Here is a 60,948-nt window from a genome sequence, read left to right on the forward strand (position 1 = left end):
CATAGATTCTGCAAAGTAACAATCAAAATTCTAGTAGCCTGCCAGGCATACTGACAGACACATGTAATCCCCATGACTCAGGAGGCGGAGGCAAGGAGGATCACAAGTTCACAAGTTCAATGACAGCCTTGGCGAGGCCCTAAGAACTTGGTGAGACCCTGTCTCAGAATAAAAGGGCTGGTGTTGTGAACTTTAAGATTCTCATAAAGATAAGAGTAATAAAGACAGTTGACACAGGTAAATAAATCAATTAACCCAAATGGAGTTCAAAAATAGACTCACATATATATGAGCATGCATTAATTCACAAAATAACCATGTCCATTCAATGGAGAAAGGACAATCTTCAGAAAATAATTTTGGAACTATTAGATATCTGTTTCAAAACAATAAATTTGCTTCTATAAACAGTTACTTCAAAGTAGATTATACCTAAATATAAAAATTAAAATTACAAAATGTCTAAGAATAAGGTGACAATATTTGTAAATTGGAGTTAGCTTTCTTAGTTATACCACCAAAGGCATGACCATAAAAGGAAAAAAAGTGATGACTTGGATTTACTTAAAGAACATCTGTTCAACAGAAGATAATATTTAAAAAAACATGAAAAGACCATGCATATTCATTTATTGAAGTTCATCTAGTTTAGTTCCACAGTTTAGCTATTGTGAATTGTGCTGCTCTAAACATTGATGTGGCTGTGTCACTGCAGCATGCAGTTTTTAAGTCATTTGTGTATAGATTAAGGAGTGGGATTGCTGGTGGTTCCATTCCAAGTTTTCCAAGGAATCTCCATACTGCTTTCCAGATGGGTTGTAGCAATTTGAAGGCCCACTAGCAATGTAGGAGTGTGCCTTTTCCCCCACATCCTCGCTAACACTTATTGTTGCTTGTATTCTTAATAACTGTCATTCTGACTGGAGTGAGATGAAATCTTAGAGTAGTCTTGATTTGCATTTCTCTAATTGGTAGAGATGATGAGCATTTTTTCATATATTTTTTTGATCAATTGTATATCATCTTCTGAGGAGTATTTATTCAGTTCCTTATCCCATTTATTGATTGGGTTATCTGTTTTTTGATGTTAAGTTTTTTGAGTTCTTTATACCTTCTGGAGATTAGCCCTCTATCTGATGTGCATGCAGTAAAAATTTGCTCCCATTCAATAGGATCTTCACCTCACTGATTGTTTCTTTTGCTGAAAAGAAGTTTTCCAGTTTGAATCCATCCCACTTATTTATTCTTGTTTTTATTTCTTGCCCTATAGGAGTCTTGTTAAGGAAACTGGGACCTACTCTGACATGATAAAGATTTGGACTTACTTTTTCTTCCATTAGGTGCAGGGTCTCTGGTTTAATTCCTAGGTTCTGGATTCACTTTGAGTTGAGTTTTGTGCATGGTAAGAGATAGGGGATTACTTTCATTTTGCAATGGATAAAGAAACTGTGGTATATACACAATGGAATATTACAAAGCATTAAAAGAGAATAAAATCATGGCACAGATAAATGGATAAAGTTGGAGAATATCATGCTAAGGGAAGTAAGCCAATCCCCCAAGTCCAAAGGCCGAATGTTTTCTGTAATAAGAGGATGCTGATCCATGATGAGGTTTGGGGGAAACAAGAAAAGAATGGAGGAACTTTGGATAGGGCAAAGGGGAGGAGGGGGAAGGGAGGGCACATGGGAATAGGTGAAATGAGATGGACATCATTACCCTAGGTACATGTATGAACACATGAATGGTGTGACTCGACTTTGTGTACAAACAGAGAAATGAAAAATTGTGCTCCATATATGTACTATGAATTGAAATGCATTCTGCTGTCATGAATAACAAACTAGAACAAATTAATTAATTAATTAAAAAAATGATTGATAAAAATTACCCAATCTTAAAAAAAAAGACTATGCACATATAGCAAAAAATTATTTGCAAATCATAGGTGTAAAGGTTTATGTTCTGTCTTAAAGAATAACTCTAAACTAAAAATCAAAGAAACAGTTTTTGGTTTATTTGGGGTTTTAATGTTTTCTTCAAGGAAGCTTTTATAGTCCACTGTGTACTAAAATATCTGAAACAATATATTTATAATACTTTTTAATGAATTGAGTATGTGTATATATATTTTTGTTTTATAAGCTAGTATTTTTTAATCTATAGAATTTCATCTTTGACTCTGAGGAATTACCTTGTACTATTTCTTTGATTTTTTTTATTCTTCTAGACAATGAATGTGTCTCTGTTCTAAGCCAGATAACAAGTTCAGATTATTCTCATTCTTCATTAATCATCCCTCTTTACTTCTCTGACTCTGAGGACATTCATTCTTGCCCATTTGATGCAAACATTACTAACTCTCTTATATACTGTTTGTCACACGCTAAGAATTAGTATTTGGTAGCTTAAGCTAAATGAAACCTTGTTGTATGACTAAATATTTGTATCTATAAAAAACTTGTAGAAAATATATGATGGATAATATTGTCATTTTAAATAACATTTTTATACTACCAAACCAAGCAAGACAAAGGGGAATTAATTTTATTGGAAATCCGAAAAATCCAGTATTATACTGTGCTGATCAGAAAATAAGTAATAATAATAATAATAATAATAATAATAATAATTCATAAAATACCCACAAGAAAAAGAAGTACAAATCTCAAAAAGTTCATAGCCTTTTAGGGCATGGATACATGAATAAGTAAATAAGGTTAAGGTTATTTTTACATGCTATAAAATAAATGACTAAAAGTCATGCTAATATTTCATAGAATTAATCCACATATTTCCATGTTTGAAGAGTGGAATTTGAGAACTGTTGTATTTTAACAGTTTCTGAATTAGTCATTTATGGTGTGGCAAGGACACATATATACTTTGAAAGTAGTTTTTGTCTGTTTGTGTGTTTGACTTAGTGCACAAGAGAAAGGGTAATTTATGCAAGATATGGAGAGGATCTCACAGGGAGCCACCTCACTGCAAAATACTTCCTAGGTAGGACGTTAGATGAGAACAACTTGGCATGTGATTGGGTGGACCTCTACGCCAAAGTTCATCCTAAAAATTTATTCTGTGGGGAAAGCATGAGAAAAGAGATGAGAACCACACAACCCAAAATACAATTTTATTACTATCTCCCAAAAATTATACCTTTAGGAAATGGCTTAATTTTTATTTCTTTTTTGACAACCAGATTTTTCTTTAATGTGCTATTTTGATTTTGTAGCATTTCATCTTATACAACTTAGAAGTATGTAAGTTGTTAAAAGGTGGTTTTTATGAACACAGGAAGTTACTGTCAAATTTGAGTAATGATCTCTATTGAGACTGGGAGAAGTGCATATATCATATTCCTTTGTGTCAAATAAAATACTGTTTTTTAATGGTAAAATATTCCCACTTAGTAATGGTCTTTGGCTTTGTAAAGTTACATATAGTCAGTCAATTTGAATATTTCATAGGATGAAATCATCAAGTAATCTCTGTTTTCCAATTCACTTTGTGCAGTAAATTGCTCTGATGGAGTTCTCATACGTAATATGCAGTACTACAATTTTATCGATGTTTCCAACTTCAAAAATTCAATACATGCAATGGAAATCTCTAATACTCATCTACTTTAAGTTTAGTATTCTATTTCCTAGAAAAATAAAAACACATAGTGCACTACATAACCATTGAAACAGTATACATCTATCTGCCAAAATTGAGCTTATTCTTGAATATATGCACTTGGTATATTGCTTGGTATTAGGTATATAAACTTGGAAAATCATTTATATGCCTAAAGGTTCATTTTTAAAATGTGAAAAAAAAGGGGAAAAAGAAAATGGAAAAGACAATATAAATACCTCAAATTTGTTGTCAGGTTTATGTAAACTAGAAAAAAAAATAAAATGACATATTATATAAGTGACTGACTGATATATAAAAGATACCAGTCAGTCACTTATATAATATTTGTGCTTCTTTTTAGAAAGAGTTGAAGATTGGTGGAACTAAAGCTACATATGCCAACTCTAATAATCGCAGAAAGACTATGTTGGATTCTCAGGAAGACAGAAACTGGGAGATACATTGCATTAGACACACCTTGATAAAATTCAGGAGAGCTTTAACTAAGCAGGTGACCAACTTGGGTGACAGGCTCCTTAGTACCTGCTATATCATTCTTTATATAAAATATGCCTTCATTGAAAATCATCTAATCTAAAATTGAGCCTACTCTAGAATAAGAAATGTAGTTAACACTGGCCATTTTTAATCTTTGTTTCCATTCTGCTCAGCACCTTTCACTTTATTGGTACCCCAGTGAGCAAAGTTTCAGCTCAGCAGATGCAGCACCTTCCTAAGGACAAGTGCAAAGCCCCTGTTGGTCATTGTAACAGCCTTGAGGAGTAGTTCTCTAACAGATGATCAAACTTGGGCCAATTAAATGAATTCTCTTGCATTTTTTTCCCAACTGAAGCTTGTGAGGAAGACATCTCCTCTTAGGTCACAGAACTGGAAAGTGAACCTGGCATAGACAGTAGCCATGTTTTCTCCTGTGCAGCAGAGATAAGCTTGACAACATAAATGAGAGATGAATACCAAAGAGTTTCTAATGACTTCTAGTGTTTGGACCCAGTCATTACCCAAATTTCTCAGTGACAGTACAGCTGACCTTTTGGGCTTCTTATGTCCCTGTTGTGAGGGGTGGCCCAGGCTGGTCTCTGCTCAGTAGATTCTGGTTTTGACAACACAAAGTCTCAAACATTGTCAAATGTTGGTGAGGGAAAAAAATACCTCCATTGAGAACCACTGAGTGTGTCATCTACCTCTGGATTTGCCAATTATTTGAGCTGTGAAGTCTTCCCCATTAGCTCAATATAATCTGTAAATCACTCAGGAATCTCAACTTATTTGTACATGATAAGTAACTTGCACAAGAAAGTTACAATGAGAGTTAGCCCTACATCCTTGTATGAAGGCATGTGGGTGTACGCCATAAGAAAAAAAAAACACACAGAGGAAGCCCCTTCTGTAGGTATCCAGAGGAAAATCATAAAGGATCTGAATTCAGAGAGCTTTGGAATGCTCCAGATTGTTGATTTGTGAAGCACATAGACCAAGATGTGCTTCCAAAAACTTTATTCTGAGTTTAGCTATGCCTGCGAAATGGCTGGTTAAATAAGCATAAGCAAAATGTGTTCTTTTATTATTATAAGATTTCTCATAGCCTCTAATCTGCTGCTGGGCTTTAATAATCTTTACCAGTTTCTCAAATTTCTACAACCATTTTTTTAAGAGTTCCAGGTAACATTTTTTCATGATGAACATTCTACAGATCTCAATGTCAGGTATAATAGTCCACCAAGCCCAAAGGCAGTCCAATGTGGGAGACAAAGAGCGAGTGTTCTTATGGGCCTCTTTTTTTTTTTTTTTTGGAGTACATTTATCTTTTATCTGCATTTGGGGAGAAGTGGGAATTGATGATGGACTATTTTATAACAGTTTGAAGATTTATCCCTAAAGCAACCAAAGACAATGAAGAGAATTACAAGATTTCTTTTGGAAATCTTGTTGCTCTACAGAGGATGGATCCCAGTGGGGTAGCCAACAGCCAAGGCAGTGACTCACCATTGAAATGGATCACATCAGAAGTGCCACGTGTGCTGGTGATGTCAATAGCATCAAAATTGATGGAAGTGATTTGATTTTTTTCATCCATCAGACTGATGCAAAAGATTGTTTATCACTAATCCTCCATTTGATGTTACTATGTTTAATCGCTTTGACAGGTGCTTCTAATTTCAAAGATCACATGCATTTCTTTTCTTTTTAACACCTGTGAGTCAAATTTGATAGGAAGATAGTGCACATCAGTGATGGATTGCTTAGAATCTGGCCTCACTAGAACAGATACTCTCTTTAATAAATGTTTTCTAGAAGTCAATTCCACTAGCTCTATATCTGACTCCATTTTTAGCCATAAAACATGAAATATCAACATATCCAATTCTGCAATACAATGTATGAGTGCCTCAGCTGCCCTTGAGCCTCAGTGTATGGTTTTCTTGGTTAATTTGCAAATGGAAAGCCTCGAGTGACTCCCTGGCCACTTCCCTGTGTTAAAATTGTTGGGGTTGTAATGAGCATCTTTGGATCAGATACTTTCTGGCTCTTGCTGTCTTTGTGGCCTTCATGTTAGAAGATAAGGATTTGGCCAACCAGCAAGGGATCACACTGGGAGCTCGCAGGGTCTCACTCATGCCTGGCAGCATCTGAATGCTTGTTGTCATTATGCAAGTTATCATCCATCAGCAGGCAGCTACATTAGGACTTCTAGCCAGCAGCGAAAACATTTGTGCTTGTGGTTCCTCCCTGAGTATGCTGGACCCAGTGCCCATCAGACAAGAGGATTGTATACACAGTCCCTGCCCAATGCTCTGGACCACGCTAACAGCTGTTCCAGGCCAGTGTTGGAAGGCTCACCTGGCAGCCCTGTTAGAGCTTGGAAAGAGATGTGCAGATTAGAGGCTGTTTGCTCAACACAAAGGGCTTTCTGTGGAAGAACCATGGGGAGGCAGGGGAGGGAAGTGCGGAAGCTGAGGATAAAGCTAACAAAGCATTTCTTAATAAAATGGACCAGATGATGTAGTCACAGGAGTGTACAAGATCAACCTAACTCAAAATGCAAAAAAGACAAAAAGCATTTTGATCTTGATGGAATGACAGGTAGCTTACGCAGTTGTGTTAAAAGGAAAAAAAAATGATTCCATAACCAACTGAAAGGGTAAAGTTTCTAAGCTGCAAAGCCTGAGTTAAAATGTAAAGGGCCAGGCATTTTAAAAATGCTTCTAAACTGCAAAGCCTGGGTTAAATTTCTGAGGCAGTTAAGACAATGCCCTACTGTCCATCTGGTTGTTTAATAACTTAGGACCCTGTGTAGCCCAGCAAGTAGGCATCCAGGCCCTGAAACCAATCAGTTTGAATGTGTACCCCGCTTAGAAGTGACCAAACACCCCTGCCCAGCCTGTTCCCGTCAATGAATGTACTAATCAAGTCTAAGAATTATTGTTTGATTTTCCCGAGGTGTATGGTGATTTGTTAAAGGAGACTATGATATGTATAAAGTCCCTGCCCTCCCCAAAAAGTGTACTTAAGCACTGCTCAACCCCTGCCCAGGGCTCTGGGGTACTCTATCTTCCTGAGTGGGCCTAGAGCCTCAGTGCGCTGAATTAGGATCCTCAATAAAAATCCCCTTATGCTTATTGCATGAAGCCGGTCTCTTGTGGTCTCTTCCTCCAATGTTCTGCTGGTCCCTTACACAACAAACAAATACTCATCAAGCACATTGCATGTCCCCAGACACCTGAGAAATATGAGACAGGAAGTTAGTGCCCAAAGGCCTGGGAGACTGGCAGTCATTTGGGTCAGGTAAGACAAATCCACAGGAAGCAGGTGGCAGAAATGCTATGGTTATCAAGAGCTGAATTTCCATGTGTGGAACTTGCAGGAAGAAAGAGTGAGAATCAGTCTTCTAACCTTTAGGCCTCTCTGTGGATGCAGATACACAACACCCCTCATTTAAATCACAGGGATCACATTAAGTCCAAATAAACAGGAAGTGTCCCTAGGTTCAAAGGGTGGGCAACAGACCTTCCTAGGAGCTGTGAAAGACTTTACTGCTCAGAATCACACAGTTGTGTCTGTTAAAATGCAGATTTGAGGGTAGACCTGAGCTGAAGGCACTAGGAATCTGCATGTTAAGCAAACATCCCAGGTGTTTCTAATGGTTAATTCCAAGGTTTTACTCTGGGAAATGTTGCTTGAAAGATGCAAGAAAGCAAAGGCAATTCAGCCTAACAGTTTCTCTTCAGTCTGTTTCCCTGCAGCCACTGTAGAGCCTTTAACTTCGTTCAAAAATTGAGTTTGCATATCTACAACTAAAAAAAAATGAGTTTGCATATGTGCATTACATTCTTGGGGAATAAGATTTGTAAACATCTTTATACTCTTGGGACAATTTGCCCACATGTCCATCCTCACAATTAATCATCTCCAAAAATATTTCCATGTTCCTATCTACCATTTTTGCAATGAGCAAAACCACTGGCTCAATCTCTCCATCCCCAACTGAGGCTTTGGAAGCTCAGTTGACCTACTTTCTGTGGTTTCCACATTTGTCATGTCCTCTCCAAAGCTAAGAGCACAGCACAGCACTTCAAGGGCTGGGCTTCCCACCCCTACATATTGCTTATTCTCTAGGACGCATCACATTGCATCGTGATTCCTTGCTTTTCCCCAGTGGAAATATGAGGCAGCTGAAGGCCAGGACCATGCCACTGAATATTTGCAGATAATGTACATGTACTGAATGTTTGCAAAGAGAGAAAAATAGAGAAGTAAGGACATTCATTTCAATTTATTCTTTTTACCTGAAGCTGTAACTCAAGATCAGTTTGGTGAGGAAGACAATCCAAGATAAGGAGACTTCTGTCCACCCAGCTAAGGTCCTCATGTCCTTGTATATGTTGGTCTTCCAATCTCAAGGATGCATGCTCCACTTTTTTAAGGTGTCAGAAATAAACAGGACCCAGATGTTCAAAATGATGCAATTACCAATTAGAAAGGGACTAAACCTGGAGAGGTTTGTTTCCACAATGACATAAAGAATCCCCTCTCACAGTGAGAGAAGCAGCTCCATCTTAGAGCCCCAGCCTTGACTGTTATCAGAGAGGGACCTCCCTGGTCTGAAGAACAGATGCAGGTATGCACCCCTGTCTCCCCCAGACCTGCAAGGCATTCTCTCTCTCCCAGAACTCTGCCTGGTGTTCCCCTCTAAACACATTTATTTTCAGCTGTGGAAGAAATTCACTTTCCTTCAAACAGAGAGCTGTTTCTGGCCGTGGGCTTTTACTGGATGAAGAAGAGCTATAAATAACCCTCATCCCCTTCCACCGTAATCTTGGATTTTCAACCACTCCGCCTCAGCATTCGAAGACTTCAGCCTGGCAGGAGCAGGGACTTCAAGCCATGTTTACGGTCACCAAATAATGAGGCTGTTGGCGAGGCTGACAAGAATAGACTTTATCGGTGCTGCTTCTATTGTGTGCCTGCGATTGCGCTGGCTTCCAGAGAGGAAACTCAGACACGTCTTGGAAATGGTGGGGGCCCTGTGTGAGAATCCAGCTGTTCTTCCCACAGCCCAGACAGACGGCTGCAATTCTGTTCTGCGTCTGTCTGATATTTCCACAGGAAGGGTGAGGTGGCCGAGGTGGCTGAATCCTGGGGAGGGCACTGCTCTGGGTGGAAGAGACAATTGAATGGGCCCCCGAGGAAAGCGAGTTGTGGCCGACAGAGCTGGACAGCCCTCAGTCCAGGCAACACAGGCTGGAACAGGAAGAGCACAGCAATTAATTGGAGAAAATCAGAGTCATTGACCCACTGTATTGAATTTACTGATGTTTTATGTGCTAAGTTATTTCCAGTGGTATTGGCTAGAATGCTTTCCATTGTTCATTTCTTGATTCTTTGGTTCAATTGTTGTTAGGAAGGTTTTACTGCCTATTGTTTTTCTTATCATTGATTTACTAACAAGGGATACAGGAGACAGAGCCTTGGGGGCTCAGGACCTGGAGCACCCATCTATCCATTACAGTTTCAAATCATTCATTCATTTTAAAATTCAACACATATTTTCTGAGCAGCCACTCTGCTGCAGGGAGCTTTGTCTAGAAGCTGTGGATACAGATAGGAACAGGTTGAGGATAGCTTTGCAGCCAAAGACCCACATCTTGCCCAGAAAACGTAGAGAACAAACAGAAATTATTATTGTCATTGCTGGAAAGAAAATAAACCAGGGTGTGTCCAGGACTGGGTCTGGGATGCCCCTTAGTCTGAGAAGTATGTGGTTTTTGTCTGGAAGAGCTGAGGTTGGAGAGGGGAGGAGGCAGCCATGTGACACCCCCAGGGAAAAGGTTTAAGGTCAGAGGAAATCCCAGCAGATTCAAAGCTTGAAAGACAGTTATGAACTTGTACATTTCAAGGAAGAGCAAAGCACTTGGAGAGAAGGCTCTAAAGAGTGAGCTGCATTGGGTAAAGTGGAGAGCCCAGCAGGAGCCAGATCATACAGATGGGGCGCACACCCATGGCAAGGGGCCTCGACTGTGTAACAGTGCAAGGAAAAACCAATGGAGGCTTTACACAGGAAAGATGAATGCTCGGCTTCAAATTGGGCTAAGATTATTCTCACAGTGTTGTGTGAAAAGGCAACAGAGAGAGAAAGAGAGGAGGAGAGAGGACAGACCACTGAGTTTTCCATGTCAGAGATGATGGCACCTTGAACAAGAACCAGGGAATTGGAGAGAGGGGTGGGAGAGGGAGGGAAAGAGGATTCAGAATAGAATAGGAGGAAAGAATCAAAGGTAAATCTTGCATTCCCAAGTTCTCCTGCATACTCATGTGCTACAGTGTTACTCTTTTGTTGGTCAACATTTCCAGGATATTCTTCAATGTGCCTTGGGGGATAACTTGTGGGAGAGGGTCACAGTGCCAGCTGTGGAGGAGAGGACTGACAAAGAAGATGAGTGACTTGTGCAGATGGAGTTGGCAGAAATCACCTAAGCAAGACACAACTGAATGTGCAGACAGCAAGACCCTACACCATCTCACAGGTGAGGCTTCTCCTGTGTCCATTTGACAAAAAGCACGATTCTAAGGTCCTCTTGTCTTTCTGTGCCTGTTTCACTTAACATAAGGACCTCTATCCATGTTGTTATAAGACTTCATTTTTTTACCCCATACCAGAATATACAGGGGTGCTTAACCACTGACCTGCATCCCCAGACTTTTATTTGTTTATTTTTTGAGACAGAGTCTGGTGAAGTTGCTGAGGCTGGCCTCCGATTTGTGCTTCTCCTGCCTCAGCCACCTGAGCCACTGGGATTACAGGTATGCACCATCATAGCTGGCTAAGACTTCATTCAGATAGGATTCCATTGTGAAAAATGCATCATTTTTCTTTATCCTCTCATCCACTGGAAGTCATACATGTTGATTCCATATTCTGGATATTGAGAATAGTGTCACAGTAAACAGGGGAATGATCTTTTTGGCATTAATGAATTCATCTCTTTTGAATATAGACTCGTTAGTGGAATTGCTAGATCACCTCGTGGTTCTACTTTCTCTGTTTTGAGGAATCTCCATACTGATTTTCATAATGTTTCTTACCATTCCTAAATATTTGCTTTATTTTTTTTCTCCATAAAGAAAAAAGGGAGTCAGTATTAGCCAGGCATCCTTGCCCCAGACCTGAGCAGCATTCAGAAAACAAATCTGTGTCCAGGAAAAGCTCTCTGTTTATTTTATTTTTCCAGCCCTGGAGTGAGTCACCACAGCATCTTAAAAGCACACAAGCTAAGGGGCCCCTGTCACACTCATTATCCCTCCTGCTCTTCTCTCTGCCTCCTCTCCATAACATGAGGTCCAGGATCCACTCTTTTGTCCCTCCTCAGTTTTTTATAGAACAGTTCCTAAACACAAACATTAAATCCTACAGGAGGAATGGTCAACAGCCCACATTTTGAATAAGAACCCTGCCTGCTCTCCTCTTCCAGGTGAGGACAAAAGAAAGCCCCTAGTCCCATCTCAAAGCTAAAACTTTCACAAAGAGTGGGTATCCGGGTTCCTCCCAGCACTTTCCCCTAATTATCATCTGATGATTATTTCTGTCTACAGATTCAAGAACTGAATTGCAGTTATTAGAAAAGGCAGCCCTGCCTGCATCTGCATTCCTACCTGTGAAGCTGTGGGAACATTAATACCTGGCTTTCTCCTGCCTCCTCTCTTTCAGGCAAGGCTGCAATCCTGGATCCTACAGTTCTTTACAGTTATTATTGTAATCATCCTAATAATAGGTAGGTGGTGCAGACTGCCTATCTTCATGGCATGAAGCACTTCCCTTTGAAATTAACTCAATTACCCTCCTAAGTTTGTATTATTATTATTATTATTTTTATCAAAAAGATACCCTAATGTTGGTGTGGGAAACAGAGATGATGGAGCTCATGGAAGATGCATAAATAGGTTCCTTGAAATTTTGAAATTACATTATTTACAACAAAATCCATTTTCCGTCTGCATTCTTCCCATGCCCTATTTTCCATTTCAATTAGATTTTATTCATTTCTTTACACATTGCATTTTAAGAACTGTTAACATGAAATGTAAGTATGGAAATAAATATCCCGATCTTAGTCCAATTGTACCTATTTTCTTGCCACTTCCAGGAAAGTGGGGATTATCTTCCTTTCACTTAATAGTCTCAATTTCAGAAATGATCTTCCCCGGAAATGCTTTCTCAGGGTTCACTCTGCATCTACAATGATTATTTACACTTGTCCTTTTCAGCCTGCAGGAAGCCAGCAGCAACCTCATTAAGGGCACCATGATGACCTCTAGCCTGACCTTCATGTCATCAGGCTGCATTAAGGTTTCTGTCATTAGGACATCTTTGTCCTGTCATTCCACTGCCCGTACCCTGCCCCATTCATCTCAATCTTACTTTTTTCATGTATCTAATTCTCTTTCTAGCCAAGTTAGACCACATGCTTATCTCTAGTTGTCTCTGACCCTTTTGTTCCCATAAATAGTCTTATCTTTGTCTCCTTCCTAAAATACTCCCTGTTGCCTACATCTCACATGGGTATTCATCTTTAAGGTCTAACTAGATTTCTCCCTTTCCTTAGTACCTCTGGACCCTCAAAATCATGAATTTCCATATCATTTTAACTTTTTATATGAAGCTCCACTTTGTGTGATGTTGGCTTCCACCCGTGGCTGTGAATGGAACCTGCTGAACAAACGAACCTGGAGGACAGGAAAGCAGGCTTGGCCCCTCTGGTGCCTGACACAAAATGATGGTCAGTGCTGACTGGTCAGAGCCTTAATGTCTAGCACATGTCACTTATTTAGCAAGCCAGGAAGGAATGAATAGCCTGATGAGGAAAGGCCCCTCCGTTAAATGTTGCCCAATGATGTGTTGACTGGACAAGGAAAGACGGTGACCTTGCAGAGACAGCTAGCTGGGCCCTCTCTGTATTGCCCCAACACCTGTGTCTGAAGGGCTTCTTCTTCTCTTTGTGGACAGCATATCCACATGGGCTCCATGGCAGCATTATTTTGGTCCAAACTTGGAGTCACAAATACCGGCTAAATTTCAAAACTAGATGGAGTCATCCTATCCAACAATGGCAAGAGTTATCTGTTCTACAGAGCAGTTTCTCTAAATTACACCTCCCTGCATAACTCCAACCTAGGGCCATTTCTGGCTAACACTTAGGGATTTGCAAAGTCTGGGCCTAGGAGAATAAAACCACAAAATATAGGGTTGTGCCTTCAAGCTCCACTTTCTACCCTGAGGACCTGACTCTCTTTGCTACCAGCCCAGTGGTGGCATGGTGACCTCCCTGAAGAGAAGGCACCTCCCACTCACAGGGGCATCCAGGTCTTTTATTCTGCAGAAACAGCCAGATCAGGCAGAGCAGTCCAGCAGCCAGGGAAGAAGCATCCATTCTCAGGAGTAGAGGAGATTCTCATGAAAGCCTGGTCACTTAAAGGGGAGCGATGATCAGAGTTTCCACTCTCCTCCACACTCCTGTGGTTCTCTTTAATTTGGACATGACCTTTCTAGCTGAGAAGCCTCACTGCCTATCACTGCCTTTGACCTATTTATATAATTTTGGTTCTGTCTACACTGGGGATTTTAATATTGCAAAAATTGTCTCTTATCACTCTTTCCTTCTACCTCTTCTAAATGGCACTGGAGAGTGCTTAGGATCTCAAGGAGAAGAAACACTGTTTGCACATAAGCAACAGGAAGGTCCAGGAATAAAAGCTGTGAACACATTGGCCCATAAACAACATCTTCTAACCCCCAGTTCAGTACTGGTGTGGGCTTTCATTAGCCCAGATGCTACACTTGAGCTGTTGGGGTGTCTGCATCTGGATATCAAGGTAGGCTACAGCTCAGGGCCACCAGAGGAGGGATGATCACATTGATAAAGATAGCCAGCAAAGTCCCAGAGGGGCTACTCAGATGCTACCATGTGTCATTAAGTAATGTGGAAGGCAGAGAATGGCCTAGGAAGCAAGACAGGGACAGAAATCCCAAGAAGAGGGGGAGAATTGAAGTCCAGGACTGAAGACAGTAGAACATGCACAGAGAAAGGAAAGGGGTCAGGGCAAGAGAGATGACCTGGAACTTGAGAGCCACTGGAGGCTCAGATCCAAGAAGAAAGGCCACTAGCCCCACCAGGTCTGTATTCTTGTCACTTTCTTCTGCTTCCAGAGCTGTTAATTTATTGCCATGCTAGCAAAAGGGCATGTCATGAAAGTTGTACCTTCCATGCAAATCTGTTGTGGTTGCTGAATGGTCCAGCAACCACAATTTATATTTATAATAGATAAATTTATATTTATATTTATAATATAAATATAAATTTATATTTATATTTATAATAGATAAATTTATATTTATAATAGATAAATAAAATAAAATAGGAAATAAGTATCACATGCCCATTGCATCCACATGCTGCATAAACAGAGATTGTCTGTAGAAAATGTATCTCAAAGACTGTTTGATGGCCAGGATTTGATTTATGGAAAGAAAAGCCTGTCTTTTCCTAAATTAATGTTTTCTTAATTTTAAAGGAAAATCCCTAATAATGCTTGCTTCAGTGTTTTAAACTTGAAAGTTTCCAAAATTGAAAAATGTAGAAGTTTATGGAGGAACTTCGAAACCAATAAAAGGAATTTAAATTATTTAGTTTTCAAAAATGAATAGACATTGTCAAGCCAACCTTAAATCAAACCTCAGGAAATAAGATGCTTCTCTTATATAAGAAGATAGTTTATATTTTTAAACTGTAAAATGTTAGGCCCAAAATATTTTTAAAGCAAAACAAGACATCACATCTAGCTGCCACTCCATGGTGCCTAGGAAACAGACCATGAGTCAGATGAGGAAACTTCTTGTGGTCTTCCAGTGTGGCCTGATATGCCTGCTTCTGTCCACACCCTGCCCTGCCCGTGGGCTTCCCCATTCCCACCGAGAGCTCAAAGTCACTTTTCAATGTGATTCTCAGATGCTGCCCTGAAGCAGTTGTTCATTTTGTCAGGGATATTTCCTCCCCTGTCACCATCTTTCTCTTTACATAGTTCAGTATTTATCAAATCTAGCTAATATATGTGGCATTTAAAATAAAATAAAAAACTAAAAGTGTATTAGACTCCCCATAATAGAAATAATTTTGTTTTCCAATATGTGCAAATGTGAAGACTTTGTTTCCAACTTGTGTATAACTTTGTAATCCAAATAAATTTCAAAACACATGTAATTTAAAATGTAAAATAATCAAACAACCTCAGGTCTCAGTGTTATTCAGTAACACATATTTATTTTTCCTTCAGTTATTTGTGAGTTGTGACCTACAGATCAGTAGGTTTTGAGTGAATTTGAATTTTAAATCTATTCTGTGTTCCTTACAGTAGTAGCTGTATCCATAATAGCCAAGGAGCTAGAGAACAGTGAGCAGAATTAGGAAAAGACAAATCCTCTGTAACTTGCATATTGTCATTTGGATCTGTGAGCCTTTCTTTGGTCAATGCAGATCATTTGGCCCAGGAAGGCAAGTGAACTCTTCCTACATGGCAACCATGCCAAGCCAGGAGCTTAGGAACTGTGTGGTATGAAAACAAGACTGCTGCTATCCGAGAGAGGTGACGTCATTTGTGTGAACTCTACTTGAAATTTCCATTTTGCATGCTACATCTTGGATAACTTTGTGCCTGTGATGACTCTGTCTGTAATTGTTGAGTCATGAATCCTTCCCAACTAAGACAGAACTTTCATTTCCAGAATGTTCCATGTTATTGTTCACTCCTCACTTGACGGAATGCATCAGAACATGCCCACTCCCGTCTAGTTTTTCTGCTGAGTTTTTCATAACTAACATGGCATAAGATGTGCAAGAGATTTCTAGACTTCCCCTAAAAACGGAAACTGAGAACTATCTCTAAACTCCCCTGAAATTGTTCATTTTAAGTGTGTGTGTGTATGTGTGTGTATACATATACACACATTTATTGTGTGTTATACACATTATATATTATTCTATACTATATATGAAATACATTACAATATTTATATACATGTACTGGGTGATTCAGGATCTGAGACTATGTCACCCCAAAATATGCATATTGACCAATTTCAGGGTACTTAAAAAATAGCAGCTCAAGAACACTGACATTTCATTCTGTTTCATTGAAGATGAAGTCTCAATTTGAAAAATGCCCTCCCTATAGTTTAAGTAACCAACTACCTTAGCATCTGCAAGGATATAAACCTTGAAAACAGAAAGACATCACCGATTTTTATGATGTTAATTGTCTATTCCTCAGTCACAGGGTTGTTTATTCAACAAATACCATTGAACTTCCATGTCTCAAAGAGTTCACTAAATGCAGGGTATCATTGCTGTCAATGAGAGAGATGCATTTTAAGTCCTCATACAATTTAACGAATTAGACAATTTTCAGCCCACATGTGCTCCCCTGGGAAGTCTGATAGATATGCTCTCCTCGAAGTGTGTTCCTCTCTGCAGAAAGCTTGAGGAGTAATATGTAGGTGACTGTGTGGGGATTATTTGTGTGTGTGTGTGTGTGTGTGTGTGTGTGTATGTGTGGGTGCACATAATATAGTTTATTCATTTCTTTAGTGTATTAATAGTGCCTTTTTTTGTTTCATTTTATTCATACCTCCAGTCATCAAACTTTTAGAGGAAAATGGGAGAACATTTCCATGAAGGAGGACTAGGCAAAGAGCTCTCAGACAAGACACCAATGTTGTGTTTCATAAGATGGAAAATTAAGGAATTGGACACCACCAAAATTTAAAATTTATTCAATGCAATCACCTTGTTGAAAGGACAAAAAGAAAAGCCAGAGACTGGGAAAAATATTTGAAAGTCACATATCTGACACATGACTTATATCAAGAATATATGGAGAACATTCTAAATGAAATGATAAGAAAGTAATCCATTGAGAGAACAAGCAACATACATGAACAGAAACTTCACCAGGATGATGTAAGGGTGGCAAATAAGTACATTAATGTTTCTCATGGTTAGGTATTACATACTCAAAGCAAAATCACGATGAAAGTTTGTTACACACCCGATCTGGTGGCATCCAACTTTAATCCCCACTACTGGGGAAGCTGAAGCAGGTGGATGGTAAGTTCAAGGCCAGCCTGGGCAACTTAGCAATACCTTGTCTCAAAATTCAAATAAAAAGATTTAGGGTGTAGCTCAGTGATGGAGAGCTTGCCTAACATGCAAGAGTTCTTGGATTTAATCTCCACCATCAAAAATAAATGAACAAAAATTATAAATCTGCCTGCTCTTGTGAATAAAATTAAATTACTGATAAATTTGAAGGCTGATTCAGAAATTCAATATCTCTCCTATAATGCTAGTGGGAATACAAATGGTATGACTGCTCTGGAGGAAAAGTCTCCAGTTTCCTGTAAAATTAAAGCAAAGACTTATGATATAATTCAAAAATAGCACTTGTGGGTATTTATCCTATGAAAATTTATGTTCACCCATAAACCTGTACATAAATGTTCATAGAAACCTTATTTATATTAACTTCAACCTGCAAATGCCACAAATGGCTTTCATTAGGTGAATGAAAGAATAAATCTGGTACATATATGCAATGAACTATTATTCAGCAATAATAAAGGGCAAAAGAATCTACTAACACATGCAACAAACTGGATGCATCTCAAAAGAAGTAAGCCTGTGCCAAGTGTTTGCATACTGTATAATTCCAATTCTGCTACACCTCCAGGAACCATGCCCCCAAGATCAATCATCATCCATCAATAACTTTTTATAAATGTTATAAGAAGGAATACCTTTCTTACCCCAACAACTTTCACCACCCTGAGGTTAGAGATACCAACAAGTAACAGACACACCATCTATTGGATGAGAAGGGAAGCTGGAAAGATACTGATTTGGATTTTTCAACCCAGACCTTGAAAACTAGAAGATCCTGGAACAACATATACCAAGCTCTGAAAGAAAATGGATGCAAACCAAGAATCTTATATCCGGCAAAATTAAGCTTTAGATTTGATGGCAAAATAGAAACCTTCCATGAGGAAAAAAAAAAAGAATCTACAACTAGAAAAGCATGCACTATAGAAAATCCTTGGCAAAGGAAATGAAAAACAATGGTGAAAATCAGCAAAAGGTGGTATTATACTAAGGAACTACTAATCAAAGGAGAAACCAAGTCAAGTTAAAAACCAAAAATAAACGAATATGCCCAGGAATACAAATTATGTCAATTATATCTCAATAATAACCCTTAATGTTAATGACCTAAAGTCACCAATTAAAAGACAGACTGGCAGACTGGATTAAAAAAAAAAAAACAAAGACCAAACAATACAACAGTATGCTGCCTTTAACAGACTCATTTCATAGGAAAAGATGGAGGTAAAACGTGGCGAAAAAACATACCACTCACATGGACTATGGAAACAAGCAGTGGTTTCCATCCTCATAAAATAAAGTAGACTTGAAGCCAAAGTTAGTTAAAATGGATAAAGAACGATATTTCATACTGTTCAAGGGAATCATTAATCAAAAAGACATAACAATTATAAATGTATATGGCCCAAACAACGGAGCACCTACATTCACCAAACAAACCCTTCTCAAATTCAAGAGTCCAATAGACCACAACACAATAATTCTGGGTGACTTTAACACACCTCTTTCAAACTGGAGAGATCTTCCAAACAAAAGCTAAACAAAAGATGTATAGAATTCAATAATACAATTAATAACATAGACTTAACAGACATATATAGAATATTGCATCCATCAATGAGTGAATACACTTTTTTTAAAAAAAATTTAGTTGTTGATGGACCTTTATTTATTTATTAATTTATATGTGGTGCTGAGAATCAAACCCAGTGCCTCACACATGCTAGGCAAATGCTCTACCATTGAGCCATAACCTCAACCCCAGAGTGAATACACTTTCTTCTCAGCAGCATATGGATCCTTCTCTAAAATATACCATATATTATGCCACAAAGCAATGGTAAGTCAATATAAAAAACTAGAGATACTACCCTGCATTCTATCAAATCATAATGGAATAAAATTAGAAGTCATTGATAAAATAAAATATAAAAGCTGCTCCAACACCTGGAGACTAAACAATATACTATTGAATGAAAAATGGGTTGCAAAAGACATCAAAGATGACATTGAAAAATTATTAGAGATAAATGAGAACACTGATACAACATATTGAAATCTCTGGGACACTATGAAAGTAGTACTAAGATGAAAGATCATTGCATGGAGTTCATTCCTTAAAAGAAGAAAAAGTCAACAAACAAATGACCTAATGCAACATCTCAAAGCTCTAGAAAAAGAAGAAATCACATCAAAAGCAGTAGAAGAGAGGAATTAATTAAAATTAGAACTGAAATCAATGAAATTGAAACAAGACAAACAGTTGGAAAAAAACTGAGCAAAAGAAAAAGTTATTTTTTGAATAAGTAAAAAAAATGGACAAATCCTTAACCATGCTAAAGAAGAGAAGGAGAGAGAAAACAAATTACTAACATCCATGATGAAAAAGGAAATATCACAACAGACATTACAGAAATACAAAAGATAATTAGAAATTATTTTGAAAATTTGTACTCCAATGAAATAGAAAATACCAAAGGCATAGGCAAATTTCTAGAGTCACATAATTTTCTCAAACTGAGTCAGGATGATATACACAAGTTAAACAGATCAATTTCAAGCAATGAAATAGAAGTCGCCATCAGAAACTTACCAACCAAGAAAAGCTCAGGACCACAAAGATACACAGCTGAGTTCTACAAGACCTTCAAAGAAGAACTAATACCAATACTCCTCAAATTATTTTATAAAATAGAAAAAGAAGGAACACTTCCAAACTCATTTTATGAGGCCAATATCACCCTGATTCCAAAACCAGACACATCAAAGAAAGAAAACTTCAGACCAATATCTCTAATGAACATAGATGCGAAAATTCCCAGTAAAACTCTGTCAAATCAAATACAAAAACATAGCAAAAATAAAGTTCACCATGATTAAGTGAAGTTCATCCCAGGGATGCAAGGTTGGTTCAACATATGGAAATCAAAAAATGTAATTCATCATATTGACAGACTTAATGATAAGAATCATATGATCGTCTCAAAAGATGCATAAAAAATTTGACAAAATACAATACCCCTTCATGTTCAAAACGCTAGAAAAACTAGTGATAATAGGAAAATAACTCAACAAGAAAAGCTATCTATGCTAAGCCCCAGGCTAACATAATTCTAAATGGAGAAAAATTGAAAGCTTTCCCTTTAAAAACTGGAATAAGACAGGGATGCCCTCTTTCACCACTACTATTTAACATAGTTCTTGAAACTCTAGCCAGAGCAATTAGGAAGATGAAGGAAATTAAAGGAATATGGATAGGAAAAGAAGAACTAAAATTATCACTATTTGCCAATAATATGATTCTATACCTAGAAGATCCAAAATGTTCCACCAGAAAACTTCTAGAACTCATAAATCAATTCAGCAAATTAGCAGGATATAAAATCAACATCCATAAAGTCATTTCTGTAAATCAGTGGCAAGTCCTCTAAAAGATAAGGTAGGAAAACAACCCCATTTACAATAGTGTGAAACACACACACACAAAAAAAAAAAAAAAAAAAAAAACCAACTTGGAAATCAACTTAACGAAACAGGTGAAAGACCTCTACAATGAAAATTATAGAACACTAAAGAAAGAAAAAAGGAAGACTTTAGAATATGGAAAGATCTCCCTTGTTCTTGGATTAGAAGATTTAATATTGTCAAAATGACCATACTACCAAAAGTAATATGCAGATTTAATGCAATTCCAATCAAAATCCCAATGATATTCCTCATAGAAATAGAAAAAGCATTGATGAAATTCATCTGAAAAAAAGAGACCCAGAATAGCTAAAGCAATCCTTAGCAAGAAGACTGAAGCAGGTGACATCACTATAGCAGACTACAGAGCAATAGTAACAAAAAAAATGGCATGGTATTGGCACAAAAATGGACTTGTAGACCAATGGTACAGAATAGAGGACACAGAGACAAACCCACATAAATACAGTTATCTCATACTAGACAAATGGTGCTGGGAAATCTATACACAACAAAATGAAACTAAAGCCCTCTCTCTCACCATGCACAAAACTAAACTCAAAGTGGATCAAGGACCTAGGAATTAAACCAGAGATCCTGTGCTCAACAGAAGAAAAAGTAGGCCCAAATCTTCATCATGTTTGATTAGGCCCAACTTCCTTAATAAGACTCCTATAGCACAAGAAATAAAATCAAGAATCAATAAAAGGGATGGATTCAAACTAAAAAGCTTCTTCCTAGCAAAAGAAACAATCAGTGAGGTGAATAGAGAGCCTACAGAATGCGAGCAAATTTTTACCATGCACACATCAGATAGAGAACTAATCTTTAGGATATATAAAGAACTCAAAAATCTTAACATCAAATAAAACCAAATGACCAAATGAATAAATGAGACAAGGAATTAGAGAGACACTTCTCAGAAGATGATATACAATCAATCAACAAATATGTGAAAAAATGTTCAACATCTGTAGCAATTAGAGAAATGCAAATCACAACTACTCTAAGATTTCTTCTCACTCCAGTCAGATTGGCAGCTATTAAGAATACAAACAACAATAAGTATTTGTGAGGATGTTGGGAGAAAGGCACACTCATACATTGCTGGTGGTACTGCAAATTGGTGCAACCAATATGGAAAGCAGTTTGGAGATTCCTTTGAACACTTGGAATGGAACCACCATTTGACCCCACTCCTAGGTTTATGCTCAAAGGATTTAAAAACAGCATACTACAGTAATGCAGCCATGTCAATGTTTATAGCAGCACAATTCACAATAGCTAAATTGTGGAACCAACCTAGATGAATGGAAAAAGAAAGTGGGGTATATGTACACAATGGAATATTACTCAGCATAAAAAGGAAATAAAATCATGGCATTTGCAGGTGGGTGGATGGAGTTGGAGAAATTATTCGAAGTGAAGTAAGCCAATCCCAAAAAACCAAAGGCTGAATATTTTCTCTGATATGTAGATGCTTCTCCAAAATTGGGATGGGGGAGGGAGCATGGGAGGAATAGACGAACTTTAGATATGGAAGGGAAGGGAGGGGGCATGGGGGTAGGAAAGATGGTGGAATGAGAGGGACATCATTACCCTAACTACATGTGTGAAGGCCAGAATGGTGCGACTCTACTTTGTACAACCAGAGTCATGAAAAATTGTGCTCTATATGTGTACTATGAATTAAAATGCATTCTGTTGTCATATATGACAAGTTAGAATAAACAAATTAATTTGCAAAAAAGAAAGCAAGTGTAACAGGATCTTATGAGGTAAAGAACTGTATCCAGTTTTTTATCTGTCTTTTAACTAGTACCCTGTGCAAAGTAGATGCTCATTTGGATAATGGTGAATGAACGAGTCAGTGAGGGAGATAAAGCTTATCACTTCATGTGTAATTAAGACCAAATCAATTCAATCCAGGGTACATTTCCTTTCTATAGGGTTTTCAGTCCTGAGACCCCCTTAGAGGACACAGCTGTGGTACTGTCCCCTCTTCTTCTCAGAGGAATCAAGAATCTCCAGAAAAGCATTAAATATGGCTGCTAACACAATTTTGGATAAAACATATTTAAATGTTATCAAAATAAAATATTTTAGATGTTTTTAAAGAAAAAAATTCTCTAAATGTTTTCTTTCTTAATTTCTTTGTTTGCTGGGGATTGGACTCATGGCCTCATGCATACTAAACACAATCTACATTGAGCTACACCCCCAGTCCTATTTATATACTCCTTTTAAAAAAAATTTGCAATCTTTTAGTGAAAAGGAATGCATTTTTATTTTTTTCTGCTTTTATCCTCTTTTAAAAATTCCATTCTTTTAAAACATGCCAGTTGTACAATTATTATTGTAAGAAGGAGGCCAGGATTCTAAAATCTAATCAGAAATGTTCCCACTTTCTCTGGTACCTCTGCAGAGTTTAAAAGGAATTTTACCTCTAACATCCTCCAATCAAGCACAGACTCTAATTAGCTAATTGGGAGTATTAAGAACATGTTAAAGTAATTGAAGTTGTAGATACTCTTCTGCTACTGTAGTGCATTTTTAAATATATTTTCACTGGGATTTTATAATAATGGAAAAAGAGCCAATTACAGGATGGCCGAGCTTGGGGGGCACCATGCTGCTTTTCTGATTAGTCATCAATCTGAAATTACTAGAGGTCTAGGTAAAACAGAGTGAGATATCTTAACCAGGTTCCACATGCAGATGTGAAAGGGAAATCAGAAGTGGGGATGTGGGCTCTGGGGGGCCTCAAGCTGTCTGTCAAGTGAGCCACCTGGAGTGGAAGCAGGTCCCAGACTGAGCATGGCCAGGGTACAGAGCCTCACCCTCTTTATCCTCCACCACACAACTCTGGTTCATTCATCCCACGACTTTTCTATTCAGGACAAATTTACCAATTCAGAAATACTGGCCACATTTCCTCCATATTTGCCATCTTGTGGTTGTTCAGAACATGTCTACATCTGCTATGGTAGCAGCAGGGTCTGAAACCTTGAATATGTGAAGCATGCTGATGGGAATGCTCTACGGGGGAGCTTATCTAGAGAGACTTGTCAAAGAAGTATCTCCAGAAATGTGGCCCCTGGATGCTTGCCTCAGAATTTCTTGCCTTGCTTTTCATGAAGTCAGAACTCTAGGTCTCACTCAAGAACTGTGGAAGCAAAAGCTACAGGACTGAGGGGCTTTGGCACTCACAATTAACAGAAAACTAGAACCAATTCTCAGTTCCCTAACATGAACATGGCAGATAGAAAGAATGTCTCCCTACTTCTAAGGTACGATTCAATCAGTACAAATAATATAATTTTCAAACAATCAACAAATGTAAGTATGGGTATCTCCCAATACCTGGCAATCTGGCAGACACTGCACTGACATGGAAGGACTCAATGCCTTCTCTGTCTTTCATTCTCCAGGTTTCTAGATCTCATACAATCTTGTCCTGTTAAATATCATTAAGTGACAACCCGGATATATGTGTCTACACCCAACTGTTCCATTTTAACACTGGCTCCTTTACTTAACTGCCTACTGAGATCTCTACCTGCATGTCTAATAGAGACCTCAAACTTTACAGACTCCACACTGAGTTTATGATTTTTTTCACTCAATATAATTTTTCCCCCATCCAAACCTTCTGTGGACTTCCTCATCTTGTAACTGTTAACTCTATAAATCCAACAGTTCAGGCCAAAATCTTGGGTACATCACTGGCTCCGCCTATCCTTCATGTTTACATTTATCTTATTGGTGCATGGAAGGAAACCTCAGCTAACATCTGTTGTCCAGTGTATTTATTAATATAATCCCTTTCACTCTGGAATACATCTCTGATTGGGGCCGCCCAATCCAATATCAGAGAGAGTTGCTTCTACTTGCAAAACATGACCACATTGTACATATCTGTCTCTAATCCTTGTCACCACTGTCTCTTGTCTCATATCTATAATAGCCTCCTGCTCTCACACGTATCATCCACAGTTGTCACATGCCACCTGAAGTGACTGCAATGGTCCACTAGGGCTGCCTTAACAAACTACTACAGAAAGGGTGCTTCTCAGAAATACATTCTCAAACAGTTCCAGAGTCCGCAAGCCTGAAACAAAGTGTAGGCAAGGACACAGTCCCTCTGAAGGCTCCACAGAAAAGCCCTTTCTTGCCTCTTCCTGCTTCTGCTGGTGGTTGGCCATCCATGGTGCTCCTTGGCCTGAAGACAGGTCACTCTAATCCCTGCCTCCTTCCTCACGTGGTTTTGTGCAATGTGTCCAAATCCCCCTCTCCTTGTTGAACTAGGGTCCACCCTATTTTAGTATGACCTCATCTTGAGTTGATTATATCTTTAAAACTATTTCCAAACAAAGCCACATCCACAGAAGTAGGATTTGTTTGTTTGTTTTTGGTGGTGCTAGGGCTTGAACACAGGGCCTTGTGCATGTGAGGCAAGTACTCTACCAACTGAGCTATATCCCCAGCCCCACAGAATTAGGATTTGAACAATTGTTTTAGGGGGACACAACTTAACCCACAGCAGGGATTCACTTAAAATATAATTAATAGCAAATCATTCCTTTGTCTCCAACCCTACGATGCCTTCATTTTCCTTAGAATAAACTCCAACTCAGATGCTGGTCCCCATCTCCTGCTCTGTGCTCTCCCCTTCTCATCCGACCCACTCAATGCTCCAGACGATGTCTCTGTATCTTTCTCTCTGTGTCAAGAATGCTGCCACACCCGGCCCTCTGTCCTTGCTCCTTGTCCCCAGAGTCCTTTTCTCCCTGGTACCCACATGACTCCTCTTTGCTGGTGAATATTTGCTCTCTTTCCATTTAAGAAAATACTGCCCTCTCCCTGCCCCTATGGCTACTGTGTAAACAGAGCCTGATAAATGCTTCCTATTTAAAAAAAAAAAGCTAAAGGAATGAAAAAGGGGAATAGATATTATGCTAGTTCTTATATATATTATGCTAGTTCCAGAGAAAAAGTATATTGTCTTACTGAAACTTAAGGATAATATCATTTCCCTTCTTTTAGAGAGGAAACTGAAATTCAGAAATCTTAAACTACTTTCCAAAGATTATACAGCTCACAGGTGGTGGTCAAATTCCTTCCCAGGTTCCATGTGACTGTTATACAACTTTGTAACACAGTCGTTACAAATATGACCTACTGTTGCATAATAAGGAGAAGCACATGACCAGAACTTTGTAAGAAATGTAAGTGATAGAAGCAAAATATCACATATCAGTGCAAACACTGATGCCTAACCTTAGCCCACAGACAACTTCATGGGCATTCCAAAATCATGCAATAAAAAACAGGAGAAAATGCACAATTAATACATAACTTGAATCTATTTATGCAGAAAAATGGGAAAAAGTCAAACTGAGGAACAATCTATAAAGTAACTAGTTTGTACTTTTCAAAAAGGCCAAGTCAGAAATAACAAAGAAAGACATTGAGCATAAAGTCTAAATTGAACCAACAATTAGAACTAAGGTGTGATGCTGGAAATATCCTGAAACAGAGAAAAGCTTAAAGATAGCATTATTAAGGCAATTAAACTAAATAGACTGTTGATTGCCTAATAACATGATATTAATAGTCAATTTCCTGATTTTAATCTTTGCTTGCCCCAAGACTCTGTAAATGTCTTTGTTATTAGGAACTATGCACTGGAGGATCTAGGGAAAGGACACACTCTCTCCAACTTACCCTGTAGAGAGAGTGTGGTGGATGGAGTTTTCTGTGGCACAAACCATGAACAATTGGTGAATTTGAATCAAGGGTAAAGGAAAGTTACTATCAGTATTTGCAAACTTATATAAGTTCTAATCTTTATAAAATAAGGCCACATCTGATGCTTTCTAAATTTATTTTGCACTAGTTTTAACATAAAAGGAGAAAATTTTCAATTGAATTTTAGTAACATGATGTTCAAAATTCCAAGAAGGCAAGACAGTCTTGGCCATAGTTCACACCAACAGAAAGTGTTTTCTGCCTGTCATGCTGGCTCTAAGGAGATACAAAATGTTCTGCAAGTTGGAAACTATAGGAAAATTCTAGCAAGTAGCTTTTTAAACACTTCTTGCAATCAACACATAGACTGAAATTTCTGACACTTTTCCTAATTAAATCAAGATACAGTAATTATGATGGACTAATACCTTATCACAAAGCAAAGGGAGATTATTAAATTACATGAGATGTCAATATAAGGAAGTGGTCCTTGTGAAAATACAGTGATGGAGACCAAAAAGTCCAAAAGGCCAGATCTAGCAAAAGTTACCCAGAACCTCCTTGGAGTGTGATGAAGATTGCAGATGAGCTTACCTGAACGGCACAATCTGGGCAGATCTACCATAGTAAAGGAACTCATATGCCAAACTTCAGCAGGTAGGCACTACAGAGAACCATTGTGTAACTAATTACACTGGGTCTCAGGTCACACTCAGCTAAAGATTTTAATTTATGTCCCACATGACTTTATACAAGGATCTGGCCAATGTAGTTCAGATTTCCTTGTCAACTAGGAAGTTCTATTTCTTACTGGGATTAGCAAAGCTCCCGTTTATGTATCAGTCCCTACGGGTTCGGTTGGCACAAGCTTTTATCACAAAGACCAAATGCCTCCTGCAGCAATAATAAATGATATTTTTAGATCAGAAATTCTAATGATCAAATTCTGGACCCCAGTGATGTTTTTGAGGGCAAAATCACCAGGAGGCCCTAATTATGCAGAAAGGCCATCTCCCACTGTTTATGTCACAAAGTAGAAAACCATGTGGGTGTTTTTGGTCCTGTTTTCTAGTAAAGATAGTTAGGTTTTCCTCAGAGAAACTAAATATCTCATTCCTCTTTTTTTTTCCTTCATCTTAGCTGAGAGTGACATTTTGTCTGATTTAGAGTGCAGCCAATTCCATCATCCCACTGAATAGATTGAACGCATGGACATCTAGCCTGGTGCTGTCCAGTGAGCACTCCCTATAATTCCTGAAATAGACACTCTTTTCTTCATTAAAACTGCCTGGAGCTGCTGGAAGCCGTTTTGCCACAACTTAAAACAGCCTGCTTGAGCATGAAGCCCACACTTGGAAGGCAAGGATGAAAAAGAGAGGTACAAATTCAGGGCACTATCATTGTCATGGATTGGATATGAGGTGTCCCCCAAAAGTTCATGTGTGAGACCAAGCAAGAAAGTCTGGAGGTGAAATGAATGGGTCATGAGAGCCTTAACATAATCAATTAATTAATCCACCTAAGTGGGTTACCTGGGTGGTAACTGTAAGCATTTCCAAGATGCAGCTGGAAGAGCTGGGTCACTGGGGGCATGAATTTGGGATTTATATATTGTCCCTGGTGAACTGAGCTTAGTCACTCTCTGCTTTTTTGTTGTCATGTACTGAGCTGGTTTCCTCCACTACACCCTTTCACCATAATTTTCTGTCTCATCTGAAGCCCAGAGCAATGGAGTTATTTGAGACCTCTGAAATCATGAGTCAAAATAGACTTTTCCAGAAATCCTTAGCAAGAAGAGTGTAGCAGGTGGCATCACTATGTCAGACCTTAAACTATACCACAGAGTAATAGTAATAAAAATGGCATGATATTGGCATCAAAATAGACTTGTAGACCAATGGTACAGAATAGAGAACACAGAGACAAATCCACATAAATACAGTTATCTTATACTAAACAAGGGCACCAAAAACATGGAGAAAAGATAGCCACTTCAACAAATGGTGCTGGGAAAACTGGAAATCCATGTGCAATAAAATGAAACTAAGCCCCTATCTCTCACCATGCACAAAACTAAACTCAAAGTGGATCAAGGACCTAGGAATTAAACCAGGGATCCTGTGTCTAATAGAAGAAAAAAGTTGGCCCAAATCTTCATCATGTTGGATTAGGCCCTGACTTCCTTAATAAGACTCCTATAGCACAAGAAATAAAATCAAGAATCAATAAAAGGGATGGATTCAAACTAAAATGTTTCTTCTCAGCAAAGAAACAATCAGTGAGGTGACCAGAGAGCCTACATAATGGGAGCAAATTTTTATCATACACACATCAGATAGAGCACTAATCTCTAGGATGTATAAATAACTGAAAAATCTTAACACCAGAAAACCAAAAAACCCAATCAATAAATGGGTCAGAGAACTAGACAGACACCTCTCAGAAGATGATATACAATCAATCAACAAATATATGAAAAAATGTTCAAAATTTGTAGCAATTAGAGAAATGCAAATCACAACTACTCTAAGATTTCATCTCGCTCCAGTCAGAATGGCAGCTATTAAGAATACAAACAACAATAAGTATTGGTGAGGATGTGGGGGAAAAGGCACACTCAAACATTGCTGGTGGGACTGCAAATTGTTGCAACCAATAGGAAAAGCAGTATGGAGATTCCTTGGAAAACTTGGAATGGAACCACCATTAGTGAGATAGTGGGACCCAGCTATTCCACTCCTTGGTTTATACTCAAATGACTTAAAAACAGCCTACTATAGAAATGGAGATGCATCAATATTTATAGCAGCACAATTCACAATAGCTAAATTGTGGATCCAACCTAGATGCCCTTCAATAGATGAATGGATTAAAAAAAAGTGTGGTATGTATACACAATGGAATATTATTCAGCATTAAAAGGAAATAAAATCATGGCATTTGCAGGTGAGTGGATGGAGTTGGAGAATATTATGCTAAGTGAAGTAAGCCTATCCACAAAACCAAAGTCAGAATGTTTTATCTGATATGTGAATGCTTATCCAAAATTGGGATGCGGGGTGGGGGGGGGAGGAGAGAGAATTTGAGGAATGGAGGAACTTTGGATATGTCAAAGGGGAGGGAAGGGAAGGGAGGGGAGGGGGCATTGGGGTAGGAAAGACAGTGGAATGAGAGGGACATCATTACCCTAAGTGCATGTATGAAGACACAAATGTTGTGACTCTACTTTGTACAACCAGAGACATGAAAAATTGTGCTCCGCGTACTATGAATTGAAATGCATTCTGTTGTCATATATAACTCATTAGAATAAATAAATAAATTTTAAAGATAAGTAAATAGACTTTTCCTCCTCTAAAATGGTTCTTGTCAGATCTTTCAGCCACAGCAGCAAAAAACCTGACTAAAACAATTATGAATGCACCCAGCTCTTTCAACTACATGAGCCCCATGTTCCTTCCCAATCTTATGACTGTTCATGTCATATTTCCATAATTTTTAACCAGGAAATTCCACTGTGGTACATACCTTCAACCTGAAGTCTCTGAAATCACAGTATGCAGAATTGAGCATATCAGAGACAGACTAAAAGCAGGCTGTGCTGTGAGCGGGTCTTTCACACCCACATCAGGCCTGGCACTAAGAAGGGAAGTGGACAGCCCAGTGCAATGCAGAGCCCCAGGGTGTGTATGGGAGCCCGACTCCTGCATGCACTCAGCTTTTCAGTTTCAACTCCACATAATCATCATCTGTCCCACCCCTACGGATAAACATGGAACATTGCCCTCAATGAATATCTACTGAATAAATGAGCAAATTAAAAACTACAGGGGAACTCTATGACAAGAGGTAGTGAGAAATTTAAATCTCCCTGTAGACTATATTTTGGGGACAATGCAAAGATCAATGGGACGAACGATGGTGTGTAATTAAAGACATTGATGGAGGCCCTGTAAACGCTGTTCTGGGAATCCTGGTGAGAAGGAAAAATCTAGTGGCGGCCTGCAGAATGCCATCATCAGTAGCCACAGGCAGGAGAAGGCCTGATGTCCTGCCTCACCTGCGGTGTTACTGTGGACAGCTACAGAACTTTCAGTTCTTAGAAAGACTTCTATGTCTTCTTGAACCCCACCCCAGAGAACCTCCTCACTCTCTATTCTTGATCAAAAATGTAACCATAGCCCTAGTTTCTGGATCAAATGGCATTTTCTCATCTCTGTCTTCTAACAGGGCTGAGAAAACAGAGCCTTTAAAATTGAACTGAACCATCAGAAGGACTTTAGCACATCTCCTGTGTGATGTGGCTGGCAGAAAAGAATATCTATACATTTGCTGCTGCCTTGACTGTGTTCTATCTGCTTGACCTGGCTTTACAAGTGAGGTTTATCAGTCTTAAACAGCAATAGCTGATTTGGAAATAGGGATATAAAAATCTACTGTTTCTTTACTTTCATATAGGATTTTCAGCATCAAAAGTCAAATGTATAAAGGGCATTGGCGGCTGTGGTTCTCAAACCCTGGCACCACCAGGCAGGATCATGTGGATCCTACGTGTGTGAAGCTGTTTCTGAATGTGCTGAATATGACCCAGCTTGGATAGTTGCACGAACAGATGTGTTTCTTTTGCACCAGGTGCGGTGTTTTTAAGCGGTGCATTAAAAATGAAGCGTCATTCAGGAGCTGATGTTTTCCTTGCCCACTTTGAAATGAGATGTTAGGGTGCAGTTCAAAAGAAAATTCCCAGAGGAAGGATTCAGGATGAATAAACTATTTATTGCTCTGTCTACACAAACTGGAGCCCATCTAAATAAGATATCAATTCTTATTTTATTTGAAGTCACAGAACAAGCCATAGGTTTGGTATTTTCATGAGCAAGACTTCCGCCTCTCTTGGGTCACAGGAGGAGCAATGAAATTTCTGGAAATGGACAGCTTCCAGCTGCCAGAGAGCACCAGTAAGAATGAAGGCTTGCAGTTTGATGGCGCTTCTGTGAAAACATGCTCAATATATCTATTATCTCCTTCATGCCCTTACAATGCTGTGCAGGTAAATAGAGCAGTTGTTACCCCCAACTGAAAAGTGGAAAATGGTCAAGAAGTGATTTGGACTCAAGGACACATTTCGGTCTAGACTTGAATGTTCATCTTGCCTCTTGGTGCTCTGTCTGCCAGAAGATGTCATAAAGCATAGTAAATAAGATTTTAAAATACATTACTTAAAATGTAGGAGCTTTCAGTGTGCGATGACAAAAACCAATGCCAACGATACAGCTTATAAAGGAAATGAATGTTCTATATTGAGGAAATGAGACACGTTTATTCCCCAAGCAAAAAGGCACACTGTGAGGGACAGACAAGCAGAGGGAAGTTTTGCATTTAAAATTTATTAGGTATAGGAAAGCAGTGTAGGAAGGTACATTTCTTCTCACCCCGGAACTGGTTGATGAAGGATTCAGAGTCCTCAGGTTTCCCTCTCAGTGTCGGCTTTACAATTATATTTGCTAAATTCTCTTTTCATTAGACTTTCTCTGAAGTCCCCCCAACCCAAAGCTCAGATATCTGGAAGTATGGTCTTTGGAGGCTTTCCAGTTCTGCAATAGAAATCATTCCTAGAAAAGTGACTCTTTCTCAGTTCAGGGGTTTTGTTGTTTTGCTTTATGTTTTGCCAAATTTTGGTCTAACCAATTCTGGCACATAAGGGTGATATTCAATTTATGATTCTCAGTGTCCAGGGAGGTGGAGAAGAAAGTGTCCAGAAAAACAAAGACAGTGGTAACAAAGATAAAGATACATTAAAACAATACATTAAAACCAGGGCACATTAGCAGCATGAAGTGAACCTTGGAGAATAATGCAGTGTGCTAGTCAATGTGGGGCTAATAAACCCCAATCGAGCTGGCATCTGGGGTAACGGGTATTATCATCCAAATATCCATAAGTATGGAGTGATAGCAGAGCTTCCCTGGAATAGCTCCATCACTGTATAAGAAAAGGGCCCAGCAGAAGAATTCACAGCCTACTTTCAAGAGGTAGGAGAGCTGAGACTGGAATGAGGTGGGATGGGGTAGTTGAGGCAAAACTCTCTAACCACATCAATATGTACCTGCTCCATCCATACCTTCCATGTATTATGTAGGCAATTCCTACACTGACAGACTGGGAAGCTATTATGAGATTCTCTTATTTTGTAGCCATAGAGTATTACAGTACTATTTAAAGACAGAGTATGATAGAACCATTTTGGAAAACAATTCCACTCCTGTATATTTACCCAAGAGAAAGGAAAATCTATTTCTACACAAAGATGTTAAGTGAATGTTTTACAAAAAAAAAAAATTTATCCAGAACAGCTAAACTGGTAATGCCCAAATGTCCACTACTGTATGGATAAACACAAAAATGTCCATACAGTAATACAAGAATATCCCTTCAATGTAATACTACTTAGCAATAAAAACAAACTACTGACACAAATAACAATGTGGATGAACCTCAAAAGCACTATGATCAGTTGGGTGCCATGGTGCACGCCTATAATCCTAGCAACTTGGGATGGGAGGCTGAGGCAGGAAGATGATAAATTCAAAGAGACCCCAAGCAACTCAGCAAGACCCTGTCTCAAAATAATCATAATGCTGTGTGTGCCCTGGTTCATAAAGCTCAACCTGCAGCATTGATTCACCCCACAAAAAGGTCTGGGGATGTGGTTCAATGGTTAAGCACCCCTGGGTCCAATCCCTGGTACCAACAACAACAAAAAACCCACTATGATCACTGGAAGAAATTAGACTCAAAAGGTTACATACTGTTCCTACTTGGCTGTGTGTGCCACTCCCCTAAATGTCTGCCTTGTTGTGCATTAGCAGCTGAACAGATGCTGGGTACACCTTCATTTCACATCCGCTCACACTCAAGCTCCTGCCCTAGATCTGACAATCAACTGACACACTGTGCAGGGAAGATTCCATGCATGTGACATTCTGGTTGTAGAACTGAAGTCCCTGTGTTCTTGTCCAGATTCAATTAGTTCCACCCAGGATAATCTCCCTTCTTAGTACCTCAAAGTCAACTGATTAGGGCAAGTGACTCAATGGGGAGGCCACTGGGATGTACAGGCCATGTGCAAGGGTTTAGGCCACTGGGAGTCAATGCAGAATTCTACCTCCAACAATGATGAAGCCCTCCATTCCCACACTGTTCTTCCACGTGTTAATTCATGAGTGTGAGTTATTCAAAATTTAAGAATATTTAGAATATGTAGAATATTTATTTTGTATTATAAAAATTAATGAAATAAATCATGTATTTTATTACTATCAAATTATGCCAAATTCAAGAAAATGTTAAAAATAGGAAATAAAAAAATGCTGTGGAGTTACTGGATTTAATATATTTGGGCGATAAACGGAAATAATTCAGACACTGAAATAGGCACTTCATATATTTTTTATTAATTCTCACAATAACCCAGTGAGATGAACAGTATTAACAGATTAGGTTCTGAGGGGCTAAACAACTTTCCCCATATCACAGAGCAGATAAGTGGTGGCCCAACATATAACAGTTTTAAAATAAATAACATGCGAAAAGGAAATGAGAAAGATCATGTGCTATATTGCAAAGTGTACAGGACTTTGTCCAAAGATGCTGGTTTACTAAGTGAACCCAAATCATTTTCTCAATGTTTTTAATACTTTAATTTTATTTATTTTTATATGGTGCTGAGGATCAAACCCAGGGCCTCACACATTCTAGGCAAGGGCTCTACCGCTGAGCCACAACCTCAGCCCCTCAAATTTTTTTTTAACCTTGATGTTCTTGAGACGTGCTGGGGTTCAAGAAGAAAAGGAGCAGCTTTCTATTCCTCACAATCAAAACATGTACACATGGGTTTAGCAGATGGAGACCATTGTCACCTTTACTACTGATACAGAGTTGATAGGTGACTTAAGACCACCATATAACAATCCCTGCCTGATGAATAGAGGGTTTGGGTCCTTCTGTACAAGGGAAAGAGGATTCTCTGGAACAGGCACACTTCACAAGCCCTGGGTGAAGAAAGCAGAGAGACCTACCTGCATGTGGAGTTTTTTTTTAATTAGACCAGTTCCACACTTGTGAAATTTGACCAGTGGCTGCACCTACCAGCACAGTAACTCACTTTTATCTCCAAAGACATTAAGAGAATCAGGGGAAAAGGCCAGGGGCATTTAGGAAAAGTCTTTTAAGTTGCAAGGGCAGTAACAATGCAATAGCAACTCAAAACACTGAATCATATACATAAAAATCTACTATTTATTTCCAATAAAATACAAAGTATTTTTCAATCATGAAGATGATCAAGTCCTGATGTGTATAACTTGTAGACAGGATTTTTATAAAGCTCAAGATAAGAAGAAAAAGTGATGACTAATTTATAAATATCATCATTTATGTCAGGCACTATCATAATTCACATATAAGCATCTTGTGAGTTTAAAGTTTGTTTTCAGTTGTTTCCTCTGCTGTGTATCTCCCTGAGGCTTCTTCATACATTTAACATCAATTCTCATGATGTACAGGAACTTGCTAAGGAAAATAACATTGACTGGAAAGTTATTCTGTGCCAGGGAAACTTGATGCACACTGTTCACTGAACCCCCACTACTGTCCTATAAGACATTACAGAATTCTGTGGTCAAATAACTTGTACATGTTCATACAAATCACATGGATGGTATCAGGAAATGCCAATGGGAAACTGGTTTGGGATGAATTTTTTCAATGCTAGAAACTGGGTCTAAAATATTTTGTGTAGAATACTCCTTACCAAAGGTCTCTTTATGTAGAACTTAAGGTCCGTTTTCCATTATTAAACTCCTAATGTGTTAAACATCATTGCTTTGCTGCTTTGACAACTTTCAGCATAGCAAATATATTTTCAATGAGCAGAAGGCAACTATTACTAAAGTTTACCTATGAAGAACAATGGCTGAATTAGTTACTAACTAATTCACTTACTCCAGAAGTCTTCCTTTATGAATTATTAGCTAAATAATTATAAGATTCTGGCCACCAATTGTATAAGTGTACATTTAACCCGACTTTTCCTTTTTGTACCAAAATAAAGACATTTCAACAAAGAACATTATCTCTGTAATTTATTAATATACATTTTTCTTACCATGTAAATAGAAAGCTTAGCACCCAGACTGGGTTCAAACATGGTGAAGTCAAAGACTTGGTAATAAGGGTGGTAAAACTGTAGAATGGGAATTTGGATGTTGCCCAAGAAATCCTATGATATGTATAGAACGTGTTTCCCTAGTTAACTCTGGCCTCCAACCACCTCCCCAGATACACCACGTACTGACACCAGGCACTGTCCTGGCCAGTGCATGCACACATTCTGTAATCCTCTCAACCACCTTGAAAGGCAGCTCCACACCTCAAGCAAACGAAGGCTCCTTGGAAGAACTGTCTCCCTTCCCACTAGTGTCCATTCAGGCAGCCATGGACTGCATGACTTAACAAAAATGTTATTCCTCACAGTTCTGGAGGCTGGGAAGCCCATGATCAAGATGCTAGCAGATTTGGTGTCTGTTGAGGGCTTTGCTTCCTACTTCACAGATAGCTGTCTTCTCATAGTATCTTTGCATGGCCAAAGAGGATAAGAGAGCTCTCTGGGGTCCCTTTTATGATGGAATTAATCCCATTCACAAGAGCTTGACCTTCATGACCTAATTACCTTCCAAAGGCCCTCTTTCCCAACACCATCACATCTGGGGTTAAGATTTCAACATATGGATTGAGTGGGGTGGGTACTGCTGAGGGCAAACATCAGTCTTATCTGAGCTATTTTAAAGAGGCCTTTTCCACTCAAGAGGGTACAAGGGAGCACATATTGAGAGGCAGGGACTGAAGTACTGCAGAGAAGAGAGGACATAGATAGGGGTATGATCAAGGCTCACTATTATGAGAACAAGAAATAAAATGATATTACTATTGAGTGGAAACTAGATTTTAATAGATGATTCAGACAAGGACTTTTTTTTCATACTTATTACTTAATTGCCTGTGTGGGTTGTAGAGCAAATAAAAAAATAACAGCTAAACTATGTTAGCACTCTTAAAAATTAATTTACATTTTATAAATGAACTACTGATTGATTCACATGGTAACATGAAATTTTAATCTCAGCAAAGAAAACGTTTTACAAAAATAATCTTCAAACAAAGCATATGGATAAAAATCACATATTTGCTAGCCCAGATTTTATTTATATGTGTAAAACACATTAATATAAAACAGTAGGCACTTTAATTTATATTAGAACTATTCTAAACTAATGTGGATAATAAAATTCCTTCTCAAGCTTATCTGGTTGGTTTTCTTTGTAATATTTTTTAAAGTACTGGTTTACATATTTAAAAAGCCTGGGATCTCAGCCAATACTATTTAACACTATATTATCTTGGCAAACTCGGCCATTAGCTACTAAAAAATGGTGAACTAACATAAGGCTAATTGTTAATGGCCTGGCAAACTGACCTGCTGTTCACTGATGTGTGGAATGGCAGGGAATCATTCACTCCTTTTAGAATTATTGGTGCCTAAATATAGTGCAGATTCTTACAGGCAGTAAGGAGCAGCCGTGCCTCATTATATGACAGGCATTTATCGTTTGTATGTAGGAAGACAGGAAACCCTGGACCTATCGGGCTGTGTCAAGAACTAGAAAGTTCAGTGCCATTCATAAGAGAAGGGTACCTGGGCAACATACAGAAGTGCCTGGGCCAGGGCAGCGAGTCATCCTTTAAAAGCTGTCTTATTCTCTACTGAGCCCACTAGACTTTCAACCCTCTCGCATTCTGTCTCCACCATCTCAGCTTATATACACTGCTTCTACTACACTCTGGAAATTAAAAAGTCCATGAAAGTGAATTTTATTGGATTCATAGGCACCATCCAATTTAAAGTCTTTTCATTGGACAGAGAACTCAAACTGGATGGCCTCACAGGCTGCCGGTCTCCAGCATATCGGTGTGCAGAGTTGCTTTGGGCTTAGGAAAGGGTTGGATCAACCAGTAATGGTCATTGTAATCAGGAAACATGACAAAAAAATGTCTAAATTATACAAAGAAATTGCTTATGGTCTCTTTATTCTAACAGGAAAACTGCCATGGATAGTCCTAAAGGTCTGTGGCCTAGTCAACTGGCCTACAGTTCAACTACAACTGTGAAAAACAAAAAATAAGTATTTGTTGATCCTGGCCTTCATAAAATAGTTTTGAGCTGCTCACAGCAGGTTTTCAGCAAGATTAAGGTAGGTTGTCTTCACAAGGGTTTTGCATTATCCTTCTACCTTAGTTTACATCAGGTTCTGTGAGAGATGCTTGAAATTAGGTATTCAAGTTAAATATATTTTCTTCTTCTCCTTGAAGTTTGGGGCGGGAGGAGAAATAGGGGGTATATCACTTTTAAAGTAGCTGTGTAAAGTTTACATCTATTTTAAAAAATCAAAGATTTGAATAACATTATCGTCTGAAATTTAAAATGTGAAAACAAATCTCTAAATTCATTTACAGATAACTTTCTTCAAGTCAACAAATTTGTCATGTTGAAAACTGAACCAACACTCTCTGAAAAATGTTTACTGCCATCCAAAACAAAACAAAAACAAGAAACAGACTTTTATCAGTCTTTATCTCACTCATGATTATTTTACACCTATTGCCACAACTGTTCTGCAAGCTCCTTAAGGCAAGTAGTGGCATCTTTCATTTCTGCAGCACTAGTACCTAGCCAAGAGTTTGTAGCCAAGTTTGTTGACTGAATGAGTGCAAGCACTGCCTGGATTTAGTTGATTAAAAAAAAAAGTCTTTTCAATTAGATTTCACAAGTGGGTTAAATAAAAAATAATCTTCAAAGGAGAAATCAGTAGTGGGTAGAAGGCAATGAGTAGGGGGTTGGGGGGGGTTGGTACAAGGTAGCAGTAAATGTGGCATGAGCCTTCTCAAAGTTCTGTAATGAAAAGTGACATAGAAATGAAAAAGCATGGGAAGAATAAGGGCCACTTTTGGGAAAAGAGGCAATAAGACAGGAGAGTAAGGAATCAAAAGCTGAAGAGGGGAGTTGTGAACCCTGGACAGAAGGAACTCTTCCTCCTTCAAGATGCAATTACCAGTAATACAAATGAAGTGAAAATAAACACATCCAGTTCACACAGTGATTTAAAATATATGCAAATATGAATAAACTATTTGTATTACTTGGTATTCTGAGTAATCTGAGGACACATTAAAAATTTCACCTATTTTATTGCTGCCCTGAAAACAAAAACATTCTTCACTCATACATTTGTATATATTTTTATGGAACAATGGTAGGAACTGTCAATTCTTGTTTACAATATTTAAAATCAGTGAATGCTGTAGCAAATATAATTACCAAAATTAAAGCTTGTAAATCTAATCTATGAGATAATTTAAGCATGAATATCTCAAAATCATCAACTTATTTATATTACTACATGAATCAAAATAAAATAGCTTCCATTATATACAATGTAGGTTTTCCTAGTTAAGTAAATTTGGTTAGAAGCAGAACAAAGAAAGTATTTTAGAATTATCCAGCTATGCTGATAATTTTTCCAGTGAATCACATATCCCTGTACACACACACACACACATACACACAGCAATTAGAAAAAAAATTGCAAAATCTGAAAGCAAGGGCGGGAGGAAGAACTTAGTATTAAGATGATATGAAGCAAAACAGCCATGGATGGATTTATTCTAAAGGAATTTCTATCCACCAGGGTGTCTTCACTGACAGTATAGAACAAAAGTGTTGCTGAAATAGCATTATGAAGAGCACACACATTAATGACAAGTAGAAGGTAAAATTACTACTCCTATGGCAGGCAGAATATGTCACTAGAAGCTCCCATGCCTGAATTAATCATTAAGACAACGAGTATCAACTCCCATCATAGCCAAAGAACTAGGATTTCCCAAAGATGTCTCATCCAGTTTGTTCAGTGTCACACTTGCATTCACTTCCAAAAGACAGAAGAAAAGAGCAATCTTCTGAAATTAGGCTAATGCTTGATATTTCCACCTATGAGCATTTAGAAATGAGTACAGTAAAGATAAACCAGGGCCCCTAAAGAGCAGTGGTGTGGCCAGGCAAACAAATGTTGCTTAGAAGAATCACTTAGAATACCAGGCAGACTCTGCCTATGCACACCTTCTCAGGAGTGCTATGTGTAAGTGATGTTCCTGAAGGTGTGATGACAGCCAGATCCTGTGAGGCTAAAACTGCCAGGAAGTTTTTCACAGATAAAGTAGCATGTTTGCAGCAGAAATGTTCATCAAATTCTATGTGGAAAAATCTAGATGTACTGATAAAGCCCTGCTGCCAATAAGCTAAACTCCAACTAATTATACTGGACATTCTTAAAAACTCTGAAGTTCAGCAGCACTTCCCAGACATGAAGCTGAAATGCAAGGCTGGCAGCAATTCCAGGTTCTCCACTCCCAGGAGCTTGCTCTGTTGAGGCAATGACATGCATTCATGTCCACAGTACTGACTATCTGATGGTACCTCAGGCATATTTTTGTATATTGACTAAATTATCCCTCTCTTGTTATTGTCAATTCTGATTTGTTGCATAAAATAAGGACTTCAATTAGAGGAGACTGGATTTTTAAATGATTTTTTAAAATAGTTACAAATAAAGAATTATCTCTCCAACAGATAACATGTATCAAATACATCAAATATTCAATACAGCATTTACCCAATCTTTCTAAAATTCTATTACCAAGAAGGCCTCTACTTCTGAGCAAGACAAAGCAACAGGAGGTTTAACCTCCCTCCAAAAACAGCCAAGAAAACCAAACAAAATTAATAAAAGCAGTTATATATCATCCTAGAAAGAACAATAATCCTTTAGAGATGGGAAATAAGGTGAGCCCTGTTTGTCCCAGATTACACCTGGGAAGGTTCTAGGTGAAGCACAGAGGGGAGCAATTAAGAAAAACTTGTTCCACTTCCTGGGCTAAGACAGGACTGAGATTTGGGGAAATCAAGGCAGCTCAAATTCATATGAGAGAGTACCAGCCTGGTAAGAATCGAAGAGAAAGAGAACCCCAAAGATTTGCTAAGGGCTCAACTCAGGTGTCTAGCAGAATACTGATCACATAAGTGAGAAAACTACCCAAAACCAGGGAAAGAACCACCAGAAACAGCAGCACAATAGGCCCTCTGTACCTGCAGGGTTCATATTTAACAGACTCAACCAACCACAGATCAAAAATACATTTTAGAAAATTGGGTTGAATATGTACATATTTTTTTCTTGTCATTATTCCCTAAACAACTATTTATGCAGCATTTCCACTGTATTATAAGTAAGCTAGAGGTGATGCAGGATGATGTACATAGATGATATGCAAATGCACTGCCATTTTACATAGAGGAGATTTATATCTCCAGATTTTAGTATCTGTGGGGTGAGGGGAGTGTTTCTGGAAATAATCCCCCACAGATTCCACAGATTGTATGTCCTCTTTTCACTTCCTGTTTTTTAGAACAGTTGGTTCTCTGAATTGGGTAGGGGGAGAGTATTTCAGTAGCATAGTAAAAATGAAGGGCAAAAAAGCCACTCCCACTGAATTTCATTAAAATCAACATCATTAAGTTAGGGCTATTCCTATATAAAAAGTACAGTCATTCTGTTTTACAAACAGCCTTGGATCTACTATTTCAATGACACATGGACATCAAGTACACATAAAACCTGTGGTACTTTTAAATATAAAGCTTTCAGTGTTGTTTTCATTTGAAAAAAATATACTTCTGAATACAACTTAAGCAACTTAGCAAGACCCTATATCTAAATAAAAAAGAAAGGCCTGGGGAGTAGCACAACAGTTAAGGACTCCTGGGTTCAATCCCTGGTACAAAAAAAAAAAAAGTTTGTTTACCCCTGTAGATACAATGCCAAATACTTGTTGAATAAATATACACCTTGTAACAAATATCCAAAAGGAAAAATTTAACGCCTTACAATAGAAAAAAAAATTTGATTCAACACCTTGGATTCTATTTAAACGGTTGAACCACTGTCAAGATACTTTTATGATCAAAAAGCTGAGGTTTTTTAGACATATCAATATTTTTAAAGTGGGTTGCTTCTTTTTTTAATATTTATTTTTTAGTTATAGGTAGAGACAATATCTTTGCTTTATTTTTATGTGGTGCTGAGGATCGAACTCAGTTCCTCACAGGTGGTAGGCGAGCACTCTACCTCTGAGCCAGGACCTCAGCCCAGTGGGTCACTTCTTTAAGACACATGATAACTATGTCAGAAAGTCAAATATACCTACGACTTAAGGAATAGAAATAGCATTCTCAAGGTAGGAAAATTTACCTAGTGTGTATAGGAAGCCGAAAGGAAATGAGAACAGAATACAAAAACAAGATATTCACCTGTTATTAGGAAAATATGTCTCACGTATTATGTTAATAAGTAAATCAAAGTAAGGGATACAGGGGTACAAATTAAACAGTTACAGGATTCAAGGGCAGTAAATAAACTCTCTAGTCAGTTCAGTTATTAGGAACTTGCTTAAGACTCATGCTATACCCCATTATTTGAATAAAGAGAAGGTTTTCAGGTACAAAGAGAACAGACCACCATGCTGAAACAAAAAGTATTTTATTAATCATTTTGTTATGCTTTATGTGAACAATCTCCCAAAAAAGAATTATAGACATACATAAAATACACAGATATAACCATTGGGGAAAAAGTCCCAAGAACAATACCTGAGAGCAAAAGCAATGATGGAGCTGGGTTCTTTCTCACAGACTGCAATGGGCACCCATTCATGTTCATACATTAAGTAGTGTTTATCTGGATCACTGTTTAAATTTTTAAAATGCATTAAATAAATAAAACTAAAATTAGCAGAAAATCAAATACAAAATCCATTAACACTCTGTAAGTAAATTTCAGGACAATTTTACCTAAATACTACAGAATTATAATTAATTAATCAAAAATGTATGCAAATTATGAGAACTTGAATCAAAAGGAAACAAAAAAGCAATCAAGAAAAAAATTTGAAGGCAACCGGAAAATTGTCAGAATTAGGTTTCAAATCACAGGACTATAGAATATTGACTCCAGAAAACTTTCTATAGCACCAAAATTTTGGCCATATTAATCTCAAAAAGAATTTCCAAAGAACCAGAGAAGTCTAAAATACTTTGTTCCAGTATAAGCTTGAGAGAAAAGTCTTCTAGAAACTGTGAAGAAGACATACTACTAGTCCAACAAGAATAACCCAGCCACTCTACTGTTATTACATGAAAACTCAATGGCGACTCCCTCTCAATGTAAATTTTGCTCCCCTGACTTCCAGTCTAACTCTTCTAGGTACTGTTAAGGCACATCCATTCATTTTATTTAGGTGCTATTTACTCAGCCCCTAATGGGCAAGGTTACGACATTAAGGAAAACAAAGCATTTTACATAATTAAGAAATTAATAATGGTGAAAAAACAGACATGGTAGAGTTTGGAGTGGAAAAAAAACACAAAGTTTGTATAATACTCACAAAGGAAATGGAATAGGATTATAGCTATTTCCTGGAAGCAAATTTGCAAAGATGGCTTTCATGGTTGACTTCTCTTTCACCTGGCTGTCTGTGGATCCCAGCAAATATCCATCAAACACATCTAGAATAAAAAAATATTCCACTTGTACACTAACATTCAGGAAGAATAAAAAAATTAAAGTGTCAACTTGATTTCCCCTTGGGGAATACTGGCAGACATATCAATATCATAATTATCAGATGTGATTCAAAATTTCTAATCTAGGAAAAATGACTCTTATGGAATGAAAGAGAAAGCACAGTGAAACATATATATCATTGACTCTAGAGACAGGTTTTCTTCTTTACATTTTAGCGCCTCTGAAACTGAGATTATTCTACCATCAATGGTTTCTGCTGCAGGAGACAGTGAGTAGCCATAAGGGTATAACTGCCCAAATATGCATGAACTTCATTACAACTATTCATGTGATGAAGTTCAGGTCCAACTAAGTAATGAGCACTGTGGTTATTATACCTGAGATTAGTAGCAATTGGAAAGTAATTCCAAATTTTATATTGAGCAATTTATTTCTTAAACAGAAAGCAAGGAAAGAAAGGACAAGGCACTAATTTACTGTTAGGAAGTAAATATTTTTTTTGGAAGAAATGGCAGTGATTTCTCTTATTTCTTTTTCTTTTTTCAAAGCAGCAATCCTATACTTCATGGAACTTACAGAAGTAAGAGCGCCAGAAGGTAAATAAAGCTGAATCACATTTTGTTATTGTAATACTTACATGTCAAGTAGTGCAACTAAATAAAGAAGTGATAGAATGAAAAGCTCTATCTTAAAAAGCACTTTTGGTAAGTATAATATAAATATTCTAAGAGTTAAGAAAGCATTATGTCAAAGAATTAGCAGTGATTTTTTTTTCTTTCTCAGAGACCCATATAAGCCAAAGAGACAACTAACAGCCTTAGAGTCAATGAAATATAGAAAAAGTGACTTAAACTGTACCTTCGGAACCACTGGCTGTATCTAGTTCAGGTGGGCCTCCCACTGACTGCTCAGTCATGACTTCAGGTGAAGTAGGCAACTGGAGATGGGTAGAGCTGGTAGAACTTTGGCTGGACAGTGTTGTCAAGAAACGATCCTCTAAAAAAAAAATACAATCCTAAGAGTCATTTTAAAATATTAAGTCTATTTCAACTTAACATTAATGTTTTTAAATGCCAATTCATATTTTTAATTGCTAAAACACAGAATTTTAGTTTTTAAAAAATTATCAAGGTCAGGTAGCTCATGTCACAGAAATGGAAACAAAATTCCATATATGACTTGACCACAATCAAATCTCAGGGGACTATATCAATCAAATCTGACTCCTATTTAACACAATACTCTTTCCACTATAACACAATGTCTTAGGACACTATGGGGAAAAAATCAGATGCTCATTCTGGGGGAGAAAAGATACTAGATCATAATTATTATAGAAAAATACCAAAAAAATTGAGTTGAGCTCTTGCCCAACAAAAATAGTCTATGTAAATTCTCCCACAAGGTTTCTACAATAACACCAAATTATCTAATAAGATACTAGAAAAGATATTTTAAGCCTAGGAAATATTTTAGTGACATTAAAAATATAAATTAAATGTTAGAAGATTTTTTTAGTGAAACCTAGGGATTCAGGAATGAGCAAATAGAAATTCAATTTCCTGTTCTCTATTACTTCTTCCTTCAATAGCAGTCCTCTCTATATTTCATGTGTTTCTCTCTCCTAACTTAATTTCTTACAATATATTATATGATAAGCTTAAGATGATAGAGTTACAAATGATCTATACGTAGGGGGTTAAAAGTTTCTGAGTAATTGTATTTGGGAAAAATGCTAAAATTGGCAGTTAAAAACAATTCATTCAGTTATAAAACAACAACTTATGCAAACTTTCCAATGGCAAGTGGTCACTAGACTCAAGGACCAACCTTTCTCCCCATTTTGAAGTCCTGGAGAAATATTCCGTGGAGACGCATCCATTGCATTTATCTGTAAAGAAATAAATACTGTATTCTTAAGGGAATACTAAAATCACATTTTTAAAACTGTCTAACCAAATGAATCTTGAACTTTTTCATGTCAAGACCTGTTATACTAAAAATAACAAAGAACCACCTTTATAATTTAATGTAGCTTTTCATTAGAAATTAATCAATCTACTTTTTATTAGAAATTAAACCTGAGAATATTTTACAATATTCATTTATTCATTTAAAAACAATAAGCCCAAGATGGGCTTGGTGGCACAGGCCTATAATCCCAGCGGCTCAGAAGGTTGAGACAGGAGGATTGCAAATTCAAGGCCAGCCTCAGCAACTTAGAGAGGCCGTAAGCAACTTAGTAAGACCCTGTCTCAAAATAAAAAAGTAAAAGGGCTGGGGGATGTGGCTCAGTGGTTAAGCACGCCTGGATTCAATCTTCAGTACCCTAAAATAATAATATAGTAATAAGTCCATTATAATATTAGCACAAGTATAAAAACATTGAGTAAATAAAAAATACTTATTTTCCAAAATTAAAAACAATTGGTGAAAAAGTGGCACTGTTTTGCATTTTTCAATTATCTTTAGTGTCTAGCTAGCTAGATTCCTATATGGCTTCTGCATTTAATCTGATGAATACACTGTTATGATTAAAGTTCTGGCTCCATACAGATATGTGGTTAATAAAGAGAAACTTACAGAAGCCCTGAAGAGGTCATAAACCCTCAACAGTCCTTGAACCACACTTTGAGAATATTGTTCTAAACAGAAGCTTACTTCTTGGCATTATGGCATCTAGAAATACATAAGATTATCATTAAGCTGGTAAACTTTTATTATCCATTGAACCTTCTCAAGTCCTAATTATCTGTGGATAAAATATATTTAGAATGACTATCAGTGCCACATGATTTCAATAAAGTCATTTCTAAGTTCACTGATTAAATATCATCACATCAGAGAGACCTCCTTGGACACCCTAGATAAAATAACCCACCACCACTACCTACTCTTTCAGCAAAACTATCTCCGGTTATTTCTTCCTTCAGAGCCTTTTTATAATTATAGGTTCACATGTGTACTATCAGTCTCTTACTTACTAGAAAAATATTTCATGAGGACAGTAACTATATGACCTTTATTCCTAATTGCATCCACTATAACCTAGAAAAGTTCCCAGAACATCATAAGTACTTGAGAACTATTTATCAAATAATTAAATATAAAGGCAGTGCAACAGAATTTCAAATCAATCTTTAATCTTTCAAAAAGATAACTTTCTGTTGAATGATGGTATCTTTTCAATTCTGTATCAACCTCTTACACCATTACCTTTGCAGTGCGTTCAGTGGGCAAATGGAAAGGTCACCAGGGGTTTGTGCTTATTAATAGCCCTGAACTAGTTGGAAAATACTAAAATTTAAATGATCCTTAATAATCTTTTTCTTACTCTCACCTAAACTGTAAGGGAACAGGATTCCTACACATTTGTTTAAGAGACAAAAGGAAAAATCATTATATATTACTAAAAAGCAAAAGTTTCCTGGATCCATCAGTGCATGAAAATATTCCTTTACAAATACAAAACACTACATAAAAAGAAGACACTCGCTCAAAGCTGTTGTGATATCAAAGCATGAGGACCTGAAAAATACTGGTAACAACTCATGTGAAATTTGGGCAGCATGATGAGAATTCTAAGATGGTCACCAGCCCCTGGTGTGTATATACCTTCTTCCAACTACTCAAACACTGACTTAGTTACTGCTGTAAAGGAATTTTGCAGCTGTAATTAAAGTCCCAAGTCAGTTGACCTCAAACCTCAAATTCCAGGTGGGCCTGATGTAATCTCATGAGTCATTAAAACCAAAACCAAGTCTATAAATAAGAGACAGAGGAAGTAAGTGATCTGAAACACAAGAGGGATTTGACTATTGTTGCAGGCTTTGAACAGGTCAATGAATGCAGATAGCCTGGAGGAGTTAGGAATGGCCTCCAAATCAATAGCCACCAACAGAAGGGAAGCTCATTCTTTTTTTTTTTTTTTTTAAATGGGGAATTTCCACAGCCAGACATAATCTTTTTTTTATTTGTTTAATTAGTTACACATGACAGTACAATGATCTTGACATATCATATATTTGAATCAGATTTCTCATTTTTTCTGAGTGTACAGGTTACAGAATCACATTGGTCATACAGTCACACATATACATATAGCAATAATAATGTCTATTTTATTCTGCTGTGCTTCCTAACCCCCTTCCCTTCCCCTCCCCTCCCCTCCTATTACTTCTCTCTACCCAATCTGATGTGACACACTTCTTTTTTTTCTCACATCATTATACATGTATTCTGTAATGATGAGGGTGTCCTTCCATCTTTCGTGCAATTCCCCTTCTCCCTCCTTTTCCCTCCCACCTCTCTTCCCTATTTAGTGGTAATCTTCTCATGCTCTTCCTCCCTACCCCATTTTGAGTCACCCACCTTATATCAGAGAAGACATTCAGCCTATGTTTTTTAGGGATTGGCTAAACTTCACTTAGCATAATCTGCTTCTTATCACCACCAGAAAATGAACTCTGCCAGTAATCTGAATGAGCTTGGAAGAAGACCCTGAGCCTCAAGTAAGACAGAAGCATTGGCCAAAATCTTCATTTCAGTTATGTGAAATTCTATGCAGAGAACCTAGCCATGCTTGCCAGATCTCTGGCCCACAGAAACTATGAAATTATAGATTTATATTTTTAGACACTAATCTATGGCAATTTGTTCCCCAGCAAAATAAAACTAATTCAGTTAAATTAAGATGTAGAACTTACCCAGTTCAGACACCTTAAGAACTTCTCATTTTAAGCACAGAGATAAATACTCATAGTAAAACAAACGAGGACTATATTACACACTCTTGAGTACCCACATCTCTTCCTTTGAAGCACTTGCTATCACCATGAGAGTATCTCAGTGACTCCAGTGGAGAACAGATTTATGATAAATATTTCAAATAAATGAAACAGAACAGATCATTTATTTCAGGCTAGTACATAAAAGTATTCCAAGTCCTATATCTCCTTGAAACCTCACAACTTCAAGATGGAAAATCTATTAGATATTAATCAATTATGTATTAAACTACCACTTCTAAGTGTTATGAATGGAATCAATTATAGTGAAGGACCAAAGACAAAAGTTTATTTTCCTACCTTGCTTTCTTCTCCTTGTCTCAGTCTTCCAGGACTTGGAGGAACTGAAGGTCCTTTCTACCTTTTTCCTGCTGAAAAAAGGTCCTGCAACCTGCAGTCAAAGAATATGGTTTGTTTTTTAGCACTTTGAATATTTATAAATTTTCTTTTTACACTCTGAAATCACAATTGTTTCCTATTTGGATTGCAACAGACTTTATTTTAATTTTTTTTTAAAGAGAGAGTGAGAGAGGAGAGAGAGTGAGAGAGAGAGAGAGAAGTTTTTTTAATATTTATTTATTTTTTTAGTTCTCGGCAGACACAACATCTTTGTTGGTATGTGGTGCTGAGGATCGAACCCCGGCCGCACGCATGCCAGGCGAGCGCGTTACCGCTTGAGCCACATCCCCAGCCTCTGCAACAGACTTTAAAGTTGTACCTATCTAGGACAAAATTCTTATCATATCTAACCAACAAATCAAGAGCTCTTGTTGATATGACTACAATTATAAAAGAATAGCAAATTAGTATAAAGAAAAATATTTCTAAAAATAAATATTTAAATAATGACATAAGATAAATACAGTAATATATTTGGAATTCTCACCCCTGTTATGGTTTATATATGGGTTATCTCCCAAAAGCTCATGTATTAAACAATGCAAGAAAGTTCAGGAAAATGATTGAATTATAAGAGCCTTAACCTAATAAGAGCATTAATTTCCTGAAGGGATTAATTGGGTGGCATATAGACAGGTAGGGTGTGGCTGGAGGAGGTGGATCACTGACGGTATGCCTTTGGGATATATATTTTGTACTTGGTGACAGAAGTCTCTGTCTCTGCTTTCTGGATCTACTTCCTGAAGTGTTTCCCTCTGTCATACTCTTTTGCCATGATGTTCTACCTCCATCCCAGAGCAATAGAATCAGCCATCCATGGCTAAGAACCTCTGAAACCATGAGCCACAAATAAACTTTTCCTTCTCTAATTGTTCACAGCAGCAAAAAAGCTAACTAAAATACTCTCATAGCAATTATTACTCATTGCACACTAATTATTCCAATTATTACTCATTGCACACTAATTCTGTCAAATTCCATTCAGCAGCATACACATTTGAAACAATACTGAAGGTTGTTCCCTTCTTTGGTTTTTATATCTTCACAAGCAATCTAAAGGTTAGACCATACATTTTAAAGGATTTAAAAAAAGGGAAAGGAGGGGGTAGGTGAAGTTTCTTTATAACTAAAGAATATGATGAAATGTCTATAATTAATAAATTATTTAAATTTACCAAATGTCATGGCACAGCCAATTTGGCAATAATATTAATTAAATTGCAAAATCATATACCTGTTATTCCAAGCTTGCAGAACTTCACAAAGACTTTGTTTCTTGGCAATAAGTGACTCAAAGACTGACTGCAGTTGCTGAGGAGTGTCTAAAGAGGAAGACATGAGCCTTACTTGCATCTTTTCAATCCAGTTCTTGAACTCACTTTCTTCCATCTAGCAGGTAACAAGATAAAATTTCAGTAAATAGGCACTATATAGATAACCCTTCCCCACAAAAAACAATTTCTAGTAAGCAGACAATTGACTTTTTGATTTTCTATTAAAGAAATGAACTACCTCTTTTTGTGCAAAGATATCTTCCATTTTATCCTCTCTTGTTTTGCTAAATGTATCAGTTTTCAAAGATGCAAGTCTTTCGTCAACAGCTAGATATACCTGTGAAACTCTAAAACCAGAGAACATTACATACTTTAAAGAAGGTGAGATCAAATTTCCCACTCCACATAAACAGGTAAAAAAGAAGACACTAGACACAAAACCATAACTGAAAAAAGTCCTATCTAATTAAAAATCATATAATTGTGCACACCAAAAAAGACCTGAAGGATATACTTCAAAATTTTCACAGTTGTTTGCATTGTCAGAGTTCAACTTTTTAAAAAAATGCTTTTCTGTATTGTCTACTTTTTTTTCCATAAAGCACATATAACATACAATTCAAAAAAGTTATCGACATTTTCAAAGACGGTTAAATGAACAAATCGTGATACTTGATACTTGATACCTGTACATCACAGACTTTTTTAAAAAAAGAGGATCACCAAAGAAACTGAAACTTACTTCTGAAAGAAGTCCTTAAGGTCTTGAAGAAGGGACAACTTTAATGGGGCCTGGCACTTAATGAATATTTTAGGGAGTGGAACACATACTTCAAGGAGCCGAATGGGAGAATAACTGAGAGAAGAAATACAAGTAACAGCAGAAAAATGAAAACTATTTTAATACCTTGAGCAGAGATATATCCAGATGGTCAATTAAATCCTAATAAGGCATAAAGAAAAATAAAGTTTCTATAAAGTTGTATTTTTTAAAAATCAAAGTTATTGAAGACAAATTTCAATCATAAATATTTTCCCCAATTTTAGATTTTGTTTTGTTTCATCACTACACTGTGATGCCATCAGTATCCTTTTGAAGTTATCCTCATTTGTTATAAAAACAAAACTGATTTTGATATAAACCTTCTCTATGAGTAAGGAAGAGACTCCTTCATATAATAGGTATAGGTATAGATATTCTTTACCTTTCCACTCCTGAGGAATCTTCATGAGAATATTTCCTTTCCGCCTAAGGTACTGCCTAGTCAATGCTATGCCCCACCTACACAGTACTTTCACGTTTAAAGCTCTTGCTTAAGAAAAGAAATAAGTTCTAATTAGCAAATGTTCCCTCAGAGTCTAAAATGTCCCAGATGCTATTTTAGATACTGAAGATATTTCCTCATGATTCAGGAAAAACAAGTAAATATTTAAAATAAAACAAATAAATTGGGGCTGGGGATGTGGCTCAAGTGGTAGCGTGCTTGCCTGGCATGCAAGAGGTGCTGGGTTCAATCCTCAGCACCACATAAATATAAAATAAAGATGTTGTGTCCACCGAAAACTAAAAAAAATAAATAAATATTTAAAAAAATTCTCTCTTTAAAAAACAAATAAATATTTAAAACACATACATCAAGTGCTAAGTGTCAGAGAAATACAAAACAAGAAAGAGAAGCAGGGGAATACTAGTCATGAGAGGGGATCAGAGTAGGGAAAACTGGAACAGACACTCATGCAAAGTAAGTAAACAGCAGGCAGATACCTGTGAATGAAGAGCTTAGAGAAAGAAGAACCAGCACAGGGCTCCCAGACAGGAACCTACCTGACACAGGTGAGGCTGAGCCAAGGGGCTAGCACATGTGTGAAGGGACAGTGATAGGCCCTAGGCAAACAGACAGAGCCTGTAAGGACTTATAGGCCAGTAAATGGACTCTGGCCTTCACTCAGGGTGAAACGGGGACTCTGTGCAGCATCTAGAGCAGAGAAATGACCTTGGTTGATTTTTCCTTTAATAAGATCATACTGAGCACAGGCTGTGGGACAAGGCCAAAAGGAAACTGTCTGAGACTACTAAATTTTGAGGGCAGTGAAAAGTGTTCAGATCCTGGATATATTCTGAAGCCAGAGCCTGAACCCTTCCTCAAATTATTTAATACCACAGTGGTGATTATTTACTTATTAAACTTGAAATTTTAGCTTTATTACAAGTATTTGATTATCTTTATGGTAGTTAATACCTTAGCAAAAATTCTGACAGAGTTTCTTGAATGCCAAAACAAAGAGTAAAACCGAGGGGCTGGGGCTGTAGCTCAGTGGCAGAGAGCTTGCCTAGCATAGATGAGGCACTGGGTTCAATTCTTAGCACCACATAAACAAATAAAATAAAGGCATTCTGTCCATCTATAACTACAAAAAAGTTTTTTTTTTAAAAAAAGTGAAACCGATAGGTCAACCAGGGTTCAAATCAAGACCCCAAAACTTGTTAGCTCTATAATGAACATACAATATTATTATCCTCACTTGTAAGGTCTATAAAGTCTATAAGTAAGGATAATAATACATTTTTTAGGTAGATTAAGTTAACACTGATAGCTCTTAGCAGTGTCTGGTTCTGTGCTTTTGCAAGGGTGGACGTGGGAGATGACACATACAATTTAATTCAATCCAGTAACAGTAGAAATGTTGCAAAACCTTCAGGAAATATGACAATGTACAAGATCCCTTTGATTCCTTACCTGAAAGATGCCACCATCTGGTTATAAGAAAAATACTGGTGCTAATCATGATGAATAGAGTGACCACAAGGCTCAGCACTGGCTCTACGTGAGTACTGGTGCCCATAAAATCTAAGTTCAAGGTACTTTGCAAATGACATAGACCAGGATTCATTGGAAAGAGCAACAACTGGTGTTACCTGGAATTCGACAAAAATAATTTAAGTTATCTAATAATAATGAGAACTTCATTTTTTAAAATGTCTTTTCTAATACAAACAATATATTCTGAATGCAGAAAACAGGGAGAAAAAAGTTTATAGGTGAATGGAGCTGAGGGTTGTGAGGGAGAGAAATATCACTGATAATCACATCACCAACAACAATACACCTGTATGTTTACTTTCTATATATGAATATATATTTACACAGTAAATGTTACTTGTACAAACTCTTTTCCTACAATTTTATAAGCTTTTATTCTTTACTGAGCAAGAAATCATGAATATTTTTATCATAAGATAATCTTTACAACTTTTTAAATGGCTGTAGGATTATCCTATTACATTAGAATATTAAACCCAATCCCTACTTATGTGCATGTAAGACATTATAATTTCCACCTTATTTGGATGATGCTGTGTTAAACATCCTTGTACATACATAAAAACATTCATAGTTACATCCTTGAAATAAATTAATAAAATATCAAAGGGCATGAACATTCTTATGGGCTTTCATACTTTTTGACACACTGTTTTCCAAAACAGTTGTACTAGTTTATAAAACCTCCAGTACCAACAGTATTTCAGAATATCAATCTCTACTTTCTTACCAATCCTAGGAATTATAAATATTTGAAATGCCATTTCTTAAAAAAAAAAGTCATTTTATTTAATTTCTACTTGATTTCATTGCTTTGATTACTAATGTGAAATTTATTTGCACATTTACTGTCCATTTGTATTAAGTTGCTATGTTATGCTCTTTGCCTATTGTTTCTATAACCATGGTTTCTAGAAATTTAATATATTTAATATTAAGTATATTTATGTTTGGTTTTTTTAAGTTGTAAATTTTCTTACACTAGAAGTTCTTCATTTTTGTGTAACAAAACTCTTTTCTATCAGAATCCCCAAAGCAGAAAGTTTTGTCTTTAAAATAAAGTGCATATACTGAAGTATGCAAGATATAAAGTTCAAATTCAAGTTATTCCTTTAATGCAATTATCAATCTACAGAGTTCACAAAAAATATTACCAACTATCTAATGAGAACTAAAGGCCTATAAGATAAATATGAAAGTAAGACTGATAAATGATAGAATGATTTTAGGCTGGTATATTTGCTAATGCAGGAGGAACTAGATTTGACAGCAGATATTATCGTAAGTCATACTATTATTTTCTAATTGTCATATATTCCTTCCAAAAATAAACTGAAAAAAAGCCATGGTAACAATGAAGTTAAACTGGATATATACTCACCGTAATTTGGATAAAAAAATTATGTATGAAAAACATGATCATGCTGCCAAATATTTGCCCCAGAGTTAGAAAAGTAAAGAAAGGCACATGAAAGAAATAAAACTCATATCTTTTTCAAGATTGTACATGAAAATCAGTAGGGTTCACTTTCAACACTGTCTCATTCATACCTCTTCAGAGAGAAATACTGATAGAAGCTCAGATTTATTGTGCAAACATCCTGATATACTGCAATAATTAACTTTACAAATCTGTCTTACCCCCTAGATGAAAAGTCTGTATTCTTTTTTCATTCCTAGGACCTAGCACAGTACCTCCTGACACACAGATGGTGCAAAATGAGTGATTGCTGAATGAATAAATAAAATAATTAATAACTGTCAAGATACGGTCTCAATATTTTTACTGAACAAAGCACCTGAATTTTACTTAATGACTGATATATTTCAGTAGTGAAATTGTCAAAAAATGAACATTATTTTGAACATATAGCAAAGGAAGATAAAATAAGAGCCCAATTACAACCAGTTTCAAAATACTATAGATTACTACCTCCCCAAAAAACTATACAAATAAAGAAATAAATGTCATATATTATAGTACCAAGGTATATTTACCTGTTTGCAGATTCTGCACCAGGAATACGTGAGAATTGTATGTTGATATCCAGGTACTGGAGAATCCAACTCCTTAAGGATTATCCGCACACAACCTTGCCCATGGACAAAGCACCGAATGTGATGCACCATAGGAGTATTGCAGAACATGCTAGGGCACTGATAAGAAGGCCTTTGACAAACAAAAGAGCCCTTCTCATATTAAGCATAAAACATAGAAACCAAGAATAATGAATACTGGTTACTCAGAACCACTGTCAATAAAGAGCAGCATTCTTGCTAGAGTATTGATGACCAGTGAGCAAAGTGTACAGCACTCCTGCTGCTCTGAGCTGCAGCTGAACCCCTGTCATCAACTACTGTGTGTTAAGTCATTTCTATTTGTCCAACAATTTCAAGATGATTCATTTTATCCATTAAAACCTAGACATTTTGGGGGACTGGTATTCCCTTTAAAGGGGGAATGATAGAGATTAAATTACTTGCCTTTTGTCATGTAAGTGAGGAATGATAGCACTAAGATTTAAAATGACTAGCTAGCTGCCTCCAACACTTCCCTTGCCTGTCATTTGAATCACTATTGGACAAGACATTTGAAAAAGCCCTAGGGATGGCAAGGTTATTAGATTGATAAATATATGAGAAAAGTGCCGTATAAGACATCCCAATTTGAATATGAAGTAGATTACTTCTTTGCATGGCATGGTTTAATGTGGTGTTAAAGTGAGGACCATATAACACTTGACATCAAACTCATACTTATGTTTTAGGTTGAAATTCTGGTCTTCAAAAAGCCATAATGGAACACAAGGAAATTAGCTCTTACCTGAAACAGTATCTCTCTAAAAATACTCCTAATGTAAGATCATTCTTCCCATAAAATTCCATTGTTACAATCCTAAAAGAAGAGATCACTTCTTAGAAACATAAGGACCACACAGCAAATACACTTCATGAGACCACACATTCTGATTATAAAATGGGCTTATGATGAAGTATTAAAGGAGGTAATATTTGTCGTTATAGAACAGGTTTTACATCATCTTGTAAAAAAAGTTTGGACTAGCAACACCATACCATCTTTTCCACTCCCAGTCCATTAGTACCTTATGAAATTGTTTAATGAGGATGCATAAACTATAATATTAATTAAGTAAAACTGATCTGAGTTAGAAAGAGGTAAAAGTTTCCTTTACAAAACCTTATGCCTCCTAAACATAAAAAGAGGACTCTGTCGTCTGCTCTCTAGTCCACACCTTTACTGAACATGGAGAACAGCAGCTCTTCTTACTAAGCATCCAACTGCTAACTTTTTATCTAATCTACAAATGCTCACAAACAAGAGTTAGGTTATATGCCTTTAAAAACCCACTTCTTATTCAAATTTTGACCTAAGGAGTCCCTTTTCTCCCAGAGAAAATCCCTGTGGGCTTCCCCAACCCCCATCTGCCTACTGGACCTATACCACTTCCAGAATATCACGGAAACAATACTGCAGAAAGTATAATTACATTCTTATAGTACTTTGTCTTGTTTTGTGTGTGGTACTGGGGATGGAACCCAGAGACTCACAAATATAAACACACACTCTACCACTGAGCTACAAGGTACATGTTAAACTAAAGGTAAGCTATGTCATGTAAAACTATATAGTCTATGTGAGCATCATGTGCCTGTGATTTGAAACAATAATTTATAACATTATAAAATATGTTTTATATTTTCAACAGAGAATTAAGTTTTAGAATAAAACCCATTAATAAGGCAAAAGACTGGGCTGTGGGTATGCTCAATGGTAGAGCACATGTTTAATATGTGCAAAGCCCTTGGGTTCAATCCCCAGCACCAAAAATAAAAACAATATAGCAAAAGGCTGATTGCTTTTATAAAAATGGTATCTGAAGAAAAATTTGCCTAACAGTTATCATCAAAATTCAACTTGTGTGTGTCAACTTTCTTTCTGTAAGTACAAATTTCTCTTCTATCCCTCACATTTTTTTTCACTCTCAGGTTATTCTCATTTATTTCTTCCCATAAACAAATTACATATTTACAAATTTCAGAGTTTTGTCAACTTAGCTATGACCAGCAATGTGCCATATACCTAAAAACAAGTATGAATGTCTACATTTTTGTCAGTTGCTAGAATTCTGTTCTTAAGTGCAATAGTTTACAGGGAGAAGAATCCTACCAAGGACTGACACAGGCACTGGGAGCATTGCTGGACTGGGCAGATGAGCTGCTAAAAAGCACACACAGTCTTTGATGGTTAGCAGGATTCAGACAGTCCACCTGAAGGAGAAGGAACACATGAGCCACTGGAAGTCAGAATACATCTAATTCTACCTGCTTCTAACATACAATATATTCCACTCTATTGGTAAAGTCTCCTGTCATCACTGCAGTAGTTCTGCTGAGAATTCAATACTACAAGAAACTATATTTAAGGAAGAAGAAAACTTGATATTTGAAGAAAGACAATCTAAAAAGTCTAAATTAAAATATAAAAAAATACTAAATAGTTTGTTTTCTTAAATACTCTTTCAAAATTGTATTATTTGGGGAGAAAAATGAAACTAAAATGTCCATATGAAAGTCTGATCTGATAACTGAATATAACATTAATCAGAGATGCCCAGAATTCTAAATTCTAAGGTATTTCCTCACCTATATTTTATGCCTGTTTTTGTTCTCTATGAGGTAGCAACTGCTATCTGTTGAAATTCAAATTTATGCTACAGAAATCCAAAAAGAAGTTCTTAAAATACACAAAGCCTCTGTGCATCTGAGGAGAAGCCTTCCACCCCACCTCCCAAGCTCAGTGGTTTGTAGTTTAAAATCATATGTCCATCCTCTTTGCTAGCTCTCTAAAACATCCACACACACAAATACCCTCATAAGTATGAACACACAGATGATTTTGTTTTATAAAAATTATAAAATGAGGCTACATATATTAAAATACAACTTCCTTGTTAACACACAACAATATATCACAAAGCCATATGTCATAGTGTCTGCCTATAGTCTTGGCAACTCAAGAAGCTGAGTCAGGAAAATTGTCAAATTCAAAATCAGTCTTAACAATTTAGCTAGACTATGTTGCAAAAAAAAATTTAAAGGTGGGGGGCTGAGGATTAGCTTGGTGATAGAACATTTCTAGGTACAGTCACCATTACTACAAACACACACACCAAAAAAACCAAAAATGTATCATCGATTCTATCCATGTCATTAAATGCAATCCAAATCATTGTTTTCACTACAAACAACTAAACACATTGCTTCAATAAATATCCTAGTACATATATTCTTAGCAAATGCAAGCATCCTTATACAAACAGATTTAATTGGTTCTTCAGCAATAGATTATAAAAAGGAGGAAGACTGGGTCAAAGGCATATAAATGTACCCATACATTAAGATACCTCCCTATCACTTTCAAGAAATTTACAGAAGTGTATAGAAATTTATGCAAGTTGTTTTTTCCAACCCTCATTAATCGTGGATCTTTTTGCCAGTCTCACAAATAAAAAATTGTTTAACACCATTACTATTTAGCATTTCCTATTTACTATTTTTTATTACTATTTAGCATTTTTATTACTATTTAGCATTTAAACTCCTGTTTAAAGGCCAAAGAATAAGTCTTTCATTTATCTTCAGAGGGGGTAACTTCCTCAGTAACATATAATCCAGTGTCATCCTGTAGAGGGTCTCTAAAGGTTCTCATCTGGCTTTTGGGATCTTGCTCCTCTATTTGCTGCAAAATCTCTGGCTGTTGATTGCGGACAGCGTCCTGTTCGTCCACATGAAGTGGCAACAATGATTCTGGTACCAAATGGAAAAGAGCACAGGGGACACCAGCTGGGCAAGCAGATGTGGCATACTCTTGATGCTTCAAAGAGGCAACAGTCTGTGGAATACTTTTATTTTCCTGCTCACCCTTCTCAAACATAATCCTGGATTCCAGCAAAGTGTTATCATCAGAGGGCAGAAACTCAGGAGGGTAGTCAGGATCCCGGGGAAGGGAGGTTCTGCTATACTGCTCCTGCACAGCCCCATCTTCCTCCTGTCCCTCAATCAGAGAATGGAATGAAGGACTTTGCATTAATGTGGGAGGCATAGCAAATTCATCCATGAGGAAGGAGATTTCTAGTTGAGAATGATAGGCTACACAGATCATAAAAATTAGGATCTCCTTGACTCGAGCCAGCTCATAATCAGAGCCTCCTCTGAGCTTGATTGTACAGCCTAAGTGCTGCGGGCAGCCTTCAAAAAACATCAGTGTTTTGGTTTGTTCTACAAATAAACAAACAAAAAGTTAAGAAGGTTTAGGTGATAATCCAGAAGTCCCAACAGAATTAATTCACTACCTTAATGTCTTAAAAACAAAAACCACCCTACCAAGAATAAGACTACAGTTGCCTACACTCACTTAACCACTGCTGCTTGATATTTCCTACTAACTAAATGCTGCAGTACTAAGGAGGTCATTAAATCTCTGAAATCCCCAATCTCAAGTGAATCTATGCCAAAAATCACTCACCATTAGGCAACTGAAATATCTGCATATAAAATTTGTGACAAGTGCCCAAGTGTGGTTCTGTGAGTAGCTGGTCCATTGACATCACTAAATCTCCCTGGGTCATCCGACTGATTCGTTCTAAAACTTGCTACAAGAGAAAAACATTGTATTACAAAATTAGAAAAAAATAAAAACCTTAGTGAATTTAACCTGGAAAAGTAATGGGGATGTGACCCTCATAGTGAATTTCCTTAATTTTAATAATTAAAATCAGTTTTTTATTCTAGAATTCAAAGCAAATGAACATTATAAACAATAGTCAGAGTTAAGTCTACACTGGGTTGCTAAGTAATTAAAACATGCCCACTAAAATACAATACGCATACTAATAATATTATCAAAATGCATTTGAGTATCATGCATTATCACAAGCTACTGTGGAGGAAAAGAAAGAAAAACTCCCTAGAATTGGCCTCTATTCTGCAGAGGGTAATCTTCTCAAAGGAGAGAACATTTTTACTGCTGTACAATTCCCCCAAACAAAATAAAGGACCAACAAATACTTGCTAATTAAACTTTTAGTAAGTGTCATATAATCAAGCAGATTTTCTTCTAATCTGAGATTCTTCAGTCTTAATAATGAAATACCTACCATGTCTTCTATGGTGCAGCAAAGAAATAAAGATAACTGTAGACCTACCATGCACAAATATAAAGTGAAAAGCTATGGATTTAAGTGACATAAAAATTAAAAAATAAGAACTCACTGACTTTACGTTAATGACCAAAGTAATGCCATGTCCCAGTAACATGTCCTGGGCAATCCGAGACACAGTTTTCTCAACCAGAACTAATGTAGGTCGAACATCAACTATTCGCTGGACATAATTCTTCAAGAATTCCCTTTCCTAAGTAAGATAAATCAGAAATATTATGCCTGTTACAATTCAAGATCTGGACATATTAAAATATCAGGATAATTTGACAATTAAAATTGCTTTCAACCTAAATATTTTTATTCCACAAATAAATCTATAACCAAATTAATTCAAACACAACCAAGAATTTCATTAATCATTCTGAACTATATTACTTGTGCTGAAAAAAATTAGGAGAAACTGCCATCTCCAACTAATTTTACTTTGAAAGATTTTTAGTGCATCATTATCCATAAGTACTAATACATTTAATTAGCTCTTAGTTTAAAAAAACTACAGCAAGACCAACCAAACTCTAACCTCACAGCTCCCACTTACTGAATTTTTTTAATACGGTTATAATCCTCTTTTTTGAAACCAACAAAAGTCACCCTTTTTCTAGATATCAGAATAAATGACTCTCAAACAGCCTAATTCCAATCTCCCAACTGATCATATTCCACCCTGAATAGCTAGAGAGATCTAAAACTAATGCTTAATATGATTTAATAACAAACATTTGATTTCAAAGCAAATGAACATTGAAAACAACAACCAGAATTAAGACAAAACAATTCATTAACTACTTCATAAAACTTCTGGGCTCTAGATGGCAGACAACTGAAACTGAGCAAGCTTGCCACTCCTATTCCATATGTCCAAAGTATTTTCTGAGCAAGACTATAATAATGTTCACAGCCACCAAAAATGCAAGAGCTTATTGTTTATTCCCTTTAATGAACCTGCCTGTTAGGAGGTATGGTCCTTTTAGCCTTATACCTCATACAATTTAAGATCAGGATATATTAAAATATTAGGACAGCTTGACTATTAATATCAATCTCACCTAAATGGTTTTTATCACAACAAATCAGTAACCAAATTAATTCACACCCAATCAGGAA

The 60,948-nt window shown here is 37.0% G+C and overlaps 1 protein-coding gene across 1 annotated transcript; it reads right to left on the reverse strand.

The window, feature by feature from the left end:
- Positions 1 to 9,037: 9,037 nt before the first annotated feature.
- On the reverse strand, positions 9,038 to 59,201 carry LOC144252460 (1-phosphatidylinositol 3-phosphate 5-kinase-like). The gene is given in 15 exon segments (XM_077794766.1): positions 9,038 to 9,384; positions 24,376 to 24,500; positions 42,385 to 42,480; positions 43,179 to 43,299; positions 44,177 to 44,314; positions 45,149 to 45,209; positions 48,406 to 48,496; positions 49,739 to 49,893; positions 50,017 to 50,125; positions 50,521 to 50,634; positions 52,517 to 52,695; positions 54,599 to 54,770; positions 55,425 to 55,496; positions 56,790 to 56,890; positions 59,148 to 59,201. Coding segments are annotated over 15 exon segments (1,884 nt in total). The 5' UTR covers positions 59,151 to 59,201.
- Between the last annotated feature and the right edge of the window lie 1,747 nt (positions 59,202 to 60,948).

This window comes from Urocitellus parryii, unplaced genomic scaffold (genome assembly GCF_045843805.1).
Source record: "Urocitellus parryii isolate mUroPar1 unplaced genomic scaffold, mUroPar1.hap1 Scaffold_43, whole genome shotgun sequence".
NCBI lineage: Eukaryota > Metazoa > Chordata > Mammalia > Rodentia > Sciuridae > Urocitellus > Urocitellus parryii.